This window comes from Stegastes partitus, unplaced genomic scaffold (genome assembly GCF_000690725.1).
Source record: "Stegastes partitus isolate 25-593 unplaced genomic scaffold, Stegastes_partitus-1.0.2 Scaffold85, whole genome shotgun sequence".
Classification (NCBI taxonomy): Eukaryota; Metazoa; Chordata; class Actinopteri; family Pomacentridae; genus Stegastes; species Stegastes partitus.
The window spans coordinates 770,151-841,962 of record NW_007577816.1 but is presented as its reverse complement, the minus strand read 5'-3'; the positions used below and the strand labels follow the sequence as shown (position 1 = coordinate 841,962).

General features: G+C 40.0%; 3 protein-coding genes across 5 annotated transcripts; 2 read left to right on the top strand and 1 right to left on the bottom strand.

Annotated features, from left to right (window-relative positions):
* The first annotated feature begins 19,312 nt into the window (after window positions 1–19,312).
* Window positions 19,313–24,426, top strand: LOC103353836 (eomesodermin homolog). 2 transcript variants are annotated; one of them, XM_008276997.1, is made up of 7 exons: window positions 19,313–19,402; window positions 20,643–21,340; window positions 21,456–21,610; window positions 21,894–22,015; window positions 22,495–22,653; window positions 22,932–22,993; window positions 23,140–24,426. In XM_008276997.1, the coding sequence occupies exons 2-7, from the start codon at window positions 20,820–20,822 to the stop codon at window positions 23,921–23,923; spliced, it is 1,803 nt and encodes a 600-aa protein (XP_008275219.1). In that variant the 5' UTR covers window positions 19,313–19,402; window positions 20,643–20,819; the 3' UTR covers window positions 23,924–24,426. The 2 variants fall into 2 exon arrangements, with proteins under 2 accessions (XP_008275219.1, XP_008275218.1); XM_008276996.1 differs by having other exon boundaries at window positions 21,456–21,622.
* Window positions 24,427–25,178: 752 nt separating this feature from the next.
* ankib1b (ankyrin repeat and IBR domain containing 1b) lies at window positions 25,179–57,585 on the top strand. Of its 2 annotated transcripts, none has more exons than XM_008276993.1 (20): window positions 25,179–25,320; window positions 27,424–27,709; window positions 28,418–28,718; window positions 29,962–30,144; window positions 30,989–31,106; window positions 33,847–34,055; window positions 36,660–36,748; window positions 36,869–37,013; window positions 37,799–37,965; window positions 39,162–39,250; window positions 40,006–40,136; window positions 42,586–42,720; window positions 44,140–44,226; window positions 44,572–44,638; window positions 45,624–45,769; window positions 46,276–46,454; window positions 46,588–46,639; window positions 50,618–50,729; window positions 53,079–53,122; window positions 54,205–57,585. In XM_008276993.1, the coding sequence occupies exons 2-20, from the start codon at window positions 27,522–27,524 to the stop codon at window positions 55,132–55,134; spliced, it is 3,372 nt and encodes a 1,123-aa protein (XP_008275215.1). In that variant the 5' UTR covers window positions 25,179–25,320; window positions 27,424–27,521; the 3' UTR covers window positions 55,135–57,585. The 2 variants fall into 2 exon arrangements, with proteins under 2 accessions (XP_008275215.1, XP_008275216.1); XM_008276994.1 differs by lacking the exon at window positions 25,179–25,320 and adding an exon at window positions 25,527–25,578.
* A 65-nt stretch (window positions 57,586–57,650) lies between these two features.
* LOC103353839 (protein lifeguard 1) lies at window positions 57,651–64,206 on the bottom strand. Its single transcript, XM_008277000.1, has 10 exons — window positions 64,111–64,206; window positions 63,661–63,835; window positions 63,191–63,269; window positions 62,754–62,807; window positions 62,367–62,457; window positions 62,185–62,222; window positions 61,445–61,532; window positions 59,651–59,740; window positions 58,972–59,019; window positions 57,651–58,350 (listed from the first exon to the last, which is right to left on the bottom strand). Exons 1-10 carry the CDS (start codon window positions 64,204–64,206, stop codon window positions 58,198–58,200), a joined length of 912 nt encoding a protein of 303 aa, XP_008275222.1. The 3' UTR covers window positions 57,651–58,197.
* Window positions 64,207–71,812: the final 7,606 nt, after the last annotated feature.

Here is a 71,812-nt window from a genome sequence, read left to right as displayed (position 1 = left end):
CATCCTGTGTGTGCGTGTCTGACTCTACACACACCTCTCCTAAGTTATAGCCGCTAGTCAACCACACAGCGTGCTGAGGGGAAAAAGTGCCAGGCTTCTTTCTGTTACCTCCGCCAAGGAGGTTATGTTGAGCTCTGACTCCATTCAGTCCTCAGTCCTCACCGCTGTCTTCTCAGGAGGACTCTACAGCCAGGCAGCATTACAGGACTGGGCTGAGCAGCGCTACTGAGAGATAAGTTCATAACGACGTTATGACATTAACAATGACTCAACATGTCTCCTGTTTAACTGTCTTTGTCATGTGTCAGGACGACTGACGCGTGCTTCGTTGCGTCGGTCATGCTTTTCATTTAAGTTGCGTTGCTAAAGTTGTGCTAACCTAGCTTAAATTACTCCCTGTGTGATTATGTTAGCAATAACATCGCTGTAGTTATGTCATCTAGCATAGCATTAGCGAACAGCTTAAAACCCAGTAAGTAACTGCAGAAATAACGTGAGTGTACAAAATATTTGAGAGTACAGAATGACCACCACTCCGTCAAGTGTTATTATTGATATCAATCTTAGTTTAAATGCTAAAGGTATGTTTTGATTACCCATGACTCTAATAGTGTCGATAAAATGAATGCAGGACTTTAACGTTGGCTGGAAATGAGCTGCTTGGTGGAGGTCGGCGCTCTCTAAGGGCTTTTCTAGTTTCTATATATTTCCTTTGTCATGGCCAAAGTGCATTAGAAAGATTTCACTAGAATTTCACTAAAACTATGCAATGTACATGCATATTCACATAATTTTGGACTATCACGGTATAAATACAATGACAATAATAATTAAAAGAATTTGAATTGTGATTTTCTCAACATTTCATTTAAACATATCAATACATGTTTATAACATTTGTATATATACACACATTAAATATAATATACATAAATATAAAAACTTCTGTTAAGTTCAACCAGTCAGCCGTGGCAACAGCTTCTCTCAGCGAGGAGTCTCCTCGGAACAATCAGCAGTATGGCAGGTCACAGTCAGCCATTTTTAATGTTAGTTATCTTTGCATCTTGACATGATCACATAACAGCTACTATCTCCCCTATGCTCTTTTAAGTGTCTACACTCTCGGATCAATACAGCCCACCTCCAGCGATATCATCAGCAGCAGCACAGCAGCCTCCTCACCAATCCCCTCAACAGAACCGGTTCAGTGTACCCCATCAGGTCAAACATCGACTGCCCCCTAACAGAGAGATGAGGTGTGGACAATGATATGGTATGTTGTGATTCCATGTTACATTCTTTATTAATATGGGTTGGTACAATTCAACCAGTTATATTGTAAGGTATGTTTCTGTATGCTGTTTCAAGCACCTGCCCCTCCAAACATCCCTGCATGGCTTTGCATACACAGTATAATCAGCTTTTTTTATGCAATCTGCATTTGATTAAAGCCTAGCTAAATTGCTTGCTTAAGTTCTGCTATTTTTTGATTGTTGATAAAATCCTTACAGTTTTAAGGTTACAGACACTTGTGTCAAAAGGAACCGTTACTCTGCTCAGGGCAGGAACCTTGCTAAAACATGTCACTGTGTGCATCAAGCCTTTTGTTTCTTTCTTTTTGATTCAAATTCTGGGTCAGTCTTACAATTTGAACCATTTGTTTTCAGAGCGCTTCAAAGTCACTGCAGTCTTTAAGAGTCTGCACAAGACTTCAAATACATCCACAGCAAAACCTAAATCCTACACACTTTAACTAATAAAATATGCACAAATAGATTTTATATATATATTTTTTAAAAATAAATAAAATTCACCAGTGTCATTACATGAAATCTTTGAACTGCTCCAAAATTAGTGTAAAGATTTTGTAGTTGGTCTGAACTATTTGGTTGCATGTTAAAGTGCATCATTATGGGAAAAATAACTGTAAAGAAGTAGCACCACAAAAAAAGTCCTGCAAGAAAAACAGTAATTACTGAGTATAATTCCCCCCAAAAGCACATAAGCGCCTGAATGCAATACACTACAATATTGCTGCAAGAAATAGATGTATATATACTCTTAGCCTTAAAACATGTAAAACATCAAGAACACACTTTTTGTAAAGACTATGTCAAAGAGTTGCAGATTCAACTGTAAAAATGTTTGAAGCTGTAAGTTTGTGTCTCTTTGTACAGACTGCTCAATATACTGATGTGTTCTTGTACGTGTTATGTGCTATGAGTCTACTCTCCCGGCAACTTTTTGCTTCAGTTTCAAGGTCTGAATACAAAATAATGTTATTGGTAACACCTGTACTTTTCTTTTTATGGCAGGCCAACCAAAAACAAAAAGGCATTTTGCATTTTTATTTGTAATCATAAAATAGAAAGAGGAAGTCCCAGTTCATTTGCTATTAGGCTCTATATAAAGGATTAAACTGTAAGCTTTAAAAACCTTGTTATAATGGAGGGTATGTAGTTTTACAGACAAACTAAACTGTTTTGGTCGCTTGAGTTTTGCAGGATTTACTTAAACAATGCTTTAATACAGCATTACTCTTTTATGGCAGCTGTTCACATTGTTACTCATGTTTTCAATGAAAAAGGAAACACATTTTGTAAAAACTTAACTAACTTGCAAAGGTGACATAAAATGTGGGTGAAATGGTCAAAAAGGACTCATGAAAGTAGACAATAAACCACAATGTATCTGAGCCTGAACCACAGACTGCATGTTGAGCACAGTGAGCCTGACCACAGTCAGCTGTGTGGCGGACCGGCTGTCTAGATCCCATGCAAAGAGGCCCCACCTGTTCAATCAAAGAGACAGGTACACACTTGCAGACACACAAACACACACACACCTTGAAGCAAAAGCCGGCGTTCACATATGCAGTTCGGCTATTGACTACAGTAAGAAACAGTTGTAAGCGACCCACCTCCACATTTAAACCGCACACACACACCTAGTGCGCCTTCACAACTCACACTCACCCACACACAGCATCACCACCAGCGGGGATATACTGAATCTCTTGCCTGTCTGCCTGAAGTTCTCACGGCACTTTACAACGCTGCCACTTTCCTCTCATTCTTTTCATCTACAAATCAAAGGCCAGCAAGAGCAAAATATGATTTCTACAAGCAGAAAGAAAAGCAGACTTCTTGAACAAACAGACACCGCAGGCCATCACCTGTAAAGCCCTGCGTATGTTTTTTTTGTTTACTCTAGACTAAGACACACAGACAGATGGATACACACATCTCCAAGCCCAGACAGCACACTCTTCTTTTTCCATCCCTCCTGACACCAGGTGGGCATCTGCAGATTTTAATATCAGCAAATCTCTCCAAAATGCAGCACTCGCCAAATTTCCACAACAGGGCCAAATGGAACTCATACGAATGATTGCACAACCACTGAACCAAATCTGATAAAAACGATATTTTAATATCGCTTGAATACCTGACAAAGCATGAGGTTTATTTGAAATGTTTCATCGTGCAAATAAAAAAAGCAAAACATCGAATGTAGGTACTCAACTGGTCTCTGGCACAGTGACTGGTGCCTTTTTGCAAAAATATGTGATGTCATATTTTAATGATATAATTAAACAATTAAGAGTAAAGGGGTAAAAGCAATTCCCAGTGAGGAGGAAGTTTGATACAAAAGAAATGAAGATAGGTGCCATCTGCTTGTTTGACTTAAAAACAAAATCTGATGCCTTCATGATGTTTTAGGGATGTTTTGGAAGAGCTTTAAAAGACAGATATTTACTTTTGTTTCAGTTTTTCACAAATGCAAATGATTACGTATTTATAAATTAGTCAGCCAAGTGGCATGTACTAGTTTAAGCAGAATGGCTTGTATTTAGCCAAATAGTTCTCATGAATCACATTCGATGCACAGTGTGTACGGTGTTAAGTATATTTCTCAACAGTGGGGTGTCTGCATTAGCACTGTGGTCTGACAACACTAAGGAGCAGTATGTGATACCACCGTCAGACATGGACATATAAACATTGCTAAAAAAGCGCTTTTATATGGCCGTGACATCATGTGTCAATCTTTAGTGCAATCTGCAAACAGAAACAATTAAGAACGAGCTGACGATGTGCTTTACTTTGTCTGTTGGCAACAAATGAAGGAAGTCAAACAAATTTGGGTCAAATCTTATCCTACCAACAGAGATGATTATTCATAAACATGAATGTTGTGGTAAAAGCAATACAACAAATGATGGTGTTCCTCAGAGTTACATTTTAGGTCCTTTACCTTTTAACCTTTACATAATGCCATTTGGAAAAATCATCAGAAGACATGGCAGCTTCTATGCTGATGACAAACAGCAATGCATTACAATGTTTTCTGAAGATCTAGGGCAATTGATGCCCTTTTCAACTGTACTTTAGATATCAAGTTATGGATGGAGTTTTTTTTTTACAGCTCAGTCAGAACAACTGGCCTTAGTTACTGGTACGGAAACTGAGGAACTCAGTAGGAACCTGCAGGTACTGGCATTAACTCCATGTCAACAAGTTAAAAACCTCAGAATCATCTTGACTCAGTTTTGATCCTTATTGTTAAAACATAACTAAGAATGCTACTGTTTCTCAAGCGAATAGAGAGATCCTACTGCATGCTTCTGTTTTGTGGAAAGTCTCAACTACAATTGCTTAAAAACTGAGCATGTGTTGACTAAGAACAGGAGGTTTGGACACATCATCACACATTTGGAAGTTTCTGCTTAAGAACTGATTTTAATATGATTTGACTGGTCTATAAAACTACTGAAGGTCTTGGTCTAACATATTTATCCGATTTCCATTTTATTCTATAAAAACCTTTTCAGTATATCCAAAGTCAGAGCAAAAACTCACAGTGAGGCACCCTTTTGTGAATATGATCCATCTCTCTTGCAGAAGGGCAGCAGAGAAAGTACATTTCTTTAAAAGGAAACTCAAAACCGGTCTTTTGTAGTCTGGCTTTTAATTGATTTTATTATTTTCTATGTATTTTATTTATTTACTTGCCTATTTATTTATACATTTTATTCTGTTTTATTTGTCCTTCATACCTCACTTTTCTGTTATTGTATTATTTTGCTATTCTGAATTTTTAACCCTATTATGCAGCATGTCCTAAACTTATTCTGTGCTGTACTGCCTTGCTGCCATTAAAGACTAGATGGCTTCTAAGTTCCCACAACTGAACAAACATAAGACTGAAGTCTTTGTTATTGATCCAATGATACTTCTAACATTATCACGTCCGACCTTGAATCACCAGTAATCATAACAAAATACTAAACCAGAAACTTGGAAATAGCTTTTGATCAGTAAATCAGCTTCATTTAGTACATTAACACTCAAGCCTGCTATTTACAAATTCAATTCAATTTTAAATTCAATTTTATTTGTATAGCGCAGCTTACAACACATGTTATCACACAGTGCCTAACAAAATAAGGTATAGACCTTACAAATTTAACAGAGAACCCAACAATCCAAAGTAGCCTTTGGACTTCCTCTGAGCAAGCAGTTGGCAACAGTTGAAAGGAACCAGACATCAGAAATCAGATATATTGCCAGAGTCAAACTCTTGTTCCCCACAAGCATAGCTGAACAACTTATCCACACCTTTTTTTCTCTCTCATTAGGAGACTACTGCAAGTGATTTGTCACTTTCCTTAATGATGCAGAAAATGTCTGTTTATAATCGGTTCAAGCAAGCTTCCACTTCCTGTCTGTCAGTTTATAAAGGTTATAAAAACTTGTTTTCTAACATTTTATTGTTGCCCTTTTCAGTGTTTGTGTTGCTTTTTAATGCTTTACTGTTTCTGTCTTTTTCTGGGATAGCACATTTATAACTTCAGTTTTGAAAGGTTCTATAGAAATAGTGTCTTCTTCTTCTTCTTCATCTTCTTCTTCTTCCTATTCTTTTTCTTAGTCTTATTCTTATTATTGTACATATGCGGAGATAAACTAAAGCCTTACTTCTCCTTGTAGGAAAACACAAAATGATGTCTATATTCTCTATGTATATTATAACTTTCAGTAACTATGTATATTAAATGTAAACTGTAACTTTCAGCTTGAATGGTCTTCCACCTATCTTAACAACTTGTCTCAATCCTTAATCACAGAAAACTTTTCTTATATTCTCTTTAACCACAATGTCAGAAAAAGACAGCAGATGCACAGAAACACCAGATGCTTATTTGGCACAAGCGCAAACTCTTCTTGTAAGTTCTAACACATTAAACCAAGACAACAAATGGTAATATGCAAAACTAGCAGAACTGTGAAATATCCAGATACTTTGACTAATCCACTTCCCAGCTTACTGTGCAACACAGTCCTTGTTTCCTCTGTTCATCATTAAAAAAAATAAATAAATAAAAATCTGTCCTCCTGCTGCTCCACTATGTCAAAATCAGTTACACACAAAAAATAATGATGCATTGTTTTGAAACAGCCTGGAAATTCAGTTTAAGGACAGAACTCCTAACACCGTCAGAAGCATTCATGGCCCCAGACAGTAATTCATAATTTTGCTATTGTGATTCTGAGGAAAAGCTGCAAATCTTGCTTAATATGCCTTTAAATCAATGTCATCGTCTTTAAGATACTGTAAAAGATGGAGAAAAAATCCTGTAAATCCTTTGTTTGAGGAATTACAAGAATATGGAGGATAACGCAGAAGCTAAGCCCTGACCAAGTCCAGTTGGCTCTATAGTGGAAAGTGCTCACTACCCCGGGCAGCATGCTGGCTGTTATGGCAGCGGCACGGGCTCCCAACACTGATCCAATATTACCCAAGCAGCAGGGCCCCATGAACCTGGCAGAAGGAGGTTAGCAAAGTTAAACCCTCTTACTACATGCCTCACTGCTCAGGGCCAACCACCAGCTCCTCCAACTGTCCACTGACGGCCACAAAACAAGGCCCCTGTCAGAGAATGTTAAAGGGTCACTGACACTGACACCCCTTCCACTTATGAGTGTCTCAAAAACAATTACTGATTTATGTCTTTTATTTATACAGCGTGTTAATAAGGAATCCCCTGATAAAAGTGGAGGAACAAACATTGCAACAACAAAGGTTTAGTCTTTGTTTCAACAGCTACAAGGTGAGATTTTAAGCTATACTACCGGGGGAAAGTATAAATATTACAGATGAAAACTGCTCCTTAAAAGTGATTTTGATGCAAAATTAGCATGCATTTTGCAGAAGTTTCCTCTTCTCTCTGGCACAGAGCCCTAGCGAGAAGAAGGAGGCGCGTTATGATTTCCTCGTCTGCTCTGCTGCCTCCTTCCCCACTCCTTCGTATTTGTGACTTCCAAGACATCGCTCAGCCGGCAGATGGGGTGTGGAGATGAGATTTTAGAGAGTGTTTAAGCCCGAGCCATGGGGAGCCTCTTCAGGGTCGACGGAGAGCAGATAATCCAACGGCTCGGGTGAGGGGATTACAAACCTACAGGCAGACCTCTGCTGTTGAGTCCTGCTGTGGGGCACCTTCGGCAGGTCACCCCTGTGACATTTGGCTGTGGAAATTATTGTCAATGTCAACTAAGTGTGTCATGATGTTAGAAAGAGTCGCAGCTTGATGGCTTTCACCTGTCTGTTGATTGCTAGCTGTTGATTTGTTGATGACTTAAGACAGACATGAGCTTCCACTGTCTGTCTTCCAGAAATCAAACATTTTTACACTGTAATCAGTGTCTCTGTCTTCCTGTTTTTTCACACCTTTTATCAACACCAGATATATGTAACGGGAAAAGAAGGAGGAGAATTGGCTAGATAACAGTCTCAACTGATAATGGCATATTGTATAACTAAATCACCAGACACCTGGGTAAAAGAAAAAAAAAAGCATGCAACCCAGATCTAACAATAGGAGAAGTAACAAAGGAAAAACAACAAATATTTCTGGACACTTCACCCACCTACCGAGAATAAAGCTATACCATGATATTTAAATGGTGCAGAAAGCCTCGTTTGCTTACCCCTGGCTCTTGTCTGGTTGGCACCACCCGAGCAATGTCAGGATGCATTTCCTCTCAAGCAAGTGAAGGGGTCCGCCACTGTGCCACAATCTGCACCCGCTTCTCAGGCAGGCTAAACCCTTTGACACCACAGTTTTTAATTAAAATTACATTAGGAGTAATCAGCCAGAAGAGTAGGGGATGGAGGTCAGAGGGATTGAGGGAGGGGCAGGTGAGCAGAGGAAGGGTTTGGATGGATGGTAAGAGAGACCCAGAACCATTGATCTCCGCTGCTGTTGACATTTTCTTCTTCTCATAATGTAATATACATTTTATAACAACAGAAAAAAAGACCTCGGTCTCCTGGTGCTGCACAGAAGCACATCACATGTAAATATAACAAACTAATTAGCATACAGATATATCTGATAGCTCCTTGCACTTGTATTATGCTTCAGTTCTGTTCAGTGGTGATTCCAAAAAAATATGTTTGTAAAATTAAATTGTTGAAAGGTTTTTGGGCTTTTTTTTTCTTTTATAGAGGAGACGCATCTGGCTTTCTCACTGCATCTGTAAAGGGGGAAGACCAAATGTTAATATGACTTCCTTTTTCCCAGAAACAGGAGAGGGCTGAAGAGAGAGAGGTACAAAGATCCCATTCGTTCTCACTTGAGGAGCTCTCGCCAAGATAATTATAAGCTTTATGAAAGTACACAGCAGAAAGTAGAAGAAACCCACCAAAAGAATGGATAGACAGGAGAAGAAAATTACTTTTCCCCTCTGCCTTCGCTTTATGCCCCTTTAACAAGAGATGAGACGGCAATGGATGGAGGAGGCCTTCTTCAGGAGGCATCCTGTGGCTTTTTTTTTGCGGCAAGGCGAAGAGGAACGAGGGACAGCCCTTCTTGTGTTTCTTCCATTCATTAAGGCAGCACACCTTTGACCATTCTACAATGACCAAAGTTTTCCCTCATTACATGGTCCATCTTGATGAAAAGATGAAGAGGACAGAGACGAGGACGAGGAGGAGAGCAGAAAAGAAGACCCACGCCATTTGAATAGGAGTTTGGTATAGAATTCCCCCTAGCACTAAACAACACCAAAGAGAACATCTTGTCTTTTGATCAAGTTTTTTCTTCATCTCTCTTCCCTTTCTCTGTCCTTTTTTCCTCGAACGTGATCCTCTAGGCTTCTGTACCCACATTGCCTACACTGCACTGAGTGTCTGAATGCAGTTAATTATCTAAAAGGAAAAGTTTGTACCTGTTGAAAAGCTATCCTTGGTTGCTTGGCTTGTTAATGCCAACAAAAAAGCAGCCATAGCGGATGGTCAGAGGACACCACATGCTGCGGAGAGCCTTTCAGACATGTCCCTAATAAGAATGCAGTGGTGAGAGCTCCTCTGAATGCACGCAGGGGGAGAGGAAGATAGGTAGGAAAGGAGAAAAGAAAAGAAAGGGGAAAAAACATCTTTTACCTCTCCATCTATAATTACTCCAAATGAAGAATAGGCTGAAGAAATGGTCGGGGAGACTTTCCATTATGACAGGAAAAAAAAAAACCATCAAGTAGAGAAGGCAAAGCACAAGATCGATAGTTTTTTAATGGATAGAAGAAAGAGAAGTTTTTGTAACATCTCAGAAGTAACCATGTATGTGCACCAGTGTGTGTGTGTGTGTGCTTGTGTGGATGCTCAAGTAAAATCCCATTTGTGACTTCTAAATGCACAAAAGCACTGTCCAGACTCTACAAAGACTGTCATTATGTCGTCACTCTAACAGTCCTGGAGTCCGTATGCTTCAGTATAGTCATGCTACAGATACAGTCTTAATCTTAGTTTTCTGCATCCATGCGCAGAGGATTTCCTGGCTTGCTTTAACAATATGCAGCCCTATCCTTTTCAAATGTCTTTTATCTTTTTTTCTCCTCATTTTACTAGTATTATTTTGTAAATGAATACCTGAGAGAAAGCAGGCTGCCTCGTCTCTCCTCCCCCGTCTGAATTGGAGAGAGATGTTGCCCGTCTGTTGGGCTGACAGCGATCTGGGAGTGTCTGATCCGCTGACCTGGGAGGAAGTATCATCTTGTGCTGTAAATGGCCTGTAAATGCTTTCACACTTTCACAGGGAGAGTCATGTGTGGCGAAGCTTTGGGCGAGGTCAAGCTTGGCCCCCAGTATTCATCTTGTCATCAGGCTCTTCACACCTTAAAATAATACACAAATACACACAGCAGTGACAGGCTCTGTGGGAGAGGTGTTGCACAAAGCAGAAATATGTGCACAGAGGTGAACGCAAGGGTTGTGTTGTAGTTGGAGATCTGGTTTCAAATGATTAAGATCCAAATCAAACACATTTCAATTTGAAGATTTTGATTTACAGCTCCTGATTGTTAAATTACTCATTTATACCTTTTGTTAATTGTAAAAGGGATGGGACTCATTGAGCAAGTTCAATAGAAGATTTGCAGTGGACACAATACTATCAAACCGTAGTACTCACACAACTCCTCTTTAGAAGCCTAATTTGCTCAGCTGCTGTGCCAAAAGCAGAATACGAATGGGCTATTTTAGGGGTTTGATTTGTCGATGATCCTCCCTGAGAAGGTGACTCGCGCTGAAGGTTTGAGAGCAATTGACAGTGCTTTTATAGGATCAGTAGGTGTGTGTAAGTCTATAATAAATTACAGTAAAATTGGTGAAAAATACACCCCGCAAAGGATGATGCAAATCAGAACCCCTATCTAACAGCAGCATGTTTATTCAATATAGGCTCGTTGATTCGACTGTGCGTGTGTGTGTGTGTGTGCGTGCGTGTGTGTGTGTGTGTGTGTGTGTGTGTTAGACGAGGACGAGAGTGGGGGTACGGAAGAACACGGGCCTCACACAGGGGGTAGGTGCTAAAATATACAGTGAGAAAAACTCAGTGAGAATGTGACAGCTGAACAACAGAGAGGAATGGGGCGGGTATGCAGTAGTTGTGTTCACTAGACAATAACAATCTATTTTTACAGTAGGTAGGGATATGCTAGATTCCATATTGTATATTTTAATCGGGAAATATATGGTCAGAAATAAAGAAATTGTTTTGAGAAATGTTTCCTGTAGTGGTTTTTATTTCACTGTGCAGAGGCCATCTTTTACATCATGCAATCCTCAGTAAGTGTCGCCTGACAGTCTACAACAACAAGGGAAAATGTAACACTGTGTAAAATTTCACTGACATTGCTAACTTTTTGAAAGATTTTCCTCCTTCCGCTCCAGATTGTCTTGCCATTTTCCCCTGATTTACTCCCAGCGCTGCTAAAGTGAGTATCCACACATAACACACCCATACACAAACACATGTATACACACAGCACAGGGAGCGAGGAAGCAGCCTCTCAATTATCAACCTCTCCTCGCTGCTCTCGACACCTCATGTTTCTCTGTTAATGACTGGATTAAAGCACTGATTAAGATGCACTTAACCCATAAACAGCAGTTCACATTCACATGCCATCGAAAAGCCAATTAAAGCGAGCCTAAACCTCAATTAAAACTGACAAAGGCCAGACTGTATCAGGAATTTTTGTGAGCGAGGGGGTGGATCGGGGACATGCATTGGATTCTGCAACAACCACAGATTTGGGTCAGAACATAAATGTGTGATTTCATTTTTTATTTATTTATTTCCTTTTCCTTTTCCTTTTCGGATAAACAGGGTTGATAAAAGCACAAAATGGGTGTCAAAGTGAGAATATGCCATAAAAAATGTTACTGGTTGTAATTATTGGAAAATATTCCCTAAATTTGATTGTCTCAAAATGTTCACTGTCAATTAGTTTAATGAATCATTTACAGTGATTTAGTATTAAAGTGTGTGCATTATAACATTGAGATTTTTCTTGCTTAGAGAGCATGATAGTTTAAGATTCTGAAAAGTGTGTTTTCTGAAACATGAGAAAATCCTAAATTTTGATTTGTCAAGAAAAAAAAAAATGAACAGGGTAAAGATTGATGAAAGTAAATGCAAAAGAGCTAGAAATCATCCCCAACAAAATTAAGCCTGTTTACCTGCTTAGTTTTGATCTTTTGTCCTGGTGAATGAGGAATTCTAAGTCACAGAGACTGTTGCGGTTCAGAGGGGCATTTCTACTTTCAAACTTCTAAACAAAGCCGATTAATTAACTCTCAGGCTTATACCTCTGAACCATAAAGAGCTCACAAATTACCTTGGGGGAAGTGATTACAACCATGGAAAACAATAAATCAATCAATGAATCTAATGAAGCCTGTATGTCGTCGCTGGCATTTCGCTCTTACTCTCAGCCATCTGTGGAATAACAATGGGAAAGAAGGGGATCATAGTTAAATTGTTAATCATAATGTGATACCACAGTCAGCAGATTCCCCATATGAGAAAAACACACTCAGGGTCCTGTCGTTCTGCTATGAGAGGGGACATAATGCAGAAAATATTCTTTCCACCCCACTGGAGAGAGGGACATTCTTCTGAACAACACAGGGAATATTGGAATGTTTTTTTCCCCCTGATAGTACATTGGTAAATATGTAGATCTATAAAATCTCTTTGTCCAGTCTGTGTGGCGTGCCTACCTGTTATATAGTACGCTATTTTACTAAACCTGCTACTGTCTCAACAACATAATGTGCTTAATAAATTCTCCTGATTAGAGATCTGTTAGCCTTCAGGTGGTTAGCAATGTTGGTGTCTTGCTCAGAAGCAGGATGGGTGTTTGCTTGCTTGGAGTTGTCCACTTGAAAGTGAGTTATTCTAACCAACAACCCACAAAAATTAAGGAAACGGTGCATTCGAGGTCATCAGAGTTGGGATTCTCCAGCTGTCTTGTAGGGCAGCTTTAAATTGTGTGTTTGTATCATTTGTTGTATGGCCCTAAACGCATCACCATCTCTGTAGATCAGCTTGATTTCATGACCTTAGATCAAATTGTGGCTGTGTTTGGGGGCTGCTGACACTGGCAGATTGGTGGGCAGGAATTCTTAACAGTACAGATTGGGTGATAATAACGAGGGAGTGCTCTAAGCATGCCTTAATTGGCATTGGCCAGAGACTTCAAGAACTTCCTGTCATATAAATGATTTTGGAAGTCATGGGTCTTGGCTGGGGGAAGATTCTGGGAAGATAAATCTCTCGTGTGAAGTTGTGATCTGGGTGAACTGGCGAGGGCAGACACTTTTTCACCAATGGTTAGCTCTCCTGTAGTGGATATGAACAAGGAAGAAGTAAAACACAAGAAATAAGGTGTGTTTTACTTTTGGTTTGGAGGGATTTTAAAGACTGGGCCAGGTTAGGACTACACGATCCCATAAACCCATGCTTTGTTGGCATACAAGCCTTGACAGTACCACCGTGAAGCTGTTACAACTGTTGCTCCACTAGTGACTCACAACTAAAGTGATCTCTGAGAATGCCATTGTGGTTCATCAAATTTGAGAATCCAAACATAGAAGATTAAGTCCACTCCCAAACCCCTACAACCTAATGTGTAATTTCATTTGTCTACAACATTATATTACCATAATGTCGCTTTCTTGGCCTGATCTTTCCTCTAAAAAAAGACTTCCTTAATCCTGATGGGGCTAATTGATGAATAAAGGTTAAATAAACAGGACTTGATCCACCTCCTGTATTTGTAAAGAGATATTCAGAGAGATAGCCTTCTAGTATAAAGTCATGCAAACAGGATCTCATTAGCAAATGCAAATGAGAAAACACCAAATCTTCACGGAGAGGCAGAAGTGTATCTCCATGGGATAGCTGGAACATGACAGTTCACCAACTGCCCCCACGCTGAGCACCAAATGTGATGGTCCGCTCCTGCTGCTACTCTTAACAGGATGTAGGACCAAACCATAAATGTAGGCATGGGGGGGGAGACAAGGAAGTGGGTCGCAAGAGGCCTTCACCTTCTGCCTTTAGACGTCCTGCAACGACAACTCTCACTGGTGACTATTAGGCTGTGGAATAAATTATTACACGGGTTATTCATCGAGGTGTTCCAATGATATGAGCTCATCTGATTTCATTTTTGCAGTTTCATTTCATAGCACGTCATTTTTTTGTAAGTTTACAAAGTGTTTCTAAGCATGAAAGTTTACTTTGTATCTGGCGATGAAAACTTTGCGCAAAAGAAGTATGTTTTTATGCAGTGGTAACTCATTACCAAAAGGAAGTAAAAGATGAGTTGTTAAAATTTTAATTAGAGACATTCATGTAATGTGTTTTTTTTCTTCTTCTTTCTTTCTGTTTTTTTTTTTTTTCTTTTTTTACAAAATTCCTCATATGTAAATTACAGCACATAAGGAAAGAACATATTTCTGGTCTCCTGTATGATCTGTGAAGACAGCTGATCAGCTATGGGGGACAGAAAGCTGAGATCACATTAAATTAAAGTGATAATTAATTCAATTTGTATGTCTGTAAGTTGTTGAGAGGGCATTTCCCAGGAAGCGAGAAAGGCAAACCCTCTGAGCCAATCAGATCTGCCTTCTGAGAGCGTGTTTGTCGTGACATCACAAGCTGCGGTGGGCAGAGTTCCTGGCATGGCTTCAGACCAACAGACCTTCTGCTGCCAGCAGGGTGGCAGTGGCCTAGGGCAGGGCAGCGATGGCCAGGTCACCAGCTTTTTCCTCCTGCCTGGCATGAGCGCTGCGGGAGGGGTGACCAGCAGGATGGCAACATGTCAGAAACAGCCCTTTAGACGTGTCAAAAAGGAGGCACAGCTAGGGGAAGCTGTTCATTGAGCGTGGCAGAGAGAGGAGAGAGGCCATTCCACAGACTGGCTGCCCAATAAACATATAGCAGCCAAACGGCATTATTGGTATTATGTAGTGAATTGTATGTTATTAACTACAATAATATATATAAACATATGAAAAGTATTACATTTAAAGATTTACTTGAAGCAGGATTTAAGACAGTTTAAGAAATATTAATACTCTACGTTGAATAAAAATGTACGTTAGATTTGCTATTTTCACTAAATTCTGAAACGTCCACATCACACCTTTTCACACATATTGGAACATGATTGTCTCCGACTTACAAAATCATACTCACACGTTAAATTCATATCTAAATTTAATCCCAGAGAAATATTTACCCTTCTGCAGATGGATGTAAAAACAGCTTCTGCACATACAGTTGAGCCTTACCTATGCCAAATTCTAATTTAGAGGGATTTTTTTCTTTACCAATAGATTTCTTGTGCCTAATAATTGCATGAAAATGCGACAAATGACACACAGTTGAAATCAGAAGTTTACATGCACTGGTTAAAATGACACAACTTTATTTTTCTGACTGTCTGACATTAAATCAAACTGAACTTTTCCTGTTTTAGGTCAGTTAGAATTACCAAAATTATTTCTATTTGCTAAACGCCAGAATAGTGAGAGATTTTTTTTTATTACTTTCTTCAAAGTCAGAAGTTTACATACATTTCCTTAGTATTGTGTAGTATTGCCTTTAAACTGCATGACTTGGGTCAAATGTTTTGGGTTTCCTTCCACAAGATTCTCACAATAGTTTGATGAATTCTGGCCCATTCCTCCTGACAGAACTGGTGGAACTGAGTCAGGTTTGTAAGCTGCCTTGCTCCACACGCTTGTTCAGCTTTGCCCACAAGTTTTCTAAAGGATTGAGATCAGGGCTTTGTGATGGCCACTCCAAAACATTTACTTTGTTGTCCTGAAGCCACTTTGTAACTAATTTGGTGGTATGCTTCGGGTCATTGTCCATTTGGAAGATCCATTTGCTCCCAAGCTTTAACTTCCTGGCTGATGTCTTGAGATGTTGCTTCAATATTTCCACATAATCTTCTTTCCTCATGATGCCATCTATTTTGTGCATCAGTCCCTCCTGCAGCAAAACACCCCCACAACATGATGCTTCCACCTCCGTACTTCACAGTTGGAACGGTGTTCTCAGGCTTCCAAGCTTCCCCCTTTTTCTCCAAATGTAAAGATTATAGCCAAACATGTCAATTTTGTGTCCAAAAATTAAGGTCTTTGACTCTGTGCACATTTGCAAACTGGCTTTTTTGTTCCTTTTGGAGTAATGTCTTCTTCCTCTCTGAGTAGCCTTTCAGCCCATGTTGGTACAGGACTCTTTTCACTGTGGATAATGACACTCTCCTACCAGCTCCAGCAGCATCTTCACAGGTCTTTTGATTTTGTTCTGGGGTTGATACGCACATTTCACACTAAAACATGTTCATCTCTGGGACACAGAACCCGTCTCATTCCTGAGTGATATGATGGCTGGTGTTTATACTTGCGTGTAATTGTTTGAACAGATGAACATGGGACTTTCAGGTATCTGGAAATTGTACTGAAGGATGAACCAGACTTGCAGAGGTCCACAATTCTCTTCCTTGATTAGATTTTCCATGTTGTCACAAAAGAGAGCAGTGTGTTTGAGATGTGCCTTAAAATACATCCACAGGTGTGTCTCTAATTAACTCAGATGTTGTCAATGAACCTATCAAAAGCTTCCAAAGCCATGACATAATCATCTGGACCTTCCCAAATAGTTTGAAGGCATAGTAATCTTAGTTTATGTAAACTTCTGACTTTGAAGAAAGTAATACAAAATTCTCCAAATATTCTCTCTCTTGTTATTCTGGCATTTAGCGAATAGAAATAATTTTTGGTCATCCTAAGTGGCCTAAGCAACCTTCACTCTGGTCTTCACTTCCCTCCCTAGATTATCGATGGAGTCCAGCTTACAGTCTGTTTGAGTCAGAACAAGATGATGATATTGTTTTGTTTCAATCACTTTGGCTGTATGTTTCAGATCACTGCCTTGTTGTTTCTTGTTGGAAGGTCCAGGTGAGCCTTTGCAAAGAAAAAAAAACTCCTGCTTTGTTGGCGTCCATGGGGCCTCGTTTAGTGTCTGCTGTGAGATGTTGATATCAGATTGATCAGGATGGTCTTTGTTGTGATCCCTAGATTGTTCTTTGCCTCTTGCATTGCCATTCTTGCCAGCGCAGGGGTCACATTTAGCTTCTTACATGACCTTTGAGATCTTTTACAGTGTGGAACTCCTGTCCTTTCTGATGATGCTTTACACTGGCACTCAAAAACACTTGAATGTGACTTCATAAGCCTTCTTCTATTCTTATGAGCAGCTACAATGCCCAACTCTGTTGCAGCAATGGACATGATAGGAAGTTCACAAAGCTATTTGGTTCAAGCCACAACTTTAGAATGACTAGAAACTGACTAGAGCACAACTACATGAGCTTTTATTTAAATGTATTGCGTATTAAAATGCTGTAGAACATGTTAGAAATTACCAGGATGATTAATTGAATGGTATAAAGGCTTACACTTTCTCAAAAAGTGCCCACAATTTTGAAGGATAAAGAATGATTATGGACATAACATTTTTAGTAAACGTAAAAAAAATAATTAAAAGAAAATCATTAGCTTCTCTAACACAATGTCATACCATCTTTTGTCACTGGTTCATGTCGTTTTAAGCCAGAAAAAACTAGTTGTTCATGCAAAAATTAACTTTAAATCAAAACTGAATGAGTTTGAGTTTAACTAGACATCAATCTTCACAAGTTAAACATCCAAGTTTTGGAGGGTGGGTGGATGCAGCAGATTTTCACACGTCTTCATGTGTAAGTGAGTGTGCAAACCCCTGCACTCCTGGGACAAATTCAGCCTTGTATCGAAAGTTCATTAGAAAACATTTCGAGACTCTGCATTCTCACTTCTGACTCATAGGTCTTTACCACAGAAGCACATGATCGTGCGTTTGATGGATAGATTGCTAAATAAAGAAAGAGAAAGTTACAAAGAGAGTTGACAAAGGGGAGAACAGACAAGCAGGGGAAAATACTTCTACTTCAAAGTAAATTTAGGATCTCCAAAACTCTCACGTGCACGCCGAGGTCTGTGAATTTTTACTCTATATTCATGAGTTCCTGCAACATCCAAACAGCTCAGTCAGTTTATCAGAGCAATCAGCAGAAGTGTATTAGCTTTAGACTGTTTGCTGGGCAAATAGTTTTGATTTGTCTTGTTTGATGTGCAGTGTGTTTATCTCAGAGGTGGGGGCCTGCTTTACCAATCTTCTCACTGCCTTTATCATGTAAACTTCTCCCCAAGCACAAGCAGCAGAGCATCGTCTGGTTTGGGAGGGGACTGGGTCGTTAGGCTGGTGAAAGGTGTGCCATTAACACAGCAATGCACCGTGATTCAATGTCTGGGTTCGGTTTCCTTTGAACTAGAGAAAAAGGTCAACGAGGAACGGCTAGACGAGTCTCAGTGAAAATCAGAAACTGTCTGGGAATCCTTTGCATTTGATTGACAAACTTAAAAATATCATCAGCACTGTATATTTCTATTGGGGAGAACTACCCCAAAGACAGTCAGGTAGTGCGTTGTGTGCGGATTTCAGTATTTCATGATTATTTTCTCTGGCAGACATTTAAAATAAAAGCATTCTTTGTTTTAGTTAGAGAAGAAAAACACATTGTTCTCAGTTTCTTTTTTTTTGTCCCTTAATTGTGGCTAAATCCAGCCTCTGCTCTTGTAGTTAAGGCCCTCCTCACTCTTCAGCCACATTATCACCAGAAAAGAGGGATCACTTTGATTACCTGCACTGGTCTTTAACCACAACAACAGTGAGAGACCTTCCTCTGATTCATAGAGTTACATCTGTGCAACTATTCAGGGAAAACTCTTTATTAGAGGTTAATACTTGGCAGGTTCTACCGTCTGACACATTTTGTACATTATTACTGGTAGAAGCATGGGCTTTAGAGCTCTGGTTAAAATTCAAATTAGCAGCTTTTATATTGTTGAAGTTATACATTTTCTGATTTTCCAAGAGTGTTAGCATTAAAAAAAAATAAATCTCAAAACTGCACCTTCCAGAAATCTGGTAATGTGTTGTTCTCTTTGTGTTCCAGTGTTCTGCAAAGTTTTTAAATATGACGCCTGTTGGATCTAAAACACAAGGAGGCCACCACAAATCCAGCACTATTGACCCAAGCAGATACGCTTCAAGCCCTGACTAGTAGATGTGAAGATGGTGAGATGGAAACGGCTCCTGGATGGTTTTGATATACCCCTGAGATGCTAAGGATCCCCTGCCCCTCCCCGGGTAATCGGAGGGGAACCTGATAATAGGCTGCGCTCTGTGCGTCATGGCCACACGGAGAGCGCTCTGGTGAAAGCGGGACTGCGCCTCTACACGGTGATCAGTCCGCCTCCACATGGCTCAGGCTTTATTTTACTGCCTCGACCCCAAACACAACATGATGTCACTTTCTGCAATGGGCTCAGCATCGCAGGCTTTTCTGCGCTTATAAGATAGTTTTGACATATTTTTGTGCTTGTGTGCGTGCGTCTATAATCTGAATTTACAAGCGGAACCAGGAGCCTCAGTTGCTTGGTAAGTTTACGTTTTTTTAAAAAACATTTTTACATGCGATAATAAAATCTGCAAACTTTTATGTATTACATTTTCATTTACCAGTGCGATAGCGTTTTTTTGTCATAAAATAAAACTTTATATTTAATATACAGGAAATTAATTTATTTGTCTATATATATAGAGAGAGAGAGGTTGGTTTTTTAATTTTAATTTTTTGCTTTTTCTCACTAGAGTCGTTTAAATTCGCTTGCTCTCGTTCCTTAAATCTGACTGTCTGATCCTAGAAGCATCACAGGTTTCTTCAAACGGAAAAATAATTGGTTATTTCCCCCTTTTCACGTCGGCTATCCCGTTGGGACTCAGAACCGCATCAGAATTGAATGAATGCAAATTGAATAACTCTGGCTGATGATAATAATAATAATAGGATTACCTATGACTAAGAAAGTAGATGTTCCAACGATTTTATTTAAACACTTTTATAACCAATAAATAAATACATTGCTAAGCAAAGGGGGGTAAATGTTTTATTAGATTTGTTAGAATTTCACGTACAAATGTTTTTTTTTGTTTTTTGTTTTTTTTAAGTGGCAAAAAAAAAGTAATGAAATTAACACTCTTCATCGAAACAGACTCTGGTGTAAACACTTGGAATTTTCCTTTGATACTAAATATGCCACGTATTGCACGGATCGTGGGCGAGTATTTTCACTTTAGTTTTACACCACACAGCAACCCCCAAAAATCTGTGCATTACTTCGTGTTTGTCATATGATTTACAAGAAACTGGCTCTTGTCTCAACCCAACCCCCTGCAATAATGTCCAAATTAACTAAAGATCCTTAAGGGTGGTTTATTTTTAATTCATGACAGAATTTGGCCACTGATTTAATATTTTATTTTGCATTGAGTTGGATCACATTGAATTTGGATTTAAAAAGCACAATTAGTAGAATTATATGTTGCACATTGCATTTGATGGATGAGCGTATTTCTTCCCAATAAGCATTGTAAAACATATGGGGAGGGAAAGAAAAGGAGAAGCTCTACATATGGTAAAGAAGACTCTTGTTTTTCAAGAGACTTTATTCAAAAGCATAAGTTGCCATTAGAGCCACACCCTGATACGCCCATAAAGACGATCACTTCCCGCAACTATCTGATTGCTTTTGTGAACTAATGGCTTTGCATTTGCATGAGGCCTCCAAAGCGTAGAAAAGCTGCTCTTCACCATCTGTTTCTGTCTCCACAACCTCAGACTCCAGTGGACACTTGCAGAAGAAGCTTTTTTTTTTTTTTTTTTTTTCCTCAGATATAAAAAGATATTTTTGTGCCTCTTGTTGTTGAGGATTTCCTCGAAAAAGAGCAAATCAAAGAAAGCAAAACTGCGCTTGTTCCAAAACCGAGTGAAGGCGAGAAAAGAAAAAAAAAAACAATGCTCGGCGGAGAAGGAGAAAGCAACACATACGCTTCTTCAAAAGACGCAGCGGATGAGAGGCGCAAGTCTCCGGCTGTGGATGTGGACGATCCGGCTGCCAGCAACAGGTTCACGGAGCACGGGATGGCTTCTGACCGCTACTACATCCCGTCCACGATTTCCAAGCAGAACCCAGAAACAGCCTGTTCTTTCATCCCGTACACTCCCGGTGGGACGGTTTACACTCCGTCCAGCGCTGCCAGGTATCCCTCGTCTCTCCACCTGGGCTCCGTGTTGCCTCCGGCGGGATTTTCCCCCTCAACGGCCGGCCGCAGTCACTTCAGCCCGGCTTACCAGCTCGGACAGAGCGCCGGCTGTGCCCTCTACCCTCCGTACACCGGCTCCGGGTCTGCTCTCGGCAACATGGCCCTCCCCACCGGCGGCCCGGGGATGAGGGCCCAAGTCTACCTCTGCAACCGACCGCTGTGGCTCAAGTTCCACCGGCACCAGACCGAGATGATCATCACCAAGCAGGGCAGGTGAGGTGGCAGCAACGAGTTTTTGTTTGATTGTCACTGGGAAAGAAATATTCTTAACCTCAGTTCACCTGTGTGATTTTTTATTTTTTAAATACTGATTGCTCTGTGCTTGCAGACGCATGTTCCCTTTCCTCAGTTTTAACATCGCTGGCCTCAGTGTGACTGCGCACTACAACGTGTTTGTGGAGGTGGTTCTGGCCGATCCAAACCACTGGAGGTTCCAGGGAGGAAAGTGGGTCACCTGTGGGAAGGCGGACAACAGCAGCCAAGGTACTGACCCAGGTCGATATTGACATTTTTAACATTCAAAAAAAAAAAAAAAGATTTAAAACACTGTCAAATTATTTCTCCTTCAAATAGAAAAAGAAATATAATTTAAAAAAGACAGCCTTTCTGTTAAAACTATCTTCATAGATTCATTTTACATGCTAAATAACTTCTGTAAAAGTTTGTTACTGTGCAGTTTGAACTCTTTTTCTCTCTCCAGTGGACAGCCCAGCCTGTGTTTAGGTTGCATTTAAGGAGTTTTAATGTTGTAAGATCTGTATTTTAGGCAATAAAGTCTACATCCATCCAGAGTCCCCAAACACAGGGGCCCACTGGATGAGACAAGAAATCTCCTTCAGCAAACTCAAGCTCACCAACAACAAAGGGACCAGCCACAACACTTCCCAGGTACGACTGAACTAAGATTTAGAGAAGATTCGAAGCAGTTGTGTTTAAATACTGTGTCAAAAATAATTGTATTGAACTTTGATGAAATGCTTGTTTTCATTATAATTATGTGTAGTAACATATATTTACGATTTTCGCTTCTTGGTAAAATAAGATTATTAACTGGCTATAGTTTAATTTATTTTTGTTTTTTGTTTTTTTTTGTAAGGGAATTAATTTACGCGCTTCCGGGTGCACACACAAAGGATGCAATCATCAAATTAAATTAATTACATCATCGTAAATTCAAGACGCGTTTTTCGATGGTGGAAGTGTGAAGTGTGCGCAAACAGGCCAAACCACACGCAGAATTTTATTTTTAATTCATTTTATTGTACGACTTAGACGAAAATTTGGACGTCATTTGGGGCTTTATTTTGAAAATGAACGATTTTTATTTTTTATTGTTATTATTTTGTTTGTGCCCTTTTCGTGTGCAGATGATAGTTTTACAGTCTCTGCATAAGTACCAGCCGAGGCTGCACATCGTGGAGGTGACGGAGGACGGGGTGGAGGACATCAACAGTGACTTGAAGACTCAGTGCTTCACTTTTCCAGAGACCCAGTTCATAGCGGTCACTGCCTACCAGAACACCGATGTGAGTGAGACAAATCCCTCCCCTGCCATGCATGATATGGATTTAAAGCTGCAGGCTGCTGGGTTTTTTTTTTTAGCAGCCTCAGGCCAAAACTTTTTGTTTAACATCTTGTTTGATCAATTTGTAATTTCAATTCATTGTAACTCAGTCAGTTGGATGCATCACAATTTCTAATGAGCTACAATTTCCTTGTGTAGGTTGACACATATGTGGTCTATAGACACGTTTGAGCTCTCTCACTCAAACCAAATGCAGCTAATTTGTCTGTTTTGTTTTAGATCACACAGCTGAAAATTGACCACAACCCTTTCGCCAAAGGATTTAGAGATAATTACGATTCGTGAGTACTGCATGACATTCATTCATTTTACACTACTTATAAACTGAGAATACGGATCACTTTCTTCACCTCATTTTGAAAAATCTTTCCCTACACACTGCACTTATCCTGATCTCATGTTCACAAGTTAATGTATTTTTTTTTAGGATGTATACGGCTCCAGAGGGTGACCGCCTCACCCCGTCCCCTACTGACTCTACCCGTGCCCACCAGATCGTCCCCGGCACCCGCTACACAATGCAGCCCATCTTCCAGGACCAGTTTGTCAACAACCTTCCCCAGAATCGCTTCTACAACAGTGAGAGAGCTGTGCCACAGACCAACAGCCTCCTCTCATCTCAGACTGAAGACGGGGCTTCGCAGAGGTGGCTTGTCGCCTCTATGCAGCAGGGAGGAAATGGCACCAGTGCCAGCAACAAGCTAGATCTGACGCCCTATGACGGAGAGTATTCAAGTTCCCTGCTTCCTTACGGTATCAAATCACTGTCAATGCAAACATCACATGCTCTCAGCTACTACCCAGACTCTCCTTTCACCACCATGTCTGCAGGATGGGGGTCCAGAGCAGCATATCAGAGAAAGGTCACCCACGGTCTGCCGTGGTCTCCCAGGCCAAGTCCCACCACTGCTTTCCAAGAAGACTCAGACAAAGTTAAAGCCCAGATAGAAGAGGAGGTGAACGGCAGTGGAGCCCTGATCACCTCCTGGACAGAGTCACAGGCGGCAGCTCTTTCCTTAGACAAGGCTGATTCCTATTTGACCTGCAAGCGGAGGCGGTTGTCTCTGAATGGTCCAAGCACAGAAGACTCACAAAGCAACACAAAGTGTGAGGACTTAGCCTCCGTTACCACCAACAATAGCTCCTACAGCAAAGAAGCTCTCCCGTCCAAAGGCATGGCAGCTTACTATTCCTTTTACACAAATCCTTGAATACTTTGTTCCTGAAAACAAGAGTCCTGTTTTGTTTATTCTCCATCTGCCATATTGAATAAAAATATTTTTGCTTTTATGTTATGTGAGCAGCATTAATTTGCTTTGGGTGTGTGTGGTGACAGGAAAAATCTGAAAAACGAATAAAATTCACGAGATGCATGTAGCACCTCATGAATAAGCATTACTAGGCTTTTTTTTGTCTTTTTAAAGTCTGTCTGTTTTTCTGGAGTACATATTTTTTAAACACTCCAATTTATGTGACGATGTATTTGGAATTTTGAAAGTGCCAAAGCATTTTTTAAGTCACTTTTTTTAATCAGTATGTTTTGTTGTTGCATACATTTGCCTTTACACTGAGATTATGTGTTTACAGATTATTTATTTAAGGCCTGTTCATATGAAAATGTGTGCACACTTAAATGTGAGAACAAGATGCTGTATATACCTTCATTGCAAAGTTCAGATATTTGATAATAAAAAGGCATATGTGTTCTATTGTGCATCGAAGTGGTTGTTTTTAGTAAGTATACTAAGACATCTACACACCTACTGTACATATCATGGGCTATTGGTGCATTTAATATTTTAGCTTGACATGTGAATGCAACAGTTAAAAACTATCATTTCTCAAAAAGTTGTCTATAATGCTCATGGATTTGGTTAGACTGGTTCTTTGACGTTAAGAACAACGTCATGCATGTTTGTTTTGCGTGGACTTTGTCGCACTCTAGTGGCCGTCTTTTGTTATTGCACTTGAAGCTGTAACAAATCAACCACTGCAAAAGCCTGTTGAGTTGGGATGGAGTGCATCTTACATATTCAGTCTGTTTTATCTGATTGGTTACAACATAAAAGTATAAAGCTGAAAAGTGAAGAGTTTATAAACTTATAATAATATTTATTTCCTGTCCATATAATCCCAGGCTTGACAAACACCAGGTAGGATGGGTTTATGTGTCCTATATTTCTATAATATTCTGATGCTTGGCCTTTGGGATAAATACTAGGCCAAAAAAAACAAATGTTTCCAAGGAAAACAAAACATGCACTTGGTTGGCTACTGCATATCCAGTCTAAAGTTGATTAATATCTGTGTCAGTGGAGTTGGTTTATGCTCTAACAGTGTGTTCAATCAAAAGCCATCGCTTACAGGTTGAAAAAAAAGAAGCAATATCCTTCTCCGCCTGTTTTGGGGGTTGTACTGAAACCTGGCAACCCGACGGGCAGCCAGCAGAGTGAACGGAGAGTTGACAGGGGCAACATCCCCGCTCCGAGCACACATTATTTATAGATAAGGATTGCCTCACTTAACGAGAAAAGCGGCTGTTTTTTGCTCTTGCCACTGATACTTAACTCACAAGTCCAGCTCTCCAGTAGCGAGATGTGCCGTCTGTGTAAGTCGGAATACTTGTTACTCACTGTTTACTGAGTTTACCAACTGTGCTAGCTAGCGTTAAGTTGGCTAGCAGCGGCTATTAGCTTGCTAGCTCACCCGCTAGCGTATGCGCTGACGTTCGTCAACGCAGATGCTAGCGTCATGATGTTTTTTTTTTTGTTTTTGAATAACATATAGCTAGCAAGCAACGTTGTGCTTTGTGGTTAACACTGGCACTGTCAACAAACGGAATGGTTTGCAGCTAACATTGTCTAAGGTCAGTGACTGGTGAATGCTGTTTTATTAACCAGGAATATAAGAAAAGCGTTATCGAGGACCGCTCATTAACACAGCATAACAAGCTGCCGTTGGTTTGAGCTAGCGAAAATGGTAAACACCACACGACATGGGGAAAGGCCTGCATGGAGGAGTTTAGTGACAAGTGGCAGCTACGCAGACAAACTGTTGTTTTATTTTCCATTGTTAAAGCTAGCTGTTATTGTTATGTAGCTACAGTTAGATGTGGTTGGTTGGCGCTGTTATGGGGGAGTGTCGTTAACTATTGTCAGATAGGTTAATTAGTTAAACATTTGGAGAATACCACCATCTATGAGGTTATATAACTGTTCAAAGATCGGATGTTTAGAACTGCTCACCAAGGTGGGACATTGTTTTTGTTGCCCTCTGATTGTGTGTGTTTTTTGGTCGGAGCTGCCCTCACATGGCACAAACTTGACACACATTTTTTTGATGCAAGGCAAGTTAACTTGGGTCACTGGCTGCACTGTTTACACGATGCATTGTTTATTTTGTAAGTGTTTTGTTAGAAAATGTATGGGGAAGGAGATGATGTCCGGTCTTGAAACTGTCAGTACATTATAACTATGTAAGTACAGAGGCTCTAATTACTAAAGGACTTAATAGAGGATAGAGCATCCATGATAATTGGCCTATTAGAGACGTAGAGAAGGAGACAAAGTCCTGCCCTTCTCTTACCCCACCTCTCTTCCACACACCTCCATTCCATCAGTCTTTCTAAAGAAAACATGACAGTGTGAAATTATGTCTAGATCGCTATCTGCTTCCATAAGTGAGCACCTAAAAGCTTTGGAAATTCCTCGAGTCACAGTGAGTAATACATTTTCCTGGATAATTACCAATGATTATTAAGATTACATGCAATTCCCTCCTTGTCCATTCATATTTTCTGTAAAGATCGGCTGATTAGGCCAATGCATTGGACCTATTCACAGTCTTGACTCTTTTCACCTAAACTGTGGAAATGTGTAAATTGTATTGCAAATGGAATATTAAATTTCACTTTTCATGCTTTGTCACACTCTCTAAACTATTTTGAGTTGGCTATTTACTGTGTACACCCTAAAGGTTTTCATGGAGTATTCTTTGCTTCTATTTTGCGCGTAACTTGTAAACACTAATCCTATGTTGTGTACAAAGCAAGGTGGAGAGACTTTAAGTATCATGAGATAGAATACATATTGTACAGAAGGAGATGATGCTGTGTTCTGTAGATTTGTGCTGCAGCTCACCAAAAATACATAAAAGCATCACATTGCCCTAACAGTCATGACCATATGGTGCTCTGGTGGAAGCAGAATGCTGACTCGCTGCATGTTATTCTTCAACTGAGGTTATCTTGCTTCATAATGAGTCCTGGCCTCAGTGGGATGGGCAACATTGGCACAAAGCAGCGGAAGCTCCTGGTGATGCCAGAGGAAGTCTTGTCCTCCTCTCTGTGTGAGCTTTGTTCTCACTATGTTTAGTTATTCAAAACAAAAAATAAAAAGAGAAACACTGGGAGGTGGTTTACAGGGCAGTGGTGATGCTGACACAGGCGCTTGTGGCAGAGCAGCCTGAGCAACCTTGAAGATGGAATTCTTGTCCTTGTGAATCAGAGGGAGTGGAAGTCATTAATGCTCAAAGAGACAGGGCTGCCTTTCTTAAAACATTGGTGAAAATATTTTTGGCTTATTTGGAGAATTTTGAGTTTTTTAATGACTAACAAGCGTCATGATTATTCCCAGCTAGCAAGGCCTTGTTGGACACAGACCCAGCTTTAAAGGAATTTAACTCATGTTTTTTTTTTCTTTTTTCCTTTTAGGACATGCATTATGCTGGCTTGTTGGACTTGAACAGGTTGAAGACGTCTTAAGAGGCTGCTGTGTCAGTCAGAGCTTGAACGCACAGTAGGGGGAAGAAATGGGGAACACAGCAACCAAGTTCCGCAAGGCGCTCATCAATGGAGATGAGATGCTGGCCTGCCAACTCTATGAGAGCAACCCGCAGTTCAAGGAGGCTCTAGATCCCAACTCTACATATGGAGAGTCCTACCAGCACAACACTCCACTGCACTATGCTGCCCGGCACGCCATGACACGCCTACTCAGGTCAGGACACGACTCAAATATAATCAAACAAGCAAACATACATAATGTACACATTCAGTCACATACTTTTGGATTGGCAGCTGTCATTGAGGGTAACATGGATTTGTAGGGGTTGACAGCTAGCACTAAGTGGTTGTGCTTTAGCTTAATGTCAAGTGTCTTTTATGCACTTGTTTTATTTTTTAGCACCCTGTTGCTGATCAGCTCATTCCAGCTATTACAGTATTGCTTTATCGTAAGAGAAAATTTTTCATGTTTTGTCTCTATATGTCTCTGTCCCATCTGTCTCTCCACAAAGCCATCTGTTAGCAGCTCTCAGGAATGCAACATGCTGGGTCAGAATAGAATTGGGTTCCAAGAGTTTCCCATCTTACAAGCTAACAACCTTGCATGCCTTTATTCCACTCAGGGCCCATTCTTTCTCCATTTAATACATGGTTAATACTTAGTTATTGAATGTTTCCACTATTTTTTGCTTTTTCAGATGGTACAAAGATTTTCATGTTATTTTCTAAATTGTAAAAAATAACAGCAATGCATCTTTAAATAGGCTTGCGAAGTGAAAAAATAAACAAACGTGTAGGCACAAAAATTGAAAACCCTACTGAGTTACTTTGTTAACCCACACCAAAATTTGCAGCTTGTTGGCTTGATTGCAAAGAGCAAAAACATTCAGTTCTTTCTATGTCTGCCTTTTGTGCCTTTTAGGTCTTTTCTCCTAAGCAAAGATGGCAATCCTAACAAGCGTAATGTGCACAACGAGACGTCTCTGCACCTTCTCTGCATGGGGCCCCAGATCCTGACCTCAGAGGGGGCGCTGCAACCTCGGATCTCACGGCCATATGAAGATGAACAGCGTCGGGCAGAATGTCTCCAAATTGTCCTGTCATGGACCGGAGCAAAGCTGGACCATGGAGAGTATGAGAGTGCTGATATCAATGCCACTGACAACAAGAAAAACACCTGCCTGCATTATGCTGCTGCCTCAGGCATGAAGACTTGCGTTGAGGTGAGACTGCAAAATTCTGGGCTAATGTAAAATATTCTTTCACGTGGCTTCTTTAGGTATAGATCAAAGGCTCAATGGATGGGAACTGACAAGCTTCCCTAAGATAGGAAACAATTTGAGCAGAAGGAAGATAAAAGAGGCCAGAGTAACCCTGGTGTTAACACAAATTATTCAACATCTGCCCTTTTGTACTATGAATATTTGTAGAATAGCTCCTGGAGTGTGGCCCTGTGTTAGATCTAGACGCAACCCTGGGTAAGGAACATTAATTTGCATGCTCTCATTGATTACATCAAAGCCCTCCCAGGTGAGTTTTGGGTAGATACTGTGCAACACACTACACCTTTATTAATCTCTGTGACAGGATGCTTCACACTTCAAATAGATAAAACTTGACTCTCAGTGTCTGCAGTATCTTCCTTTGTAAAAGCCCTGTTTTAGAATTGAAACCTATTTTGTGTATGGAGTACATTATATTAGAAAGCCCTTATTGTTACGTTACAGAATACAACAAAATTAAGAGCACCAACAACTGATTGGTGCTAAATGAAAGACAAACTGCCACCTAGCTGTGTGATCTCCATGATGAAGGACAATTGTGTACAATATGAACATTCAAGATTATCAGATGGATTCAACTATGGCTGCACAAGTAATTGTAGATAATCAAATGCAGTACGCTGTGCCACTTATTTAATTCCTTCATAACTATATAATTTACTGCTGTTAAATAGTACCTTTTCTTTCCAATATCCTGTGAAAGCCATGCAGTGTTGTGTATATATAGCAAAATACAGTTTACACCATGTGCAAAACAAAATGTTTAAAGCTGAGCTGCAGACAGGTTTGCTGTGACAGAGAGAGAGAGAGCGAAGCTTTACGTAGAATTGTGGAAAACAAATGACAAAGTGAAGTGGATAAGTAACCACGTATTCATACTTGACAGAACAATATTTAGATTTTCTTAAAGTGCCTGAGTCATTGCTATTTTTGTCTCAGAAGCACCCAGTTCATTTGTGGGTTATTGCTGAAATCTTTACAGTAGTCTTCATCAAAATACATGTTCTTATTATTTATGTCATATTCATATAGCATTTCCTTTCCTACTGTTGCAGAGTTAGTGGTATTCCACTGTTTTTGTAAATAAAGGTGTTTCCAACAGTGAGCTCTAGTATACGTTCTTGAATGCAGCATGTGTCCCATTATTCAAAGCCAAACTTTCCTCTTGTTTTCGCTCGCTCAGTTCCTGGTGCAGAGAGAAGCGGACCTGTTTGCGGAGAATGAAAACCGCGAGACTCCATGTGACTGTGCAGAGAAGCAGCACCACAAGGAGTTGGCCCTGCGCCTGGAGTCGCAGATGGTCTTCTCTCTTGCCCCTGAGGCAGAGGGTATAGAGGCAGAGTACGCAGCCCTCGACCGAAGAGAGGTACAGAAAAACATACCAAGAGGCAGTGGGTATACAGCTTTCAGCTTGTCACCCTCAGCTGTTGTCACTTCGGATATTAACAAACTTTGATGTAGTCCCTACTGAACTGTTGAAAAATCTAACAAAGCAGTTTTTGTTGTTAATATTGCTATTTCCGATGCATCTCTTTTGAGTAAACTACCCTGGACCCCGAACCTAGCCAAATCTGCACAGGGAATGCATTAAAACACTTGTTTCTCAGTGGTGTAATATTGATATTCATGAAGACATACAATTAAAAACTCTCCGAGTAATATTTTCCTTGAGACTAATTTAGTAAACCGTACAATAGGGCAGGTTGGCAGAGATGAGTAAAAAAAGGTGTAGAGGGGGGAAAAAAGGGTTTAATCAGGGAAATAGGGGGAAGGGAAGTAATCAGGGTGGGAGCAGAAAGAAAGATGGCACAAAGGGGAGAAGAGAAGATAAGCACTACAAGCACGTCAAAACTAGATGATTGCTGACGCATGATGGACCCAGTGAGCTAAGGGACTAATGATGATAGGAGTCACATGCCTCATGCCAGACTGTTGTGTGTGACTAATTTGTGTGTGTGTGTCTGCGTGTGTTTGTGTTCAACCAAAGCATGTGAAGAATAGAAAGAGTTCCAGCAGAATTTTTAAACACTGGACTAAAGTGAATTTGTGACTGGTTTCAAAAGGAAACTACAGACCCACAAACTCTGCAGTTGAAATAGTTGCACATCTGACAAAATATATTTCTTGAGTTTTTTTTTTTAATCCTCACTTTCTTTTATTCCCTCTTCTCTCTTATTATCCTCTTATTATTCCTCTCCTGTCTTCTCCAGTTGTATGAAGGTCTGAGGCCTCAGGATCTACGAAGGCTGAAGGACATGCTGATAGTGGAGACAGCCGACATGCTGCAAGCCCCGCTTTTCACTGCAGAAGCACTGCTACGTGCCCATGGTACTATTAAACACGCACACAATGACACAGATGTGTGTCACACAAAGTATCTGTTTGTCCTTTAAATACTTGGCTCTGGGAATGTCCTGTTAGCCTGGTGGTTTAAACAAATACAATATAGTCACATGAAGGTACGAGTATGGGAATCTTTTTAAATCCCTTGCCACTCTTGTTGGCACCCACAGGCTTTAGAAGGCTCTTTAGATCAAGACATGATGACAACACACACTTCAATTACAGAGAACACCAAACCCTAGATGTCAGAGGTTTAAATATGACAATTTCCATCTGTCACTCCTCAAGAAGGTTCTAATCTATCTAATCTGGAACCTCTGATTCCTATTTTTATAGATTTGACGGCATGATTAATGTGAAAAACTATTCAAATGAAAATGACAACAAAATGTCAGTTTTACATGCCAGTTATGTGACTCTATTAGTTATCAACATGCAGTGTTTCAAAGAGGACCAAATGTTTGCTTGTTTTAATATGCTGAAAAACTATGTCCATTGGATATACTTTTTTCCCCGCATGACTAAATCTGCAGCATCTCAGGTTGAAAAACTTTTATTGCCCTCAGTGGAGACATGCTATAAATGCTCTGTTAATGAGCTTGTCCAATATGTCAGGAAAAACAGTGGTACAGCCACAAATGTGGTTAGTCACACACTTGGCACTTGACTTATTGTAAATAAATTGCCTACAGCACTCATCCTAGCTTCCAGAAATACAATCTGAGCTATGGATTTTTATATATTGTCTTTATGGAGAAAGAATTACATCTTCCACAGTGGCACTTCTTGTATAATTCAAGACTTTGCTCTCTTCTATTATGTTCTTAATAGAAACCCTAGTGTGCAGAGGAATGCTGCTCAATTGAGCTACATTATACATCTTTGCAAAATGCATACATTACTCATTTGGTTATAATTCCACATATAAGCTAGGAAGCTTAATTTCTCTCAATCACATGGAAGTAATGACATGCTGACATCAAGTTTTTTTTAAAGTCAGTTAGCAAAACAGCATGTGTGAAAATGTAATTGCTTTATTTTTTTTTGTCTGAATTTCTCTGAATTACTTCTCGCCAAGTACTGAGTAAGTGTGAAACAGTTTTGATTTGATTTGCAGCCCTAAGGTACCAATTCTCAAACTAGGTTCTCTTAACCACCAATAAGATACGGTGGATAAAAGACTTGGAAAAAGAAATTAAGTTAATTTAACTTGGCTTACATTTTTGTGGAAGACTTCACCAGCCGTTCTCTAATTAAGTGGGCTTAGTAGCTGTTGAGCTGTGTGTGCTACATATGAGACATACTTTTGGGAGCTTAGAAGGGAGAGATTGACCCCAGAATGGTGCTATATTTATTCACCTCTATCATGGGAATGCTGCCTGTCTGTTTAAAAGGGATGGAATATTTCAGGATATTTGTTAATCTCATGGAGAATAGAATAGTTATTGGACTTGCACATCATTCATTTCTTGTGAAGTTTTCAGGAATTTCCACGTTTTGTAGCTTTTCTATTTCCATAGTCGGCTTTGTACAATTTTCTTATCGTTTTTCCTGTAGCTTGTCTGCTGGACTGCCTGCTTGTCAATCTTTCTGTACTTCTGACAATTTGTAATTCCCAGCTAATTTTTGATATTTAACTAAATGTGAAGACTTTAATTTCAGACTCTTTTTAATGGCCAAAGGCATGCAGATAGGGTCATAGTCATTGATTAGTTTTAATTGAATGGAGATGGGGGGAATTGTTGCGACATTCATTATCGAAACGAGGCCATTTAGAGTCTGAAGCATTTGATTGGTGGTGAAACGTGTCTTGAGGCTGATAATGGCCTAATTACACAGTTGACCGGGTCATGTTCCTTATTTTAGGAGGGGAGACTGTTTGGACTCAGGCACAGTCCACAAGTCATCCAATATTTATACTGAAAGGCTCTCAAACCTGTTATTGTGCTAATGCGAGATTGAACAGCTATTCTAAAACAGAAAACCAGATGGCAGCAGGTCTTTGTCGTTGGCTGCTTGAAAGGCTTCAATGGTGGTTTTGCCACTGGAGTGGGATTTGTATGGACTTTGCTGGATTCAGTGTTGTACCTACCAATTATCACAAAAGTAAGACAGGCTAGACTGGGGAAAAACATTTTTCAATTATAGATTCTTTTGTGGATGAAGTAAGAGTGTAGTTAGGGGCCAGTGTTGTTTTAACAGGTTAGATGGGAATTCTACCATATGTTTGTAGTTTATCCAGGTCTGTTAAACATGAAACATTCTTCAATATTGTCACAAAATTCGGACAAAATGTTTCTGTGTTAGCCCTGTGAGTCCAGATCAGAGCTGCTATTCATAAAGGTCTTGTGTAACTGGGCCTGGCCTGTTATCTTTTCACATGGCTTAAAAAGGTCTGAGTTGTAGTTTTACACAAAACACAAAACATTGCTTTGTTCAACGGGCCATTTAACCTTTATGTTCTACATTGTTTTTTTTATGTTTTCTATTAAGCACTGGCCTTTTACTACATTGTACACTTCTCTTTAAATTATAATCTCCTTATACTTTTAACTCAACCTTTTTTCAGCATCTGTAATGCTTTTCTTCCTTATTCTCTTGTACTCAGAACAAAACTACTAGGTTTCTCATTCACTTTGATTTTGCGTCTCTGTTTAGTTTTTTGTGCTCACATATTTTTTTCTGTTCCTTTTTTTCCTTCTTCTTTTTTTTTTTTTTGCATCAGATTGGGACCGAGAGAAACTCTTAGAAGCCTGGATGACCAATGCAGAGGAATGCTGTCAACGCTCAGGGGTACAGATGCCCAACCCACCTCCAAGTGGCTGTAATGCATGGGACACTTTGCCCTCGCCCCGGACGCCACGCACCACCCGCTCCTCCATCACCTCACCAGACCAAATCAGCCTCATGCCAGCCGATGATGAGTCTTCTCTGGTGAGAGATGTCTTAAAGTTCCCTGTCAGGAATGAAACTAAATTTGTCATTTTTTTTATTATTATTATTAAGCCAAATTGTGGTTAAACTTCACTTGTCAGAATGCAGTTGAAAAGGTGGGGCCTAGTTTTTCTATATGGAACCAGAAAGCTGCTGTAGTTGCAAGAAAAAGCTGGCATCATGGAAACCGGCAGTATGTCCATAGAAACTGTACACCAATGTTTGTTTAACTGAAGCCGTTGCGTTGCTAGAGATTCTGTGTTTGTGCTGAATTCTTTAAATTTTCACGATCACACCTGTCTTCCTGGGTAATATTTCGTTATATCCCAGCAGTCATTAGTATTCATACCAGTGGTCTGCCCTGAAAACATAAGCACAAGCAGGACTTCTTCTATTGCTAAGAGAACCAGTGGTTTGTTAATTATGGTGTGGGCACGTATGAACAGAGGAGAATATTGTGTTATTAAAAAACTTTAGGATGCAAGCTTTAGCTCTCCATGGACCAATGAGTGAGACCATAAACGGTGGGAGAAAGGACATTAGTTTGCAACTTTCTGCTTTTACATCAAACATAAAGGAACTGGTAATCAAATAAATAATTTTAGAGAACTGAACTGGATAAGGATAGGTTTATACAAGGTTACATACACAAGTGTAACTGTAGCTTTCTTTTGCTTATTAAACAAATGACAAATATTTCATTTCAACAAGTACAACTCCCACAGGTCATAGACATGAACGTGTGCTGTCAAAACCTTTTTGAATCTGCATGTCTGCAAGGTCAACATAGATGTTAATCAGGCCCCCCTGCTGTGAGAGGGCTTGCACACCCCTAACTTAATTGCTCCCTTGTCATCTTAACTTTTCTGGGATTTCCCACTAATTATAAAACATGCTTTACAATTTCCTCTGCAGTCTTCTGTGTGAACAATTGGCAAGATGGAAATTACAGTTGATAATATGATATGCTGTGCACTAAATCAGTGTTGTACTTGGATAATAGCTTTATCTATTTTTGTGCCTATTGGAAATTCATTTTGTTTAAGTACTCACTATAGAAGACTACCAGTGATGCGTCAAGCCAGGAGCATAAAAGGGCAAAGTGGGCTGTCCTGTCACCTTTGGTGCATGGTCTAACTATAATAGGATTTGTTAAGTGTCTGTTTTTTTTAGGTTTACATGTAATAACTTGCAAAATTTAGATGACACATTTTAATTAAATGATGGGCAGCAAGGTGTCTTGGTAGTTAGCACTGTTGCCTCGCAGCAAGAAGGTCGCTGGTTCGCATCCTGGTGACGACACCCAGGATCTTTCTGCGTGCAGTTTGAATGTTCTCCCCGTGCAGCGTGGGTTCTCTCTGGGTTCTCCAGCTTCCTCCCACACAGTCCAAAAACATGTTGAGGTTAATTGGTGATTCTAAATTGTCCGTAGGTGTGAATGTGAGTGTGCTTGGTTGTCTGTCTCTAAGTGTAGCCCTGTGATAGACTGGTGACCTGTCCAGGGTGTCCCCTGCCTTCGCCCTAAGTCAGCTGGGATAGACTCCAGCCCCCCGTGACCCTAGTGAGGATTAAGCGTATAGATAATAGATGGATGGATGGATTTTAATTAAATGGCATTTCCTTTACTCTATGTATTTGAGAATTTGTTTATAGTAATGATGATTAACTGATCCTTTTAATAAACCACAAGGATTCTTTTATGCTTTTGAAACTATATTGATACCTGTTAAGAGAAGCAGTTTTCTCAGTTTTTAAAAAGTTCATTATTAGAATTTTATTTTATTTTATTTGCTGAATGATTTATCCATTGCTGGGAGTTTCAATCTGGACTTTTAGTAATCTGTTGATGGATGATAGCTGAAGTTAACATGCTTGATTTATCTGTTATCTTATGAGAAATTATAGGTTGTCTTTGTCTGACAGTATCCTCTGTCATGGCTCTGAAAAGGCCTGTCTTGAACTGCATTGTGCCAATCGACCGAGTGCACTCAAGGGCCCGTTTAAAGGTTACAGTTGATTATATCACATTCTGCTCTTTCACAAATCAATACTCACATTGTTGAAGTACACTGCCTTCTTTATGTCTTTTGTGAGGGTCAGACTTTCACTGTAACAAGGCCTGTGTGTTTGAGTGTATGTGTTTGCTACTGTTTGTTTTTGCTCAAGTTTCTGTGGGTGTGACAAAATGCATCTGATCAAAAAGTGATCCGTAAGCCACATAATAAAGAGCGAGTACATATTCTGGGCATGGTGTTTTCTCACAAACCGTCTATTGTATGTAATTACACACTCTGACATATCAGCTTATAAAGAGCTAACTTTCATATTTATGACATTCCATGACATGGCACTCAAATAAAACTACCCATCACAACATTTCGAGACGATGCCCCAGTCAGCATATTCTCAGATTGTGGAATTTCCAGCAAAAGCTTGTCTTTTTCAAAGACCATGTGCACTTCGAAAGTTAATGTAAATACTCAAAACAATGCACGGATTCTGTACACTTTAGTGTTTAAAAGAGGCTTTATTTAGCTAAAATGACTTGAAATAATATAGCATGTGGCCTGTTGATTAATATTCTGTCTCTATTTTGTTTCACAGTGTGGTATCTGCATGTCTTCCATCTCAGTCTTTGAGGAACCTGTTGACATGTCCTGTGGCCATGAGTTCTGCAGAGCATGCTGGGAAGGGTAAGCTATATTTTGGTTTGGGCAGTGGATTCTGCAGATTAAATAGGGGTGTCCCTAATTTCTTTACACTCAGTGTTTTTCTTTATATGCCTCATTGCTGTCTGCAATATGCTTTCTAAGGTTTCTGAATCTAAAGATCCAAGAAGGAGAAGCCCACAATATTTTCTGCCCAGCCTTCGACTGCTACCAGCTAGTGCCAGTGGAAGTCATAGAGAGTGTGGTCTCCAGAGAGATGGACAGGCGCTACCTCCAGTTTGACATCAAGGTAGAGATGAAAAACAGAGATATGCACTGTGAGCACTGCACAGAATATTGAAATAATATTGTCAACTTGTGAGATAAGCACATGACTCTCGCAGTTACATTTCAATGCAGAGTAAAGAATACACTGAATACAGATGCTGCTTGACTGACAAGGGGAATGGGCAAAAATAAAAGTAGAGGAAGACCGAATGAATTAGAACTAAAGTTGCCGTTATTAAAAAACAAGATTTTATTTCTGTCAGCAAATTCCCAGATACCGCTACCATTCAACCAATAAAGTGAATGACATTAGCTATACTTTGGTATAAATATAAGTATGATTTTTCAGTAACTGTGCCTCCTTAGTTGAAAAGTCTAACAAGTACAACCCAAAAATACATGACCAGCCTCGTGGTTTGAGTTGTCATAGAAACAAGAACATTTTTTTCATTTAAGCCGCACACAGGCATCATATCCAGGCTTCTTCTTTTTTTTCTTTTTTCTATTTTGGGGGCAAGACGGAATTACTCACAAAATAGTTCAGCAGTTAGGACCTAATATAGTTGGCTCACTGACAGTCTCGACTCAAAAATGACAACATGCACAGTGTAGGCCATTTTTGTAACAGCACAATGTGATATATCGGTTTTAAAACCTCCTACAGGTGCACCTTTGCAGCATTGTTTATGTGATCTTTTCAGGCCGTAACTTTCAAACATGTATCCAAAGTCATCCACACACCCTTAGCTCAACAAAAGATTATTGAACTGCTGACTGATTTGAATTGTCTGCTTCTTCTGTTGACAGGCATTTGTGGAAAACAATTCAGCAATTCGCTGGTGTCCAGAGGCAGGGTGTGAAAGAGCAGTACGACTGAACACCCAGGGCCCAGGGACCTCCACCTCAGATCCTCTAAGCTTTCCCCTCCTTCGGGCCCCTGCTGTAGACTGTGGCAAGGGCCACCTCTTCTGCTGGTCAGTAATTTATACTACATCATATGAAAATGTAAAAAACTTTGTGTGTGTTTTGCTTTTCAAAACTTGTCTAAAAGTAACAGTAACAATAGAGATTATAGAAAACAAAATATTGTCAAGCAAAATTTTTTTTTGTTTTGGCTGGGTTGTTATTTTGGTCTGGTTGCTATTACAAGAGACATTTGTTGTATCTAACAGAAAAGCATTGGAAATGTGCCATTCTATGTCTTTCTTTCTGTGTGAGCAGATGCTTTCCCTAATTTTTTTTTTTTGAAAAAACGTTCAGATTTTGTTTTACAATTGAAGTCTTTAAAAGTTCTCACAGGCTATGTCTCTGTGGAACAGTTTAGAAAAGGTTTAAAATTGCTAAGATTCATGGGAAAGAGTTTAGTCAAACTCACATTCTTTCATTTTCTGTGTACGGCTACTCATGTTATCTCTCTGTGTGCTAAGTTGGCATAATGCACAAGGACAATAGGGCGCAGATGATGTATTTTCCACAACCTTCTGTTCTTTTTATTCATATTCCCAGGGCCCTGCAGTCCCCCCTCTGTAATGGTATTACATCCTGATTAATGCTACCCAGTAATTATATACCTCAACCGCAGGGGTCAACCGATACGCTTTTTTTCAGGGAAGCTACTGATTATTAGTAATAAAGGAGACAGATATATTTTTGGAACTATTACACTCATGTTCAGAGTGGTGACTACAGAGTGGGAGGTGGCTGCATCACAGCCAAAGCAGTCCACTTTGAAATGTATTTATTTTGTTGGTAATCGGTTAAAATAAAAATACTGATACCATTAGTTGGAAAAATGGTAAAGATCAGATCTGATAAGCAGTTGACCCCCCCATCTTGCTTTATTATAGATTTAATGGAAGTGGCTAGTGGGTTCACTCAAGAGTTCAGTCAATACAACATGTGTTGAATGGAAATAAGGCTAGCACAGGCTCAGCTTTTATAGTTCCCTTGACATGAGGAAGACATTTGGTTTGAATGGCAGATTTGGCCAGCTGATGGTGGTTGATGGTTGTGACACCATCTCTTGTGGAAATTTTGTAATTCGTGTGTACTTATTATGTCTAGCACTGAAGGAGCTGCTCTTAATCTCATTGTACTTGTGTATAGTGACAATAAAGGCATTCTATTCTATTCTATTCTTAAACATCTTTATCTGTCCATATTATTCCAGGGAGTGTCAAGGTGAGGCCCATGAGCCTTGTGACTGCGAGACCTGGAAGCTGTGGCTCCAGAAAGTCAGTGAGATGAGACCTGAGGAATGTAAGTACTGACATTGGTTGTTTTTCAGTCACAAGTTAGAGCAGAGTTTAGAAAATTTCATGGTCCATACATTTTTAATTTTATCTATTCTATCATTTTAGTCATAGAAATAGAACTAAGTCACCTGGTGGTGACTTGATATAACAAAGAAGTTTTCGTATTTAGCAAAGAAGTATTAGCACATCCCCTTACCTAGATTTTTAGGGTAGCAGACAAGTGATTGATTAGGAGCTAAATTGCCCTGAACTCAACCACAGTAATTACAAACAGTTTAGCGCTAGGCCAATTAAAATCCACCGTGCTGATGATAAATTATTAATTAGAATGAACAACCCACTCACTGAAATTGCACAATGTTTAGATGCAGTAATTGGACTGTGGGCAATCTAACAGATGATTTAAGATGCCCCAAGTCGCTCCAAAGTGCCACTTCGTTGATGTGACAGCCGAAAGATAAAAGCAATTATTTTGTTTCGGAACCATCTTTCCCTTCGATTTCCCCAGATTCTGTTTTATCTTGGCATTTCAAACAGCACATCAGAGGTGCTTTGATAATAGCCAATTATTCTGTTTGTGTGTGTGTGTGTGGGTGAGTGCATGAGCAACTTGGGAGATGTTAGCAAAATATATAAGCAATACACATTAGTCAGGCAGGACAATTTCCCACTCAGCACAGTGGTCTGTTTTGATGCTGTGGTAATAGCCATTCTCATTCTGTCTCATTATACCTTTATTTGTTCTGTTTACCACTGAAGTGGCTGGTGTGAGCGAAGCTTACGAGGATGCAGCCAACTGCCTATGGTTGCTCTCTAACTCCAAACCCTGCGCCAACTGTAAGTCTCCAATACAGAAAAACGAGGGCTGCAATCACATGCAGTGTGCTAAGGTGAGTTAGGAAGAGAGGTCTCACATACTTGTCTTGCTAATGCAGTATGAAATTATGTGACCATGTGATCTTACAGGCTATTCTTGCTAAAAAATATTATTAGATTGTTTTCTGACTGGAAAAAGCTGCCAGAATTCACTACTCAAAAATACTACGTGTGTATTGGACATAGTATACCTCTGTTTACATCTAAATTACAGAGAACCAGTAAATAGCTATAGAAAAACATCACAATTGTTGTTCTTTCATTAAAAGTGCCAAAGGCAGTTTTTGACATCACATACAAATAAATAGGGTGCATTTTGCGTAATTACCTCATTTACCAGACGCTGTTTTCAATAACATTGGGATGTTTTGACACCTTCGCCATTTACTGAGGGTGCAGCTCGGGAAAAGCTATTTTTGTAAATCAAAATTTTATGTAGGCACCAGAGTTACCCATTTTGTTTTTCTTCTTTAGTTTCTCAATTATTTGTTAGTGGGAGGGAGGGAATTGGCGTGTATGTGTGTCTGTGAAGAATAGTTTACGTGACTGTCAAACTGCAATGATAAGACAGCATAGCATTTGTTATGTACAGTCCTCAGTGTAAACAAACAGTTTTGTGTAACATTAAGTTTGTTTATTCAGACACGCTGTAAGCATAAATGTCAGAATTTAATGTCCAGATTGCGAAATTTGCTACTCACAGACATGCTTCCAAATACTACAATGAACCACTTTCATTCTGGATTCTCCGCTGGATTGCAAGCTCGAACCAAAATGTCAAATTGGTTTATATGCAGTTATCATTTCCGTGTAACAGATTGGGTGCAGTCAGATCATGCTATTAGAATATTCTAATCTTTACTATGATGATGTTAGTCAGCACTATATATCAACTATAGCATGCATAGCAAAGGGCCCCTAAAGCAATTTAAACGTTTACTATTTTTGTGATAAATATGTATATGTGTATGCACACTAATTATATGCCCATGGCACGGTGCTGTCATGTTCACAAACAATGACTCAACAAGCTCCATAGCCAGTAAGTCCTGTATTTAGTCACTAGCTTCTGTCTTACTGGACCAGTGAGAATAGCACAGAGGTGACTGAGATAAAAGAAATACTTTGAGGTGAAGGAAGAGAGTGAAACTGAAAATCAAGTCAACTTGCCTGACTGTGTCTCTGTTACTACCGCTGTTGCTGGAGGGCAGACCATGCAAGGAGCACAGTGCAGTCATACAGCCAGGATCTTTTTGTCTCTATGACAGTCCTGTCACTGTCTCCACCGGTTAGAGAGCCTGATGAGAAATAGATATTAGTTTGGAAGGAATGGAGTCCACAGAGGGCTCAGCCTCTTGACCTGTTATTACCTGGTAAGAAATGGCTTTACCCCTGTTGCTTGGAAACATGAGTCTCAGTGTTGCCAAGGAACCTTTGTTTTTTTCACTGCCATTTTCTTCCCTCTGGTGTGGCTTCACACTTCTTGTATCTTGAGTCTTTCTGTTTCACATGCTGTCTTTTTCTGTCTGTCTGTCCCACTAGTCACGCACACACAGCCAGCTCCCTCTCCCCTTTGATTTTGTATTAGTGTTTTCTTTCCTGAAGTGTCATACAAGCATCTTGTTTCCAGGACAACAGAGGTCTCAGCCTTTAGGGTTTTGTGCTGCTTTGGCTAACTTGTCACCCACAGAAGTACTTATAACATGGTGAGAGAAATCACTTACATCCAAATAGGCTGCAGATTGGAGTGGCTGTAGTGTTTTGTTCTGCAATACCCAGTAGGACTTGCTGATCTCAAATGCAGTCTGAGTGCCTTCTAGTGGCAGCAGGCTATGAGGATTCATCACTAGGTTCAAACAGCTGCCTGTGTGCTCTTGTAGACTCTGCCAATGTGCTAAAAAAAATCATGGGATAGAGATAAAGCAGACACAAGCAAATAGATTAGTGCAGTGGGTTTGGGGACTAAAAGATATCCCTCATTTCTAATTACAATTCTGTTGTGATTTTTTTTAAAGCAGTAAAAAGGATACACATTTGTTTTGACTGAGGCTTGCTGTAAAAATATTTTCAGAGTTTCTGTCTATCCTCTTAAGTCTATACTTGATAACTGTAGAAGTTACACCGCATTAGTTGAGCTGTGAAGTTTTGTCGGTCTATTTACTGTGAGAATCGTCTGGTGGAAATAAGCATAAACCAACTGTGTGTGGGTGTATGCAGAAAGGGATCATTTATCTGTCATTTCACATACCATGGCATGGAGACTTGTTTCTTTTGATGGCAATTATAAAAAGTATGCCAGGATTTTTACGATTTTTTTTCTTCAGTTTTTAGCATCTCATAAAATGTAGATTCTCTCAGTATAGCTGGACAAGCATTAGTAATTGACTATCCAGTTTTTGATGTGGCTGACTAGAACAGAGTTAATAAAAACAAAAATATTTCCATTTCATTCTGTCTTTGTAGTGTAAGTACGACTTCTGCTGGATCTGTCTGGAAGAGTGGAAAAAGCACAGCTCATCAACAGGGGGCTATTATCGCTGCACCCGCTACGAAGTCATCCAACAGGTGGAGGAGCAGTCGAAGGAGATGACTGAAGAGGTACACACACATACACACTAGAACTAGACACTGTGGTATTATATTATGTATGTGTTCATATTTTTTTAATACTTTTGTTTTCTGCCCAGTTAGCTGTTTTCTTCCTAACATATGACTTTAGGGACGTATATGACAATAGGGACCAAACAGAGTTGAGTGATGGTTACTGGTGGAGCCCCCTGTGATGATGAGGTACAATAAATATTGTGGAAACTGGTAGCAGAGCCTGGGCTTTGTCTGGCAATATTTTAGTCCTAAAAGTTAAAAGACTACTGCAGCGATTCAGCATTGTACTTTTCTAATATTGTCAGACTCAGTATGTGCAGTTTTTTGTAAAAAACACATACAAATTTTTATTCCACACATTCTTCTTCTGAGTCAAAACATGGTGCTTACATTACCCACAATGTAACTTGTGTGTTATGCTAGTAGCAGATAATGTTACCTGGAGATTCTAGCCTCAAGCACAGATGAATAGAGGGCTGCTGAGGTCTAGCAGGCTCACCCTCTAGCTCCAATTCCACACCAAAAATCCTAACTTATATTAATATTGCCTCAAGTAAGATTACTTAGGTTACTACCGCAGGCCCTCCTGCAGCTGCACTAGACATTGTAGAACTTCTTACACATACGGTGTAGCTCTCGTTGAGACCTGCAATCTTATGAATATAATTTGTGGAATTTCCCTTTAAACACATTTTGGAACAGCAGATCACTGTATCAAACACATGTTTTTACAATTGATACTTATATTTTACCCCACCAGCCTATCATTTTTTTTTTGTGAATTTGTCAGGAGCATCAGGAGAGACAATCCTCTTCTCGGGTGCTGATAGTTTACAAGATTAGATGACTTGTTTTTACTTTTTTGACATATTTTTCAGGAAATATGACATGAAAGATGAGTAACCAGGGACATTGCAGTTATGTTGCATGGGCTGTAACCTTTTGGCGATCAGGGTGCTCTAAACATGACTTCATAACTTAAAGAAGCAATATAAAGGATAGTTTTCCAAACCTGGTAAATACAACTCATTGAAAGGGTAGTTAAAACAAACTTTTGTGGATCAAAGAAATGTTGATCCAAGCATGCACTTGTACATGCAGACAGCCAAGAAGAGTACCCATGTTTTTGTGTTTATACACTCTAACAAGAAAGCACTTGAAAACACAAATATAGAAAAAAAAAGCATGTCTTGAGTGTTGACCAGAGAGCGAAACAGTCTTTTGCACCTGCCTCCATCAAAGGCGAAAAAAGTTTATTCTCAGTCAACTCTAGCATTCCTCCAAATCAAGTGTACTTTCCACCACATCTCCTTTGACTTGTAACAACCATAGTATTTACAGTTTCTCTCTGAGAGGGAGCAACATGCTCAGGAGATTATTGACTGTGACTGGTGTCTCATCACGGTTTTGCAGGCAGAGAAGAAGCACAAGAGCTTTCAGGAACTTGACCGCTTTATGCACTACTACACACGCTTCAAGAACCATGAGCACAGCTATCAGGTAAACAGGCCTGGCGTTGCCTTTCAATGATGTCTGCTTTGCATGGTATACAAACACTCATGCAGTGAATGTAGCTAGTTGTTATTTAGTATAAAACTGGTACACGACTTCATATGTGGGCATACTATTCAATGCAAAAGACTTTAAAATAATGAAAATATGGCACATTTGTATGCTGTACATCACACTGCCTTGATTAAAAAAAAAAAAAGTCTGCTGCATTCACTTAAGTTAATCTATTTAGCTTCATATTCTGGCAATATCTCCATTGTTTGGTTGGGCAGGCTTCCTAAAATGGTTTCCCTCAACAATAAAACCTAACAGCGTCTGTGTTCTTCACAATAGCTGGAGCAGCGCCTGTTAAAAACAGCCAAAGAGAAGATGGAGCAGCTCAGTCGCGCCCTGAGTGGAAGTGAGTGTGCAGTCGGCCGTAACAGTGTCAATCTTTAATACACATTGAAACTCGTCTTAATCTAGTCCTCTGATGTTGCACTTTGAAAAGTAGGCAGGGAGGGAGAAAAACACAAAAGAATTCTAACAATGCATAAAAACAATAGGTGTAATTATTATTCAGCAGGCACGTCCAAGTCACAAGAAATTGTTGCTTTGTGAAGAAGCTTTCTCTAGAGTCCTTAAATCCCCTGTCTGCATGGGCAACTACACTCTGTTTAGCATAGCAAAGTTGTGTTCTAATACACAACAGTTTAAATTTCAGTAGACTGTGATTAAAGTGGTGTTCGTTACATAATTACGGCTGCCAGCTGACAGAAATGGGATTGGCCTTAACTCAATGGTCATGAGTTTGGCTTAGCTCAAAGTTTGCACAGTTCTCTCTACATAATAAAATTTCAAGAAGGTTTTATTCTCCAGTAATAACCTTCAGCCATCACATGCATATCAGAGTCTGAATGCAGATAAAAGTTCTAAACATTTAAAGGATTGTGTTTCCTTGGCTTGTACTTGATGTCTTTTCCGTTATTCAAAAATACGTAGATTACTCATTAGTAGATAACACATTGAGTGAAAATATGTATTCAAATAAGCAGACCACAGCTTGAGCCTGATCCTCACCTTGGATCCAAAAATACAAAAAAGTTTCAATACTCAGGAGCTGTTACAAAGAGGGCTAAAGTTCAGTTCACCAGAGGCCAGCACAGTTCATGACCCTCTCTTCCCTGTCAGGCTGAACACCACAGATACAACTGAGAAAAACAGTAGTAACAGTTGACTTGATACAATGGAACTCTTCTTTCTCATGCTTTGTTTTAGGATTTCTCATCATCTGGTACTGATCTACTTAGAAGTCAAGTGAAGTAATTTAAGCTTGAATAAGCAATGTCTTCTTCAAAAGTAAAGTAGATATTCATTTTTGTTATCTGTCTCCTTTTCTTTCCCAGGGGAAGGAGGCCCACCTGACACTACATTCATTGAAGATGCAGTCCTAGAACTACTAAAGACTCGCCGCATCCTCAAGTGCTCTTATCCTTACGGGTTCTTTCTGGAGCCCAAAAGCACAAAGAAAGAGATCTACGAGCTTATGCAGGTTTCAGGCCTACTTACTGAGAAGAAAGACAAACGTTCACGGCAGTCAGCCTTATGTGGGCCATTAGAGATGTGGGAATGAAGCTTTTTACTTCATGGTCTTCACAGTCTGCCTCCGTTATATCTGCACATCTCAACTTTTAGTGAAACGTCTACTGGTATATAATTTACAATTGCCAGTATAGACACAAAATGTACTTTCATGCTTCTTTATTTTAGCCTTTCAGATAGTGTAAAATGAATAGGCAATGCTCCCAAAGGTTATACGGTTTCCGAAAGGCTTGTAAAATTAATATATTTTTGAAGTGGATATATAAACAGTGACCCTAAAAGTAGTTCACTTGCAGGGCTACTTCTAATGCCACTTTGTCCTTGAACATTCTAGCTTAGGAACAATTTGTTTCATGAGACATACTTAAACATAAAATTTAGTATTCATAACGTGAAGTCACATATTTGCTGACTTTCCTAAAAAAATTTCTCAGCCAGCTGTCTTTCTACCCTCAGACGGACTTGGAGATGGTGACCGAGGACTTGGCACAGAAGGTTAACAGGCCTTACCTGCGAACACCACGCCATAAGATCATACGTGCAGCGTGTCTGGTTCAGCAGAAGAGGCAGGAATTCCTGGCCTCAGTAGCCAGAGGAGTGGCCCCCAATGACTCTCCTGAGGCCCCCAGGCGCAGGTAACATAACCACAGGCAGTTTACGAAATGTGTTCCTCTAATCCTTACAATAAAAAAAAAACAAAAAAAACACTGCTTCATGTGTAAATGTTATGCTAACAAAAACTTCTCTCTGTCTCTTGGTGACTTGCAGTTTTGCCGGTGGAACATGGGACTGGGAGTATTTAGGCTTTGCTTCACCTGAGGTAACAGAACAAGCCTTCATTGGTTTTCAGTGAAAGTTTTTTTTGCTTAAAACATCATCAGTGCAATTTGAATCCAACAGTTAGAACATGTGACAGATGTATGATTTGACTCAGATATTTAAATTTGGAATCTTCAGTCTCTGATAACTGAACAGGTTAAAGTTCCATGGTTACAGTTGTTTTTACCAAAAATCAAATCAGTTAAAATCTGAGCTGTCAAATACCAAATGAATGAATCACCCCCTGCAGAAGATGCACATGTAGCTGTAATCAGCAATCACATCTATACTTCAGACTGAAAGTGGGTAATCACTGTGCTCGAGACAGATACCTATGATTTGTAGCATCATTTATCTAGAAATAGGGAGTGCTGATTTGATGCAATAATGTGGGCATAACGCTGTTAATATTACACCTAATCAAGTTTAAGTAGGAAAAAAAAACCACGTATGTCACAATTATTATATAATGAAATTATGCAGTTGTATATCTTATTATAAAATCAATGTGTGTGTCAAAGTTTTCTTAACATTGCTTGCTTTAAATATTGCTGTGTACCAGCAATGGCAAACCATGGTGACCCAAAGATCACCAAGTTATTCAACACACTGGAGAAAGCCAGATGGTTCGATGTTCCCCTGTGCACCCGTTCGGAATGATTAAAAGCACAGTACTCTGGCAAACACCTAAGTAGGTTGCTCACGATCATTGCACATTAGTAACAGGTGCTTGTAGTCAACACTTACAGTCATAAAACTGTCGACCACATAATGGTTTGATTATTGACCTGCCCTCGTTTCCTGCACAGCTTGATATAAGCACTCAATAACGCCACATAAGTCAACACACTGCAGTTACTACTCCAGTTTTCTACTATTGTTCAGTTTCTAGACTGTGGCAGTTCTTAAAAATGCAGGCTTTTTTTTTATCTGTAACAAAATCACTCAGCTTTAAAGCTTCATCACTGTTAAGGCTTTGTGTAGCTTTCTATCTCAAGCGCTGACAATATGACACAAAAAAGGAAATCAGACATAAAGGTTATTGTGCACATCTTTTAACAATGTAAAGCTGCTTTTTCCCATCAGACCTTTTTCATGGCATACATTTATACATGTCACAGCACAGGTAGAATTAATAATGGCCTAATTCCCTTACATTTCCCAGTAAGCCATGTCAGCGAACCAGCATGCACAAAAGCGGGACGTCATCTAAGTGGAATGCAGCAGTCATTAATGCACCTGTGCTTTCTCTACTGTGACAAGTCCACAATGTCTGCTGTGAAAAAAGGTCTATTGACAGGAAGACAAATGGCGAGATCCGTCGCACCTTCCTGTTTGATAAATGAGTTTTGAAACTCTTTTTCCTCTGCCTGCTCAGCACCATGCAGTGAGGCATGTTTACCTAAAAGTAAACTGTCTGTAGGACTGGAGGTGGGGGGTGTCTGGTTGCAAATATGGAAGAATGTAATATTTAGAATATGTTTTTTTGTTTTTTTTTAACTGTATAATCACTGTGGGAGCAGGTCTTCTTCCACAGTGGCCGCCACGTTGCCCCCATGTTTCTACTGTAGTCCAGACAATCCAAACATCGGCTTGAGGGGCCCTCTAGCAATTTTACGCTGAAATGATGACCACCATAGGTTGTCCTTCATGCATTAAAGAGCATGCAGTTGGTTGCTATTTGCACCTCACTGCTGGATGCTCCTAAATCCTACACTGAGCTTACATTGTGATAAAGGGGATGTTTTTAAAACTAAGACCCAGTATGTTAATTAGAATATTATACCTATTTATTTTTTCTGTACTCATTCATAACTACTTCAAATTCTTTTTATTTCCAAACAAAAACAGGCAAGGTACCACGATAGCAAACTGACATTTGTAGCTTACAGGAGTATAAACAACCGTCCCTATACTTTTTAGTAGATTTTTTTGAAGGCATCTGTAGATTAAAAAAGATCAATGCAACACGTTCTCTTATCTTTCACTTGTTGTCAGTCATAGCACACCAAAAGGTGAAGAAGCAGTCGGTTTTTTGGAACTGAAAATTTTCACGTCTTCCTGCTGAAATGGTTATACTTTGTTTTGCAGTTACTCTGAACTGAAGTAACTACTGTTGGTCTGGCCTGCTGACTACTATATTATATATGACAGACTTCAATGTTTATATGCACTGTGCTTAAGAGAAATGTGGTATTCAGTCCTAAGCCCAGACAAGTATACAAGGCACAAGAAAAATATAACTAAGCTGGGTGCACAGTACAAAGATGCAGCTTATCATCAAAAGAACAAATTATCAACATAAATTCAGGTGAGATACTCATCTTGCCTCCACTCTCTGTTCTCCCACAGGATTTATATAACAAGCCTGCAATATTCTGTCATCACTTCATTTCTGGCATGTGTATCTAGAGGTTCACAGTAAATGTTCCCATCACATGCTGAACACCCTGCCATTCTACAAAATATTTGTTTATTTTCGTCACCAAATTAGGAGCCTCGTTTTCTCAACTGTGGTAGTTAATGGGAACACCATAGTAATAATCAAAGCCGGATGACACTGCCTCACAGGCACAGCTACAGATGGTCTGCTCCATGCTTCTCACAATGCAGGCAAACCACTTTATAGTGAGCTATTTTTAGTGTGGTGGAAACATGAAAGACAGAGTTGACGAATGACAGGCTTTTGATTATCTATGAATGTGACTCAGTGACTTCTGCAAATGAATGAGATGATTGAATGAAGAATGAAGTTGATCATTTACTGAGGTACTCACATGGTGATGAAAAAACCTTTTTCACAAGAGTAACCTTGCAATTATCAGCACCTTGTGAGGGGAGGCAGTGGCATTGTAATTTTCCCATCATTTAGCACTTGACCACTACAAGTGCCATCTTATTAAAGCAGAGCCCTGAAACTATGAGTCAAGCTATGTAGAAATTTTATTTTCCAAAATACATCAGCCTGGCTTGACTGACCAAGATAAGTGATACAGTCCCTGTCTTTAAAAAAAAAACGTTCTAGTTGGATTAACTATACACTAATGCTAAAGAACTAAAAGCATTATGACAACTTATACTTAATGTGCTATTTGTGTTTTTGTGCAGCCAAAACAGCTCTAACCTGCTAAAACATGGATTCTGCCAGACTGGTAAAGGTGCCCTGTGGTATTTGGCAACTAGACATTGTCGTGATTTGGGGCACCACAGTCACCGGTTCATAGGTTGTCCCACCAAAGACCCCTTCGTATGGTTTACATTTGTCAGAGCCACTCTGGGTTAATTCCTATCCCATTCTTTGCAATGTTTCCAAAATATCACATAGCAGTGTCTTTGTCAATTTAAGAAGATGTATCTTACTCCCTCTGAAAAACACACAGTGTTGTCAGATGGGTTTTAGGCTTTTTGAACGTTGGGTGCATCATGTCATACCAATAAGAACTAAACCTGGGCAAAATCTGTATTTAAAATTCATCCAGTAAAATAAATAAATAAATAAATAAAATATTCAATTTTACTTTTGAATAACATCACTCTCTCATTTGACAAGGTATCTCCATTGCGTCTGAGATTAGTCAGGCATGCACAAGTAGTATTTTCAAACATGCGAATCTCAGTCCTCATGTTACTTAATTTGCATTCACTAGTGAGCTTGTGTTTTGCTACAATTCAGTCTAGACCTGAACCTGATGACTGACGGCTTGGTCTGGAGATGAAAGGCTTTAAAGCCGTCTCTCGGTGCTGAGCTTCCTGAAACAGAAGACTCAGACCACATTTAAAGCAAAATGCTTTTCTATTTAAATCACATTTGCCTTATTATAAATTCACCAATAAATGTTGATTAAAAAAAACTTTTTAATTTTTAGAATTGTGAGACTCAGGGACAAATTAACTGCTAGATTAGAGTATTTATAGAAATGAAGCAATAGAAAAGAATGTTAACCAAATGTCACCTTTTTTTTTTTTACTGGTGATGCAGGAGTATGCAGAGTTCCAGTACAGACGGAGACATCGGCAGCGGAGGCGAGGTGACATGTCCAGTCTCCGCAGCAACACACCCGACCCCGATGACCTCAGTGACAGCACTTTAGGTACTGCAGTGGATGTACAGAACTGTCCTCTGGGGATATATAACTGTCATTCCCTACCTAAACTAAAACTAAACCTAAAATTTTCTGCTCTAATCACAGACTTAGAGCAGCAACACACTACAAGATTTGAAAATAGTGGCACATCCAATACTACAGGATATTATTAAGGTTATCATGCCAGAGGAAGCAGTCAGGGAGCAGTATGTCACCAAGTGGAATCTCATAGGGATGTGAACGAAAACTTGCAGTAAGGCCAATACCACTTTGCAGTAAAAGAAATAGACAAAAGCACAAAGCTAAACGAGTCTGGATGAGAAAATGGTTGATTCTTCAGTGAGAGCTGGATGTAAGATTTTAAGATCAGTTTCAATGTCTGTAGCTAAAATTAGCCTTGAGGGACAGAATGTTTAGTGTTGCTTAGCAACATCAGCTGCTCTGGGCATTTTGTGGTCGTCATACCATCCCAGTTTTAATTCTTAAATATTAAACATGTTTAATTTCATCAGGGTAGCCCTTATGAGTCTATGAGCAGCTCGGGAGGGTTAAGACTGGATCTGTAAACCCCTCTAATACTGGATAATCTAGGCCAGACAATCGGTAACACTGAGGTCCCAAACCAGATTTCTCCCCTGATCGTCAGGAGGGGTGAAACAGAGACAAATTGGCCCAAAACTCCCCTGTAGTGTGAGCCAGGCTTAAGTAGCATCGTGACAGCAGCAAACATGGCATCAGAACTAAGTGTCAGAAGTTAAATTGCTTTTTAAATGAATTAATAGACTTAATGTTTTCTAGGGTGCAGTGCATGGCAATATATCTCTTTGTGGAAACTGGATCAGTTATATGCAGAGCACAGTCAGGCAGACCAATAGTGACCACACCATACTCAGAAGATCACTACATCAAGCTTTGTTCACAAAGAAATGGAAGAGCAGCTTTATCACAAATACTGAATTTGCTGATTGAATAATGCAAGACTCAAATCAGCAGAAGTCCTGTGAACAGAAAGCTGTCTCGTAGTTTCTCAGAGGACAAGTAGCATTTCTAAACCACTTCTCAGAAGGGAAAACACAGCAACACACTTGGGGAGGGTTAAAACATAGCAGTATTTCACAGTGGATAATGGGAACAAGTCATATTAGCTGATGAATCCAAGTTTGTGCTTTATGGCAGAAGGTTGTGTAAGGAGGAGAACAGAAGAGAGAAGGATGGCACAGTGTATCAGTGAAACAAGGTGGTGGGAATATCTAAATCTGGTGCTGTTTTGCCTCTCTGGAGCTGGACACCTTCACCAAATCGACACCTTCACCTTGGCCAAGGACAAGTGGCACTCCATTTTTCAGAGACATGCTACACCCTCTGATTTGCATCTTTGTGGGAAGGATTCAAAGTGCCACAGGATAATGAGCCCAAACACAGCTCAAACCTCGAAGAACTACTCGAGGAGCCAAAGAGTGCTCCTACCAGTCACTGACAACATTTTACTGGAATATTTTTTGTGATAATGGCAGCAGATGCACACTAGCAGTGAAATATATTTGTAATATACCAAGTTTTATATATGGGAGGTGAGGGTGCTTTTAAGTATAACACAATATGTATAATTCTTATTTATCAATTAACTACACAGTGCAGTAAACATAAAAAACTAGCTCATATCATCACATCACAGTTTGCCTTTAAACCGGCACAGGTTCTTCATTGTGTATTATCTCCTTTCGTATCCTGTGGCTGAACATTGTTCTTTATTACTCTGGCTGTACGTTTGGGGTCATTTTCATGCTACAGAAAGAATTTAGGACCGATCAGATGCCTCCCTGATAGTAATCTAAACATCCAATGCACCCAGAAACACATTACAGTACGCTGTTAGCTATAAACTACATTGATCCAGTCACCCTCCCTTAGTTTTGCTGCACTGATTCGTGCAGAATCCAAATTAGAGGCCAAACTCTGGAAAATCACAACTGCTCAAGTTCAATAAGGCAGTATTTCTAATCCATCAGTCTTGTCCATCACAGTGGTGCTTTGTTTTTGGCTGTGCAGAGTGAAAGATAGATGAAACTTGCAGTTTTGAAACCAGCTAATAGGTTCTATTGTGCCAAGATGGATTTATTGATTTCAGATGAGAATACTGATTTGTGAATTTCCTGGCAGAACGCTGACTGTGCATACTGTCAGGTTGCTATTACTTGGTCATTTTGCAGCACTCACTAAAGTAAAGATGATTTTGCTAAATGTGATAATTAGCAATCGACTAACCTTCTGTCCATGTGTTGCTGTAAAGATTCAGTTTAGTGATTGTAATTCTAATGGTGGCCATTTTTTTTCCTTGTCCGTTTTTCTACAAAGACACACAGGATGTCGGAGGTGGGCGTAGACAAGGTCCTCTGATGGTGAGTGCACAGTTGCTCTTTTCATCTTAGCTCAAGGCTCTCAGCTTTTAAAACTTTTTAGATAACTTGAATGAAGTACAGCAATATTTAACAAAAAAATAAAATACTATTTGACTTAACAAGTTTCGGGTTATGTGTCTTTCCTAAAGGCAAATTTAAGTCAACATTTAAAAAAAAATTCTAATCCAATTATTTTCACTGTAGAATTGCACCAAGTTAATCGTATAAAAGATAAGACTGAAACCAGAATCAAAAATCTGGTAAAATGGGGCCACAGAATCTAACAGACGGATGGTTTGAAATCAGAAAGGTAACTAAAAGATGCCTACAAAAGTTGATGAATAGCAATGGTTTCATGTATTGTGATTTTTGACAGGTAAAATAAACAAGTTAAATAAATCCCATGTTTTAGATTTAAAGATTTCAACTGTTGTCCAGAAACCCCTAAAATGAATCAGTTACCCACACTGTACAGGTAGGCATGCTTCTTCACTACCATCATCATTGCTACTCTATTTGTTTTCTTAAGTCAAGCCTATACACATCGTCCAGATGCCATTCATACTTACGACTGCACCAAATCCACAACTGAAAATAATCCCCAACAAATAAACAATTTACTCTGGTTTGAGTGACATTTTCCAAAAACTACAGCGCCCAGCTCTCTTAGGATTTTTTTCCTTTTAATGGGTTTAGGGCGGACAGATAAAGGCTGGCTAGCGACGGGCTAAATCACTGTTATTTTGCGGGACTTGTTAACAAAAAAATACAATATCACAATCCTTTACCATTTGTGAGTTTTTAAAATGTAAAACCTCAAAAACACAATCAGAGCAAAGCACGGCTTAAAAATAACTGTCACTGCCTACAGGTTTGTGTGTCAAAATGTCAAAACTGCAGCAGCTGTTGCTTTCCTTGTCTTGTCCTCGTCTGCATCTGCAGCTCTAACCGGCTGCTGCTTTTACTTTATTTGCCAATAGGTGGAGCCGGTTGGACTGTGATTCTGAAAACTGTTTTCTGTAACTAGATGATAGCGGTTTGGCTTGAGTTGCTGACGCTGCGTATCTTGTATATTCTTGCAGGGTCTTGGTTCCTTGGACGACGATGATCCTAACATTCTTCTGGCTATTCAGCTGTCACTCCAGGATTCGGGGATGGCAGGGATTGGGTCCCATCACGAGATTCTTGCCAACGAAGCCTCACTTGGCGCAATCGGCACCTCCCTTCCTTCTAGGCTTGAGCAGAGTGGTCCAGGTGTTGAGGTCCTCCCCAGAGCTTCTCTAAGCAGCTCAGAACTGCTGGAGCTGGGAGATAACTTGGCAAGACTTGGCAACATCAACATCAGCAGCCAGTACTCTGCTGCGACTGGTGTTCCCATCTCTGTGCAGCACTGTGACAGTCATCACCGGGTGTACGGGGCCTCTGTGCCGATACCTATGGCTGCAGGTGGCAGCAGCTCCTCCACAGGCCTCTTCTCTTCTTCCACTGACACAACAGACTCGACCACATGCGGCAGCCACGACCCATCCTCATCCTCTGCTTTAGCAGCAAATGCTAACCTGCTGGGCAACATCATGGCTTGGTTCCATGACATGAATCCTCAAGGCATCACCCTGGTCCCACCCACCTCCTCCGACACCGACTCAAACCTGGGTGCACTCCATGCGGGCGGAGGAGTCTGCCTGCAAGATGACGACAAAAGCGGGGTCGTCGTCCGCCCTGAAAGCAGGAAACCTCAGGAGGTGATGGCAGACGTGGGTTTCTGCTCTCAGAGACTGAGTGACATGGAGGAGAAAGAGTGCGCCGTCGCCGAGAGGCCGACACAGTTAGATCTAGTAGGGCTGGACGCCATGCCGCTACCTTACATGGCAACCCTTGACGCAAGCGGAGAGCATGCTGAGCGCAGAGGCTCGAAGGTCTGCCATGTCGACAGCCCGCTCTGTGACTCTGTGTCCGACCAGCTGCCTAGCACCAGCTCCTCTGAGTGGGAAGAGCAAGTGCACTTGGTATGATCTGACTGGCTGAGGTGGGAAGGAGCTTTTAAAGAAGGCCAAAAACCACTATAGATCGCAAACAGAGTTGAGGAATATGTGTAGTAGCAGGAGTAATGTACAGAGAATGGAGGATGTGTCAATCACACTCAGCTTGAAAGTGGGGGAAGAAGTAGGCTTTTAATTTCTATGCAGGCACTTAACCTTACAGTACAGTCAGATTGGTTCCCTGCATTTACTGCATTGTCAGCCACCCCCAACAACCAGCCCTCCTGCAAAGAAAGCACTAACCTAAGAGATCACATTCAATTACCACTTTCAAGAAAGTAGCTCCTTAAAGGTTTCCGTACTGATGAAAATACAAATAAGTTGTTTTTTCTGAAATCAACTTGAGGGGAGATTAGAGATTTAGGAACTGTAACCTAGCAACTGTTCATTTTGTTTCCACTGGAGTAAAAGCCTACTGTATCAGTCTGGATCTGGTTCGAGGGAGATTGTTCAGCTGAGCAGATAAATATTTTTGCTCCAGTATTCAATCTGTCAGACACATCCTGAGAGATAGTTCTCACTCCTGTTCATATCTGCCTACATTATAGGTGCCAAACACTGACTAGCAAAAGCACAGTTTGCAGTCACCAAGTGGATTCTTCAAAGCAAATTGTGCCTGCTTATTACAATCTCAACGACTCAGCTGAACTTCTGTGTGAAAGTCTCGAGCCATATTTTTATTTGAGATTGCAGCTGGGTGATATTTTCAAATCTCACTGGTTAAAAGCTGTAGTGTGCTGTGTAAAACTCTAGTTTAAAACCATAATGGTTGTGTTCTTTAGTATGTGAAGCATCCACATTTAAAAAAAAAAAAAAAAAAACAGCAACTAATTATTTAACTGAAAAGTAGGTGGCCTGCTCAAAAACATTTCAAAATGGACTTGACAATGGTTATTCAGCTCAAAGCCTGAGTCCTAACACACTTTGAATAGGAAGTGTCTCTTAGAGCTTCAAAAACAACAAATGCTGACAGGCCCATAGGGGCTGCTCAGTGTGATTCAGTTCACACCTTTGTGACAGCATATTCTGAATTCCATTGTAGCTTGTCTTAAATTAACGTTTGAGTACTGCAGCCGACTGTGGAGTGTGACAGATAAAGTAGATAGCGAGTATTCTTGTTTATGTACTGCAGGGAAGGCCAGTGAAATAGATAATCAGGCAATCACATTCAGACTAGGGTGAATTAATTAATCAAGCCCACGTCACTGTAATTTATCTCTGGGTTCTGTTTCAGTGTAATAACAAGCAAAGCCTTCTTAGATCTCTGCAGATATCCCGGACTGCAGGGTAATGCACGGAGAATTCATGAATGTGAATAGCATCTCAACCACATGGAGAGTCCATGTCTTTGAAACGGTTCTCTACACAGTTAGAGATACAGTGCCTTTGTGTCAATCACCATTATTAAGTTCTTTTTCACATATTTTTTCTGAGTGCTAAATACACACGATCTGCAGTGTAAACTAAACAAAAACACCTGTTACCTTAAAGTTATTTCTCTTGTATAACATTTATAGTGTGCTGACATAAGCTCTTGATTTTTTTTTTCATCAAAATATTTGTAGCATGAGGCTTTTGTTGGTTCTAGTATTATGTTAACGAATAACACTGATTTTTATATGATTTGGTAAAATAGAATTAATAATGTCATACTTTGAAACCTTGTTCCCAATTATTTTGAAGAAAGGTGTTTTATTTTTCCTCTGGTTTTTGTGTGTAAGGCTTTTTGCCTTTGAAACAGTTGGTTTTCCTGTGGTTTAGAAACTAAAATCACTGTATTGACTTTGGAATGAGTTGACCTACTGTATATGTATTATATATATATATCTTACCTGAAGACGCTAAAATGGAGGAAAGTTGCAATATAAAGTAGGTATTTATTTGAAATAAAACGGATCCATTTCAGTAATGGATTGTGAATAACCCGTATGAAATAAAACACACTGTTAAGTGTTTCACCTTTAGGACTTCAGTAAGTTTTTGTACAGACTAATGTCTGACTGAGGTCAACGACCTTTCCCTTGCAGATGTATAGAGCAACATTAAATCTAACGATAGTGATTGCTTTAAAAAGTGTCTTGAAGTTGTGAGTGCCATATGGTTAATGGAACTAACTCTGTTGGTCATTGTAAGTGCGTCAATCAGAGGAGATAACATGTTGCCCTTTCTGTGTAACAGTATGCTGTGCATGAAATGGGTTCTACATGAAATTTATACTTTGTTTGTATTTCACCTCTAATGTCCAGGTGATTTATTTTAAATGGCATATAACATTTTGTAACTCATTGAAATTTTCTATTGTAAAGCAACTAATCCTTGAAATGCTATTTGCACTTTGATAGTCTATACTTGATACATTCCCTCTTTATATGAAACAAAAAGATGTTTGGTGTGTGATGCCAATAAACTATGTGTTGAGTTTTACTTTGTGGTTTTGTGCATAAATATATATTTAAAAGAAGACATCAGAGCCTAGCTTAATGTTCGTGGTTAAGCTGAGCGATTTGAACTTTTATTGTATTCAGACCAGCGTTTGCATCTTAAAGATTCATTTCAACTAAAAGAAAAATGAGAAAATGTATTCTAAACTGTGGTTTAGTAAGATGATTTAACTTTATAGAAGCTAATTTGCCTGATAATGATGAAACGCCACAAGCGAGTAGTGAAGTGGCTCATTTGTGAGTTCAAGCGTAAGCAGCATGTAAACAGCAAACAAATATTGTTTAGCACATGAATATGATTTGTAGGTAGGTATACATGTCAGTGCAATATAAAAATCTCACTTGTATAAATGCACAAAACACATTGCCGTGTACAATAACATAAAAACCCTGATACATGACAATAATATGAGCTGTCTTAAATCGCAGACATGCATGTGTGCTTAAATATGGCAGTAAATGTATGTAGAGTCAAAAATGTGTGAATCCTCATTCAATATGACCCTAAATTTATGCTAAATTCAACAACTGCATCGTGTGTGTGTGGGAAGAGTGTCAGCGTTTCTTTAGGGAGGCCTGTCATGGAGCCTCCATGTCAGCGGCAGAGGCCAATTAACTGCAGCAGGAGGAGGAACAGGGAGACAATGTCCAAATACAGGTTGAGAGCAGCAAATATATACTCCTCTGGAGAGACTTCATACTTCCTGTGTTTTCCACCCAGGATAAGCTGCGTATCAAACACCAAGTACTGCAGAGAGACAGACAGAGATGAGATGCTTCAACACTACCAACACTGACGTCTGAAGGCAGCGTGTGTGTGTGTGTGTGTGTGATGAAAGAGACCAAGAGCTGGTTACAGGAATCGGTGTGAAAGAAAACACGGGCAGTATTTCTTATTTTTGAGAGATGGCTCTGTGCAGATAAACAGGCCATATAAATTATTGCATAGTCAGACTTAGGCAGCTGAAAATAAGTTGTGACTTGCTGTTGACAGCCCGCTCAGCCCTGTGTGCAGCCGCAGTTTGTTCCACCAGCTGACGGGAGGGGTCACAACATTTGCTGTTAATGCCAAAGGCACGCAGAAAGGTGGCTGTGAAATTGAAGCCCACCGCTGTTAAGCAGTGCATAATTGAAATTAAAGGGCACAAGGACATCAGAGTCTCTCTCTCTCTTTACACTAACTACTGTGACAAACAGCGGCGACGGGCTGCTCAGTGCTGGGATCAAATCTTACATCACATACACTCACTTGACATTAAGCTTTCTTTGATGATGGTTTCTTTCCTGTTGAAAGGTCATTTTCCGTCTGTTTTTGATTCACAGATTTGTAGAAAATCGTGTTCTGTCAGGAGGGCTTGAGTGTACTTACTAAAGAAAACAGCAAGGTTCCCAGGCAGGCATATGTGATGTAAGCATACTGTAAAGGAATCAAAGAAGCATTTAGCCACACAAATGACTTTATTTGTGATAATACGGTAATAAACATGCATAGCGCTTACTATTTAAAAATAAATGTGATATCCTGCCTTAGTAAAATGATGCTGTGTGCAGTAGATGTGATAAATCATCCTTTATATCACAACATGACAGAGTGTGGACACTTTCAGCCCTATTTTTCATTCTAGCTGTTCTGAAGTAAACATGATGGTGAAAGCTGATAAAGTGTGGACACAGTATGTTTAAGGATAGCAGTGCTTATTTTCAGTTCCAGTTCATTTGTCTCCTGGAAAAATAGTACTTTAAAATTGACAGAATGAATACTTCTGTACAGACCCGCTGGCTACTTAAGCCTAAAACACGAACAGCTGTCACAGTAAACAGCAGTGTACATTTAAATGCATCAGTTTGAGATCAGTGTAACTCTGGAGAGCTTTGAGAATACGTGCTCTTCTCCTTTATAGTCTGCTCAGCACACAGGTCAATGCCAGCACATTGTGGGGATAAAAGCCACAAGGCTGTACGTACTGTCTGCTGCTAAATGCTGCAAATCATTTCAAATGTGTCCTCATTGCAAACAGATGTGTAAACAAAGTGGGTCCTTGGTTTACCTGTGATCGGAGGATCGCACAAAGCAATGCAAATGACAAGAGGGTCCAGCCAAACACCCACAAGCTCCCACTTGCTGTGGTGAAGTCCCACTGGTGCCGGAAAAAGGAGGTGAGATGAGAGAGACAGACACTGAATGTGACGAGCCTCTTAAACAGAAAACTGTAGACACAAACATTTACACTCATCGTTCCCATAAAAGCCAGGAGCGCTCAAGGTCGTCTGCTGCAGCTGTGCTTGTGAAGCGCTGCAGATTTTGAAAATGATAAAGACAAACTGGAGTTCAATGCACGGGAACATCCTAATGATTGTGGGTACAAACGCTCCTGGATAATGAATCAACATGCTGCTACACGTGCACAAAAGAGGAGAGTGGAGGTGGCCTTTTAACCTACTTGCCCTTTTCATATTGACAGAAAAAAAAGATGGCAGTTACTACAAGAGAATCACTAACGCTGATCACCTGAGGAGGCTATGAGCCGAACATGCAAGCTGGTCCTGCGTGACATTTTTATCACAGTGACAGAGATCAAAAAGCTGTGAACTGCAGAGCAAGAGGTGCTGGACAGTGATGAAGAGGAACATGAAGTCATAAAAAACAAACTAAAAGTGTCTGATGTGGTGGCTGCTCACTCAGCCAATAAAACTATATTATTGGCAGAGGGTTTGGTCACTTTTACAGCCCAGTATTTCCCTCTACATTTAAACCTAAGGACTAAATGTCTTCCTGCTACAGATTAATAAAGAGCACTTACAGCCAGAAGCTGCATACTTTCAGTTCTCCTGCTTGCTTCATCCATTCTTAGCAAACAGAATAAATGTCTCCTTCAGCTACATTAACCAACAAAATATGTGAAATGTCAAACTGCATTTAGAAGCAATTAAAACGGACTCTGAATGAAATCTGAACGTGGCCGACATCTATTTCACTTTCCTGTTTTTGTACCACTGGCTGTGTGATTACTTTTGTTCTGAATATGAGCCACTTATTGAAGCAGCACATCAAACTTTTAGCGAAGTGATTCTCAAAAGGTCTTGTGCAAACTGGCTCTGCTTAATAAAACACTGCAACGTGTAATAAAACTTTTAAATGTCGCACACACACAAGCAGAAGCTGTGTTATATAAACCAAGAGACATCTTCATGTAATTTATTATTAGACTTTAAGTCGGAAGTGTATTTTCAAAAAATTAAATAAAAGGAATATGTGCATGCTGTTGCACAAAACTCATCAGAAAAAACTTCATCAATATGAAAATGTTTCACTGGAGAAGCACGTGTCTCTGAAAGGGCCTTTACAAAAAAATAATTTTGCAACATGTTTGCCTAATTACACAGTAGAATGCACAGTTAAATGCAAGAGAGGTGACTTAACAAATAACTGAGGCCTGAGACCCCCTCTGATCTCTGAAGGTAAGAGCCTCAGACAGCATATAAACAGCTCAGACGGAGGTTTAACTCTGTCTCACCACTGGACATGAGGAATTAACTTGACTGACAAATACACTGATCTCAGCAGCAATCATAGTTTTGCCTGGACAGCAAATCCATCAGCGGTTTAAACCTTTGCCGGTGCATATAGCAAACGCTGCATGAAAAGAAGGGGAAAAAAAAAAAAAAAAAGAGAAAAAACCCAGCCAACAGCTCAGCTTAGCACGTTCCTTTTGGCTGCACAGGAAACACAGATCAGTGTATGGACATTTACCACTGAGTGCATAGCTAAGTCGCCGGCAGTTTATGAAATTTCACTTTCGGGTGCACTGCAAACTGGGCTCAGAATGTGTGACGCGTCTTACCTTTGACTGCATGGCAAACACGCTCAAGGAGAAGGACACCAGCGCTGTTGCCCCGACGGCCCAAAGAACCGCTTCAGCTTCGAACCGCCTGCAGGCAGAAATATCAAACAGATGTGAAGCTGGAAAGGCACCCCCACAGTATCATGTCTAGCTAGTCAGCAGCAGGCAGACTGGATACAGGAACAGTGGGGTTCTGCTCTATCCTAAAAGGGGAACATCACTTTCTTATAAGAAATGTGGTATTTTTTTTCATTAAACAGTCTGTATTATGTGTCTCAACTAGAGCGATGGCAGAGACCCCCACTGGACGTGCACTGCATAATGTATCACTTATGTTCGTTTCCTATCAGTTAGAGTTTCAGCTATAGCAATATCCTATAAATATGGTAATTTGAATGTATTATTGATTGCGAGGCTGATGCCTTTTCTGACAGCGTGACATGCTGCTGAAAAAGAAATGTCTCACGGATGGAGAGAAAGAAACTTGTGTTTGCACAGGCACCAATACACAGCAATTGGTTTTGAACTATTTGCGATGCTTCAGATTTATCTGCACCTGAAAACCCGGAAAATGTGATTCCATATGCTTTTTAATTTGGTAAACCAGCAATGATTACATCTTATCGAGTCTGATGGCTTCTTTGCTGGCATCAAACACGCGATCTGATATGGATCAAATGGGATTATTATTGTGTAAATGAGTCAGCATCAGGTGGATACTCATCCTTGGAAACACTCACACTGACACGGATCCAAGCATCATACCCTCTACAACAGTCTGAGACAGAAAGAGAGAGAGGGAGACAGAGAAAGGGGAAGGGAGAGACAAATGGAAAGTAAATACATGACAAAAAACACAGTGAAGTAGAGCAGGTGTGGTGGCGGTTTAATTTGATGCCTGGCTGGTGCTGCTTCTACTCACAAACAGGCCCAGGGCAATAAAATTGAGGGGTACTTGACGACGGAGGTTGTCACAGCAGGAAAAGGCCAGAATGAGCACAACCACCATCGTGCTGTTTCACAGAGAATATAGAGTGTATCGTAAATAACAAATAAACAGCCTATAAACAGAAAAAGAAGCATTGTGTTCAATACGTGGACCCACTGAGTGTATTATTTATGCACAGCGTCGCTGGCAGTTTCTTGGACCAGGACTCAGACTGGGATGGCAGGCTGTGAATAACATCCATGGATTTCTATGTGGATGTTTTCATTTACCAAACAGGAAAACTTGTAGCTGGTCTAACTGGTTAAAACAAGAAAGTGTGTTGCAACTAAACAATCTAACTTTTGTTTTTTTATGGCTTACATCATGCTGTAGGTGAACCAGTAGCTGTCCTCTGTCCATTCCCTGAGTGCGTCCCTGTTATTTGATAGGGAAAAGAGAGAGAGAGAGAGATGGGAGTGCTTAATAGAGCCTCCATTTATTTGATAGGAGTAATAGAATGATTTTATTAAATATTAACAGAGGGCAGAGCATTGTGCACAGGGGAGCTGAATACAATTTATGAAAAGAAATTACTGTAGCAGCCTTCTACCACATCCATTACATAAAACATAGAGGACTTTCAAACTACTGAAAGCAAAAATATTATGTAGCAGGTATGCTTTTTTTATTGTACACCATCTTGTTTCAAATTTGGGTTAGGGCAGCTATAATGTCACTCTGTGGCGACAGATGGACAGGTGCCTGACACGGACTCATCTCTTTCTTGGAAGGAATTCAAATGTATAATGGTGCCTCACCAGTAAAGAAAAGCACAGATGATCCCGATAGTGAACACCAGCTGAATCAGCAAGGTCAAGTAGACTTTCCGAATGAAACCTGTGTGAGAAAAAATGACCCATACACACAGTGAGGCAAGATAGGCAGAGATAGACAGACAATAGAGACACAGACAACAACAATAAAAAAAACACAAAAAAAAAACAGTCTGAGTGAAGCAGACAGTCAGGTAGGGCTGTCTCAAAACAGCTGTGTTTTCACCAAACCTGCATTTTATTCTCTCATTTAAAATGATTTGTGTTGTGTGGGAGGAGAGCTGAGCCGAGGTGCAGCAGAGATCAGGGAACAATTTTCAATTCAAAATCAATTTCAAGAAAACACTGCAAAGCAAATGAGGGAGTAAATATTGTTTATCAGCTCTGACCACGCAAACAAATTTCCTCTTGCCTTCTGTTTCTCTGTTTTATTCGTCCTGTCCTTTAGCCCTCACCTCTTCGTATGGCACCGTCGCTGAAGACGCTATCCGGAGGGTCATCGGAGTAGCTGGGAGGAGCGTCACTGTACTGTTGGTCGTATCCAGCTGCTGGTGCCGTTGGTCCCACAGGATGGACCATGTTATCAAAGCTGCCAGGAGGAGACACCACAGCAATGTTGCCCTTCCCCACCTACGCCATTCAAACAAGCAACACAGGAATTCAAACTACACCTCTACAAAACTCTCCTTTTGAACAAAACCATAAATGACCATGAATAGTGGTTTTAATATTTCTTTTGAAGTGAGTTAATGAAATGGAATAAATCATCCTTGTGTAATTAAATGTGTGTTGAGGTTTTATGATGAGCCACTGATCAAAGGCTAGACTAGAGTTGGAATTTGGATGATTTTAACTGACTTCCTCATTTTAGTTTTCTAACAAAATGTCCCATGATTGCTACCAACCTGATAGCTCATCCCTGTGTAGGAATTCGGTCCGTACTCCTGGGGGCTGTACGGAGGGGGTCGAGGTAAGAATTCATCGTTGTTGCTCTGGGCCATTCTACTAGAAGTTAGCAAACCTTCTCATCAACTGAGACACAAAACTGAGAAGAGAAGAAACAAGACACATCCAAGTACGTTGAAGTCACAAACAGCGTCCTTGTGGATGGTGTCAGCATCTTCATCAGCGATGTTAAATTGCCGAATGGGGCAATGTCAGCGTGGAACAAATAAATGGGTAATTACAAAATGATGCATCACACAAACACAGAGCCAACCATGACTAACATCCATAATTATGGCCTTAAACCTCAGTTTAATAGAGCTGTATGTATATTTAATGGCTAAATAGATTGTAGTTAATTGATCTCAGAGGAAATTCAGCTATCAAGAAGGACAGACCAACAATACACTCAGGGATCCTATTTTATATGTAGTGAATACATAAAGGTAACTCATTCTGTTTAATGTCTGTGGTCCTGCATTAATCACTGAATAAATGAAGTCATAATTAGTTACACAGTGATCAATGCTGCATGATATAAAACTTGAGTACAGCCATGATGCACTGACTGCAGATAAGAAGCTGTTCCACACAACAGAAACACCAGCACTGCACATCCATCCATCCATCTATGGCTTAATGAATAACAATATTCCCTTCCTGTAATAACAGTAATTAGCCGTGACCTCTGCACTCATGGTACTAATAAATCATATGCCAGATAATATGAAGCTTTGACTTTCCTTCATCAACTTCTTTGGCTCGGCTCCCCGAATTAAAATCTTTGATTGACAAAACAAAGGCTTTCTACGACATTAACAAGAGTACGTTACTGCTCGGTTACACAGCCCAAAAGATTGGAGCCTCAGCTCCATGATATGGTGAAAGAATGACTTTTAAGAGCTTCGGTTGCGTTTTTCCAGTCTTCAAATAGTGATCAACTGCTGTTTGACTCAGGTCTCTTTGCATAAATGAATGAATTACAGCCCCAATCCATTATAATGTGTCTTACCTCTGCGGTGACGGCCGGGAATCTGCTCTGCTGCTCTTCCTTGTTGTGCTCGTTCCCTTTCGGGCCAAAGTCCACCTGCTATCAGCTGGCTCCCACAGAGGCAGGACTTTAGCTCCAGGGGGAGAGGATGTATCCCTCATTAGGCTCAATGGGACATTCGGATGAAGTTGTGAAAACGTCATTAAACCAACGATGCTGGCATGTTGTCAGAGCAAATCATATCTTTAGCTTTTTTTTTTTTCCCTTTCACCAAAGCTGATCCACGCAGGCCTTTAGGGTAAGTTACCACTGGTTGCTTTCACTTGCAGATGCATTTCAACTTCCTGTAATGATACGTCATTAGAGTGCTGTATGTGATAAGCCGGCTACACTTCATCCTGTATTGTGCAAAAAAAGGGAAATGTAGCACAATGGCAGACTGTGAAATGAGTCATGTGGCCTCTCTGGTTCACCTTGGTTACACATTGATAGCAGCCTGTCCAAGGAAACCATCCAGTGACAAAGACACCGATGAATGATGTACGTTTGCCATCAATCCAGCCTGTACAAAGGGATTATGGATACTGAGTCAGACTGAGGAAGAATAGCTAAAGACATAAAGACCGTACGCCAAAAATACATGAAGTAATGTAGGTCAATACAGTCTTAGTGCTTCTCCATGGAGAATTGCCACTGAAAGCTTTATATTGAAGACTTCATCCATGAATCAGAAACCAGTCCAGGATGAATCCATTTACTGTGAAAAAAACACAGCTCAAGTAAATTATGGTTTCCACTTCTTAGTCTTGATTACACTTGATTACACAAGACATAATGTGTTTAAATGTGATATTTACAGTGATCTCATACATATTAGATATTTTACCTCTAAATGGCATCCCAGCAAAAGGAATCCAACAGCCGTATGCACAAACACTCAGCTACTCTGTCTGAGTTTTCACATTGAAGGAGAAGGAAATCGTAGTAGACACACATATACAACTGTATCAGCAATTAAAAGTTTGGTTTCAGAGGATAATGGTGCCAAAAAGGAAGTCAGTGTACATTACAAAATAGGTTTTGGGTAATTTTTAATCCAGAAATTTCACAGAAGCATACAAAAACTATTTATACTTGAAGCCAACACTGGGGGGCACTAGTCTCCTGTGCTTCCTCCGCTAATTGCAGTGATTTGGTTACGACTCTTCTCCCCGCTGCCACCTCCCCACCCAACCAGCAGCATCCAATCCTCCAGAGAGCTTCTTCATTTTAACTGCTGGATCAAATCCTTCATTTCTTTCACCTACATGTGATCTTCTTGTTCCTTTCAAAGTGTTGCGAAAAACAAGAGGAAACATCGTTCCTTCCTGTTTAGACAGCAATAAATAAAGAATAACTCCAAACAAGAACAAAATAAAGACTTAGCAGCACGGACGTCATATTTGAAGGCACAGACAGCTTTTCCGCAACAAACACAGATTCTCATTCTGCTCTCCGCTGATTGGTGTGTCAGTCAACACAGGCTTGGTTTACACTGCCTGCTCAAATCTGATGAGCTTGCTCTCACCTATTCATCAGATCTCGGTCGGATTTGAATGGGTGGCACAACAAACAAAGTCACATTTGAGCAGGCAGTTGAAATCCAGCCTGTGTTGACACACCAATCAGTGTGGAGCCCAGTGTGAGGCCACATTTAACACAGATCTGATTGCCTCGGTGCTGTCCAAACAGGAGCAACACATGAGGCTGGAGCCACATGGAGCAGAATGTGTGCAGAGCAGGGAGCTGTGTCCAGAAAGAAGGGAAGATGAAAGACAAGAGGGTGACGGGAGAAGAAAGGAAGAGATCCATCCATCCATGTATCTATCTGTCTATCTATCTATCTATCTATCTGGAAAATAAATAATAAAGAGGAAGAGGAAGAATGGCGGATATAAAGATGGACTGAAAGGACAAAGGGAAATAAACAGGAAAGGGGAAATGGGAGGGAAGAAGAAAAGGCAGAAAGGAATACAGACATAGTTTGAGTCTGTTCTCTGTCTCGATGCAGACAGATAGTGACAGCTCTGTTTTGTCAGACTGCTACGATGCTCTTTCGGGCTTTTGGGACTGAGGACCACAGAGGGGAGTGTTCTGGTGTCACTGGAGAAGGAGAGATGTAGCCATCATGTGAGTCTCTCTTTCCACTGCACGCAGTTGTGAATTATTGCTTCCCGGCCGGTCTGGCCACAGAAGGATTTATTTGGAGAATTGAAATAGTGGTTTGTGTGGCCTCTGAGAGCCCCAGCACAGGTCCGGGGATCTGTGCCACCAGATGCCTCTTCATTTTTAATTTACAACCCTCCTGAAGCTGCTAATGTAGAATTTCACCAGGATGTATGGCTGATGGGAAAGTTGTACAATGACTCACAGAGCACAGTGGGAATGCATGTGTTACTGCAAATAATGAGACGCCATGAACTGTGTTGGATTTTATAGCATCGGCTAGTGCAGCTCTGTCGAGTGTACGAAATATCATTTCAGCAAAATGAACTATCTTGACAACATTTTGACTCACTTTGAGGGCCAAATAAGCACTGGGTTGGTTTTTTAGAATGACTTGCATTATCTTGTTAACCGAATGAGCGCGATACAAAAGGCACAGCTGCAGTCAAACTAACTCAATGGACATAATTAAGTGAATAAATGACTGTTATCCATTGTTCATTTAATATATTTCACTGCTGTAGCAGAGAGCACAAAACTGCAGATGAATTTATCCTTATTAGAGTCAGAGTTTACATTAGCCACTTCTACAGTGAGCAGCCCATTACTGATTTATAAATAATCTCCAAGAAACTTCTGTCCAAACATATTCAATGAGAAACTTAATTAGCGTCAACCACGCCGCAGACATACCTAAACTACATACACTGAAATGGTCTGTGATAATGAAGTTATTTCCCATCTGCGGTGCTGTAACAATGGCCTTAAAAACAATCATATTAAAGGGAAATTAAGAGCTCTACGCTGACATTATTTGCCGTCTGTGAAATGAATAAATTCACAAATTCAGTTCTTTTTTTTTAAATAATCACATCACACTGGGATATCTAATACAGCAAATGGAAAAGAATAGGTACAAACTATCAAGAATGAAATAATTGAAAAAATGTTGTAATGAATTTTTATTTAAACGAGCAAAGCCACGGCTGAGAATAACACCAGAGATGTGATATAGGAGAGACTGGCACAGTGCAGTGAAACCAGGGCTGTGATGCTATTTAAGTAGCAAAGCACACCTTTTACACACCTGCACGGAGACAAATAAGTATTTCTAATATTATGTAACCACTAATATTATGTTCCTACGGTGGCAAATACACATACATTAGTCAGCTATAACTGACAACACCGTGAAATGTTAGACTGACTTAGGAATAGTTCATAAAGTCATCATGTTGCAATTCATTTACTGACAAATGGAACAAGTTATTACTCTCATTTACAAGTATAAGTTCATATTATGCCAGTGTCTTGTCAGTAGTCAGATGACTTTATTCTGGCAGACAATAGCTTAATTAAGGCATTTTTCTAAATCACTGTGTTACAATCTGACTTCTAGCTCCAACATTTCAAAACTCTCGCATTAATAGTAATAAATATAAATAACATTAATTTGAAGGCTTAACTGTTATACTTTTGCTGCCTTTTCACCTTTTTCTTGTTCATGTAGAGGAAAGAGAAAATAACTTGAATTCATTATGCTGCTCAAAGGCAACAACTTTCAAGGTGGACTGTTTTCTTGCATGTTGCTCAATGCGCTGATGATGTGGGTCAATCCAAAGATCGAATAAGTCAATATGACAACTCTGCATATTCGTTGTTATTGACTGTCTTGTATGACATATGCTTGAGTAATGGTTTGATGTTGTAGTATTTAAATTTGAATGCCAATTCTATACATGCAAATTTCCATGTCCTGGGGACGATCAAAATTACAGTTGTGCCACTTTGGCCATTGATGTAGACAGGAGACTGGTCCTGTTAACCTACAATAAATGTGTCAGGGAGTGTTACCAAGATGGCTGACAAGCAGTGACAGGTCCCTCAAAGGACTTTGACAATTTCTTCTAATTTCTTTTTTTAAAATTATGACTATTATTTAATTCGTATTCATTATTACTACTTATTTATTATTGTCTCTGGCATTGAGACTAAGAGTAAGCTAATCTTTAATGGGTTAATACTAATTAAACGAACAGTTTCAAACTATTTGTGGGCCATTTGACTCTTTTTTTTTTTTAGCACAGCAGCTAATATAACCAGCAGCAAAACTTTCTCGCACCACAAAGTACAAAAAAACCCCAAAAAACAAAAAACAAAAAACCGCACACACTTTTTTTTGTGCTACCTCACCAATAACTTTTGCATTACATCCTAATAACATTTCCTTTAACCCACAGTGGAAGGCTGAGCTGTATTACAGAACTGTATCGTTTGTTAGATAGCAAACCGCTGCTGGTTGGGACCACAGTGAGAGTCAGCGCATCCTCAGCTGTGGCTGCTCAGGCACAAGTCCGCACCACTGCATCTAGAAAGAAAACCAGAGGAGCTGGTTCACCAGCTACCGCTGCCGAGACAGACTCTAGCTGTGATTATGACTGCAGCCTTGGGAGGACACAGCTGTCACTGTGATTGTGGCCGCGGCCATGGCCGGGCTTTGGTTGTTAGGATTCTGGCTTCATTTTTAATAGGTGTGACACTGACTACATGCAGCGGATGTGTGTGTGTGCACTGATAGTTGTGCTGGCTGAGCTCTCAACTGAAACTGCTGTACTCTTGAACTCCTGTTTGTGTGTTGGTAATATATCGGTCATAGAGTCAGGGCAGGTTTAAACAGTAACAGCTGGACAATTCCGTGGCACTGCAGACTGAAACAGAGAGGCAGCTTAAGTTTGAACAATATTCACACCCAGCCGCAGATGCTGCCGCTGTGCTCACAACCAGCAGCTGGATACTGTCGGAGATCCGCCTTTTAAAATGAGTAATGAGCACTAAATGCATCATGTAAAGTGTCACATCATCTATCCTGGCTTTAGTATCTGTAGTGTGTTTCTCTGAGCTCTCAGCACATTGGACTGCACAAATACACCGACGACCATTTATATGGATCAGGAGGAATGCAAAACTTATCGCGAGGGAACGCAAAGTAATCAGGAAAAAAAATCCCCACCGTGACCTTTTGCAGACTCTGTATTAATCATATCTATCCGGCTATAAAATCAATAATTTTGGCACCTAATCTAGCACAGGTGAAAGGTGTGCAGGACGAGACAATAATACACACACAAAATATATCTATCAAGTTGCATACAGCATACAAATTCTGTGGGTTTTTGGCAAGTGTTTTCACTCCAACTCCTGTCTGATTCCTTTTTTTACTTCTAAAAGATGGCACCAAATTAATTTTGTATTTTGCTCAGAGCTCTATTGTGCTAATAAATATATGCACTAATAATGGAAATCCTTATTGCATTAATCAGCCACAATAGCAGTCTGCTAGTTTTGTATAAACTTTTCTCCAGCAGCTGAGTCACCAAACGGAATTTTTAAGTGGTTTCAGTAACGCATAGAGCTACTGTTGATTAAAAGTTGAGGTTTTCAGATATCATAGCCGTGGAGTCTACTCTCATCTTATTTAACGGCTACTTAGATAAATGTGGAAATGATTTGAGATCTTGTTTACAGTTATGGAAAACTTTTGAGCTTAGTTAAATAGCTACAATTATACAGCACGCTGTTTCTTGTTATAAATTTTGGCTGCACTAACTTCATTTATTTAGCGTTTGATGTCATTTCTATTGTTTTTGTATGTTTCTCTGTCTGAACATGAAAAAGTCAGTATTTTTTCAGACTCAGCCAGTTAATCAGGGACTACAGACTTCTGAGCGGGCCATCTGAACACATTCTGACTGCTACTTTTCCGACGACGTTAGCATGCCGAGTTTGGGCTGTTTAGGCTGATTCACAGTGGAGTCGAGTGTCATGATGCTGCGAAAGGATTGAGGGAAAGTTTCTTCAAAGCCGCGGCAGTGTCTGACAGGCTGGGTACACGCTGCCAGGTCAAATATAGGCTGGAGCTCTGTGAATTCCCTCCGGGTCGAGAGCAATCGTCATCATGGATAAGTCTCCTCCTCCTTACATATTGCTGCAGCAGACATAACCTTTAATTCTGAGATTTTATATGGAAAGTGCATCGCAAAATGATCATCAAATTACTGATGTTTTCTGCTGCATAAATGGCAGTTATTCTTATATACAAATGGAAAAATACTTCAGATGTAGGGCTATTTATGTCTGTAGAAGCTTTCCATGCAATCAATGTTTTTCTTGTTTACATTCATCTACAATTATTTATAATATGGAATAAATAAACACTGTTTCTCTGACTACACAAACAGACAAATTACTGTGCCGAAATAGCACACTGATTCCTGAGATTACAGTGCGCAGTCTTTCCTGCAATCTGACAGATGATCAAGGAAAGAGGAGTAAAGAAATTGCAAACTAGTGTAAAGAAAATGAAGCCATTGTGAAAGACAGCAGGCAGTCCAAGGACAGATGGATGTCTCATCTGTGAAGAGGCCATGCAGCTATTTGCTGTCAGATGCTCCCTGTCAAAAACTGGG

Coding starts and splice junctions, on each gene's coding strand:
- LOC103353836 (XM_008276996.1), top strand. CDS start 20,820: ATGCTCGGCGGAGAAGGAGAAAGCAACACATACGCTTCTTCAAAAGAC. Junction 21,341..21,455: donor ATCATCACCAAGCAGGGCAG/GTGAGGTGGCAG, acceptor CTGTGCTTGCAG/ACGCATGTTCCCTTTCCTCA. Junction 21,623..21,893: donor CAGCCAAGGTACTGACCCAG/GTCGATATTGAC, acceptor TCTGTATTTTAG/GCAATAAAGTCTACATCCAT.
- ankib1b (XM_008276993.1), top strand. CDS start 27,522: ATGGGGAACACAGCAACCAAGTTCCGCAAGGCGCTCATCAATGGAGAT. Junction 37,966..39,161: donor AAGGGCCACCTCTTCTGCTG/GTCAGTAATTTA, acceptor ATATTATTCCAG/GGAGTGTCAAGGTGAGGCCC. Junction 42,721..44,139: donor CGAAGGAGATGACTGAAGAG/GTACACACACAT, acceptor ACGGTTTTGCAG/GCAGAGAAGAAGCACAAGAG.
- LOC103353839 (XM_008277000.1), bottom strand. CDS start 64,206: ATGGCCCAGAGCAACAACGATGAATTCTTACCTCGACCCCCTCCGTAC. Junction 59,741..61,444: donor TGTTTGCCATGCAGTCAAAG/GTAAGACGCGTC, acceptor TTCCGGCACCAG/TGGGACTTCACCACAGCAAG. Junction 58,351..58,971: donor GAACCTTGCTGTTTTCTTTA/GTAAGTACACTC, acceptor GTCTCTCTGCAG/TACTTGGTGTTTGATACGCA.